At 40.2% G+C, this 72,089-nt stretch overlaps 2 protein-coding genes across 2 annotated transcripts in view; both read right to left on the bottom strand.

The window, feature by feature from the left end:
* Positions 1–983: 983 nt before the first annotated feature.
* Positions 984–30,426, bottom strand: LOC142143454 (cytochrome P450 2K1-like). Its single transcript, XM_075201304.1, has 9 exons — positions 30,244–30,426; positions 27,920–28,082; positions 27,296–27,445; positions 22,502–22,662; positions 19,059–19,235; positions 14,159–14,300; positions 7,543–7,727; positions 4,980–5,121; positions 984–1,162 (listed from the first exon to the last, which is right to left on the bottom strand). Exons 1-9 carry the CDS (start codon positions 30,424–30,426, stop codon positions 984–986), a joined length of 1,482 nt encoding a protein of 493 aa, XP_075057405.1.
* Positions 30,427–67,835: 37,409 nt separating this feature from the next.
* Positions 67,836–72,089, bottom strand: part of LOC142143455 (cytochrome P450 2K1-like) — a 34,370-nt gene continuing 30,116 nt past the window's right edge. Inside the window, exon 9 of the mRNA XM_075201305.1 lies at positions 67,836–68,014. Within this exon, the coding sequence (XP_075057406.1) occupies positions 67,836–68,014 (179 nt within the window). The remainder of the gene's footprint in view (positions 68,015–72,089) is intronic.

Here is a 72,089-nt window from a genome sequence, read left to right on the forward strand (position 1 = left end):
GGTTTGGGCTAGGCCACTTATCTCCAGTGAAGGGCAATTTTAATGCTTCAGCATAACAAGTCATTTTGGACAATGCTATGCTTCCAAATTTGTGGCAACAGTTTGGGGAAGGCCTTTTCTATTTCAAACTTTGTGCCCCAGTGCACAAAGCAAGGACTATAAAGACATGGTTTGATGAGTTCAGTCTGAAAGAACTTGACTGGCCCGCACAGAGTCCTGACCTCAACCCAATTGGACACCATTGGGATGACCTGGAACAGAGATTATGAGCCTGGCCTTCTCATCCAACATCAGTGCCTGGCCTCATAAATGCTCTACAGAATGAATGGGCACAAATTCCCACAAACACTCCAACATCTTGTGGAAAGGCCTCCAAGAAGAGTGGAAGCTGTTATTGCTGCCAAGGGGGACCAACTCCATATTAAAGTATATGTATTTGAATACAATGTCTTTACAGTCCCTATTGGTGCAATGGGCAAGCGTCCAAATACTTTGGTCCATATAGTGTATAATGAAGTAATTTAAGTGCACTGTCAGAGTGGCTCTACATATATCACTGCACCACAGCTTGTATAACATTAAAACAATACAAAAGGTGAAATTGCAGTTTAAAATCATACTGTACCAACAGTCTATTTATTACAAAAGGCTAAATATGGGCTCTATTTAAAAGAGGCTGAAATTCTTTATGTATCAATTGTATAAGGATCAAATAATATTCATCACCACCGACAGACTGGAGTCGGTTTCATTTTTTTTTTTACGTAAGAAATAATGAATATCTTGCTTTTCAAATCACTATAACAAATATTGCATGTTTTTATTGCGCAATAATTATATATGTACAGAAAAAAATATGAAAGGTAATCTAGTGTATAAAGTAGATTATAAAAAGTTTTCCCAGCTGACTCATTTTGTTGATACAATTCAAAACAATTATATTATTTTACATATATGATAAAATAACTTGGCTGATAACATGTCTAGCTGCGAGGTATGGCGCAAATTTCATGAGGTAATGGTGCATTAGTGAGCCCAGGCACACGACTGAGTTCCAGTTTAGCTCCAGGTGGAGCCTGGAATGTGAAGTTCTGTAGCAGGGTCGTGAAGAACACAAACAGCTCCGTTTTGGCTAGGTTCTCTCCAACACAACTTCTTTTACCTAGTTAAAACATAAATAAGAAACAATGAAACTAGCTAAGTGGTAGCATATCTGAATAAAAGCAACATTAATACATTTTTAATAAATTAATAATTAATAATGCTGAACATGTTATAGAAAAGCAACTGGTTTTTGTTTTTCCAGTTTGGGGTCAAATTAATCAAGACTTGGCACCTTTGAGCTTCTTTTCTTTCCCCAGTTGGATAGAGAAAGTTAAGCACAATTAATGACAGTTCCAAGCTATATTCATGCCATCTGTTTTGAGGTTTATTGGCACGCAAGTAGTGTGTAATAGTGATGGAGCACGAAAAATAATTTTTTTCTCTGTTCATACCTACATGAAAAACAGCAGTGTGGATACAGTTTACATGCTGATAAAGAAAAGCCTACAATGAAGGAAAATATCTTCTCTGTGTTTTTTTTATAATGTCTGATATGTACTTTATAGAAAGACAAATATTTTGCTTTTCCATGTATTGTAATTAGTTTTTAATTGATCTAGTTCAGTAACTTAAAATCTAGAATGTTTAATATTTGTGACTGAGCCCTTTACTGAGTCCATTGGTATTTTTAAAGAGAAGGAAGACCTATACAGCGGGCATTACAGTGATTTAGTGACAAACATCTATCACTGGTTTGGTAAGAGCAGCATAAGATGATTGGTAATGTCCCTGTCTGCTCAAACACATATTGGATTTTAACATGTTAACAAGACCGATCATGAGGCAGATTCAGCAACAGCTGTAGTAGTAGAATTTAGGAGCTGGCAAATGTTAGGAATTTCAATTTCTGAATCTTTTGTTCCTTGCTCCAAAGAGAGTGGCTTTCCGCTTTGTGATAAATGTAATTAAAGAATACATTTAGAATATTTATCAGAGATCGTTTTGATCAGTTATTCTATCCTCATCCAAGATGGCCAATGCTGCATTGCTCATCATTGATGATTATTCAATTCCTGGATCTGTGAATTGCCCTGTCCTCTTGTGCTCATTGCTGGAGTTTTATGGCTTCCTCTGTACTCCAGTGTGATTTTTACTTGATCAATAGTTATGTGCGCTAAAGCTGACATACAGTATCTAACCCCTTTCAATCTGCATTCGGTGTGTTCCTGAACCAGTTGGTGTCTGATCACTCTCTGGCTATCATCTTTCTACCTCTATCTAGTATTTGTAACGGGTAGTTACAATTAAAAAGCAACATTCTATACACAGCCGATGCAGTCATTTGTATGGGCTAAACTGGTATTCCTGAGAGGGCAGTCTATCAATTCACTAGATCCTAGTGACATTATTACATTTTTAAACTTGCACGTGTCAGGGAGACATCACTGGTTACTTGTGAATTGACAATGTATCTTCTCATGAATATTGGTTCATCTAACAAGATGGCTGCCTCCACTGTGTGAAGGAAACAGGCAAACTTTGAGAAAAGAGAGAAAGGAAAGCTATGGACTGTTAGAGCACTCCTATCCATTTAATTACAATAAAAAATATTATCGTGGGTAAATACCTTTTATTAATTTTATTTTATTAAAAACCATATCTCTGTGAGTAATGGTTATGCCCTCATTCATTTAGAAGTGAAATATAAAATCAGAAAAAAGTAAAATAGTGAAAAGAAAATAAAGTAGTGTATTAAAAAGATCAACCACGGAAAGAGTTGCCAGCAAAAAACAGGGATCTATAAATGGGCTGGATACAGTCCAATTCTATTGACCCCTATTCATTGAAGAGGTCTATAATATCTCAAATGAAAATCAGTAATAATAATTTTTATCGTAATTAAATGGATGAGTGCTCGAATAGTCCGTAGCTTTCCTTTCTCTCTTTTCTCATATTGTGAAAGGAAAGAGCACCCCCTCACCGAAATATCGATTTGGATATGGGAATGAGGTACATCCCAACCCTGTGCGGATAATTTATTTTTCCTTTTTAACAGGCAAACTTTCACAGGTTATAGTCTATTGTAATATTGGTTTGTATAGTATAGTACAGGGTGATTCAAAAGTCGCAGTACACCCTTTTATTTCAAAAAATTGAAAGGAATTGGGCCGATTGGCTGATTTCAAGATGGCGCCCATGTTTGGTACATACCGTAAAAGATAGACCACGTCACCCATACCTTACTGGAGTATTCAGGTTTCCCAATTTCCTGTAGAGTTTTTGAAATAAAAGGGTGTACTGCGACTTTTGAATCACCCTGTATTTTGTATATGTGATGTTTCTTGATGAAGAATGTTTTTTGTGAACCTAACAAGTTATTTAAAAAATCAAAACAAACTAATAACTATATGTACTTTATGTATGATTACGCTGCATGCTGTAATGTTTAGATCCAACACGCTAAAAACATATTATAAAGGCACATGTAAAGATATAACTTATATATAGCCACAGCGGTCACTGCGGGTTTCAAGATGTGCTGTTCAAGCTATTTTGAAGAAGCACAAAGAAACAGACAACAATGAAGACCATAGACGCAGTGGTTGGTAAAGGAAACTTGGTGCATCAGATGAAAGACACATCACGCTTAGTTCCCTTCGTAACCAGAAGATGTCCAGCAGTGCCATCAGCTCATAACTGGGAAAAAAACAGTGGGACCCAGGTATATCAATCTACTGTTCAGAGAAGTCTAGCCAGAAGTGGTCTTCATGGAAGAAATGTGGCCAAAAACCCATACTTTCAATGTGGAAACAAGGCCAAGCGATTCAACTATGCACGAAAACATAAGAACTAGGGGGCAGAAAAATGGCAGCTGATGCTCTGGACTGATGAGTCAAAATTTGAAATATTTGGCTGTAACAGAAGGCAGATTGTTTACTGAAGGGCTTGAGTGCAGTACAATAATGAGTGTCTGCAGCCAACAGTGAAGCATGGTGGAGGTTCCTTGCAAGTTTGGGGCTGCATTTCAGCTAACAGAGTTGGGGAATAGATCAGATTTAATGGTGTCCTCAATGCTGAGAAATACAGGCAGGTACTTGTCTGTCATGCAATACCAGCAGGGAGGCGTCTGATTGGCTCCAACCTTATTCTGTCACAGGACAACGACCCCAAACATACAGCCAATGTCATTAAGAACTATCTTCAGCGTAAAGAAGAACAAGAAGTCCTGGAAGTGATAATACAGAAGGATTTAAGCAAGTCTACATCCACAGCAGATCTGTGGTTAGTTATCCAAGATGTTTGGAACAACCTCCCACTGAGTTCCTTCAAAAATCTGTTTGTAAGTGTACCTAGAGGAATTGATGCCTTTTTGAATGCAAAGGGTGGTCACACCAAATATTGATTTGATTTAGATTCCTCTAATGTGCATTCAAAGCACTCTTACTTTGCAGCATTTTTCCACACCTGCCTAAAACCTTTCCACAGTACTGTACACAGACACAGACACAGTATATCCACCATTCAGCCACAACATTAATACCACCTGCCTAATATTGTGTAGGACCCCTGCTGTTTTGCTCTGATCCAGTTGTCTTGCTGTAACAATTTGGTCCTTTTCGAAATCGCTCAGATCCTTACGTTTGCCCATTTTTCTTGCTTCTAACACATAAACTTCAATAACTGACAGCTCATTTGCTGCCTATTATAACTCACCCCTTGACAGGTGCCATTGTAGTGAGATAATCAATGTTATTGACTTTACTTGTCAGTGCTTATGATGTTGTGGCTGATCGGTGTATACAATGTTCACCTTCAATACATATGCTGATGTTAAAATTAGAACATAATATCATTCTACTTTTGTGATTTAAATACAAAGTAAATATTGTTCTTGAGTGGCAGCATAAGAAAAAGATGATCATTATGAATGTTACCTAATGAGAAAGGTATGAACGCTTCATTCTTCTTGAAATGTCCTTCTGAATCTAGAAAATGTTCTGGGTAAAACTGGTCTGGTTTCTCAAAGTAGGCTTTATCTCTTAGTACAGAGGAGAGTATTGGGAGTACACTGGTGCCCTGGGGAAAAAAATATAGGTGTGCATAAAACAGATAATCAAAATAAGCATCACTTCTCCCTTAAAAAATAAACATTCTCTGCACAGGTTTTTCACAAAAGTGACAAAAAGACATAGAAAACTACTGTAAATAGATTTCAGATTAAAATTGCTGAGTAAATCAACTAAAGTGAAGCTAATATATTTATAAACTATTATAAAATAAATTTTTATAATACATATTACACAATAATATAACTAAACAAATCTATGAAAAACAGTTTCATAGTCAGGGAGCTATGACATCAGAACATAGATTATAAATATATTTTATGTTGCAGCTACTATTGTTATTTCACCATCTTATGTATCAAGTGTTCCCTGCACCTCTTAGATCAGTGGTGAGCAACAGGTAGCCTGCGTGCCACCAGCAGGTAACCAAGCCTTCACCTGCTGAGCAGACAATTAGGTAGACCAAGTGCAGCCGCCTTGCGTGAAGCAGGAAGGTTAGGCAGCATAATGGAGGAGGAGATAGTGCAGTGTGCTTTCCAACCTTCCTCATTGTGGCCCTTTGTCTTCTTGGAGGGCCACATCTCGTCTTTGGCAAAACACACCTAAAAGAGTTACTACATACTGTATATATAACATATCTTCCTCCTCAAACGTCCCCTGCTTATTCTTCTTTTGTAATCTCATTTTTCTTCATTGTATGAATTTATATTTCCTAAATTTTAAAACTAAGGGGATTCATTTAGAGTTAGTAGCAAAGCAAGCAAAAGGGGTACATTTACACCTGGCCAGACCATGATATGATGTTATGATACAAAGACTGTAAATGCAATTTTTTTAATGCCTAGAGAATGATATCTACATAGGGCACACAAACGGAATTAATAATATTCCTACCCAAAAACACAAGCTTCATGCCTGACATTTGTATTTCTGTTGACAACATGACCATAAATCCCACCCTGCAAGCTCGCTGCCTAGGTGTAATCCTTGACTCAGAACAATCCTTTGTTCCCTACATCGACTCTATATCTACATCATGTTACATACATCTAAAAAACATTTCCAGAATATGCACATATCTCACACAAGACACTGCAAAAACTTTAATTCATGCTCTCATCATCTCCCACATTTACTATTGCAATTTCCCCCTTACTGATCTACCTAAAATCAGACTCAAACCCCTACAATCTATTTTGCATGCAGCGGCTAGATTGATTTTCCTTGGAATTGTTCTTCCTCTGCTTAGACACTCTGTCAGTCTCTACATTGATTACCTGTTATTCAACAAATCTAATATAAAATTCTTCTACTAACTAACAAGGCTATCAACAAAATTGCACCGACATACATCTCCTCACTTGCCTCAAAATATCTACCAACTCAACACCTCCGTTCTGCAAAACATCTGCATCTCTCTTCCACTCTCATTACATCCTCCCTTTCTCGGTTACAGGACTTTTTTCGGGCTGCACACACTTTGTGGAATTCCCTCCCTCGCACAGTAAAACTTTCCTCTAGTCTTCAAACCTTCAAGCGTTCTCTGAAAACCCATCTCTTCAGACAAGCTTATGATATTCCTCAAACACTATCTTAATCTCCCTAGTTTACCCGATTACCACCAGCTACACAGCTAACACAATATAACAACCCTCTGACCAACATTGTTGTGTGACTGATCATACAGCCCACTCAATACTTTTTACCTTTGCATTCTAGCTGGACCAATGTGCAATATGATGTAGCACTTACACTTGTGTATCAAACTCCCATTGTCCCATAAATTGTACGCTTGTGAACAGGGTCCTCTTACCTCTCTGTCTGTATGCATTACCCATTATTGTTTTAGTACTATTTGTTCCCAGTTGTAAAGCGCTATGGAATTTGCTGGTGCTATTTAACTAAATGTTGATGATGATGATGAACAGAATTCATTTTACACTGCAATTTCAAGTTAAGTTAGAGCACCCCCCTGTCTCTGACTGCCTACACATTTTTTATTTGCAACCCCACAGCAGTGCCACAAGGCTGCCACTGTTGCCCTTGTACCAAATCACCCCTTCTAGCTGCTGGTGTTGATGGTGTCCCTAATAGATGCAGGTCATATAATACAGTGCACACAACCATCACTGAACAGCCCCACAAGCCACTAACCCTGTAAGTGTTTTGCATGAATGCTGTATATATTAATTACAGGGCAGTGGATAAATGGGGGGAGGATCACACCCCTGTAGTCAATGCATAAAGCATTTGGATTATATACAGACACAGTTACACTGATAGGGGAATTTCATATTTAAAAATATCAAGGTTGTCTGCTTATCGTTATCTGCTGAAGAATTGTGGTCAGAGCCTAAGATTCTAAAAGTATGTCACTAATGTACAGTAAGGAAGACACAAAGCAGGAAGTATTTTATGAAACTCTACTCACTTTTGGAATAAAATATCCTTTGAATGTGACATCCTGAGAAGTTGCATGCGGGAGATTATTTGGGACAATATCACCAAATCGTTGAATTTCATGAATGACGGCGTCAGTGTACGGCATTTCTTTCCTATGCTCTGTTTGTGGTTGAGCTGATCCAATCACTCTTTCAATTTCATTTTGCACTTTTTCTGTCAGGTAAAAAATAGAATTCTAACACATATGGACAATGACCCCATCACATGATGATTCAGAGGCAGATACATCACAGTACATGAACCTGACTAGAACAATGCTACTATAGACATGACAGACCTCATTCATCTTCGGACATAAGTCCCGTGCGTGTTGTATCTTGTGTAAAATTGCTAAGCACATGCTCAGAAATGGACTTTATGCCAGTAAATGCAAATGCATGTAATTCATGTCCAAATGCAAATAATGCTTCTGCCAGCCAATGATTTGAAGGGTGGAGCAGGGAGGGAAAGGGCAGACGGATATAGGCAATGTACAGCGCATGCAGCAGCATCCAGTTTAAGCTGTGGTACTTATTACTGTAGCAATTTCACTTGCCCCAGCTACAGGGCAGGTGTAAGTGCCGATTGATAGTAATGATGGACGGGATTGCATGCCAGAACATGTAGTTAAGCAAGGGAAACTGAAATGTAAACAAAAGGAAAAAGTTTTAAAAATGTATTTTTATTAATAATTATAGTATTAAGAGTTGTTAATGTGTTTAACTCTGATGGGAATTTATATTGCACATTTCCTTTGAGTCTATCCTGCAATGTGTTCTGTCTATCTGTATTAGAGATGGTCACTGACCCCCGTGTTTTGGTTTTGGATTCGGTTTTGGATCTGGATTACCGTCGTGTTTTGGTTTTGGTTTTGGTTTTGCAAAACCGCCATTGCGTGTTTTGGTTTTGGTTTTGGTTTTGTTTGGTTTTGTTTTGCTATTTTTTGGGAAAATCCATGTTTTTGGGCCTAAATTAACCCAATTTAGTGCTCCAACTGTTTTAGAGACAAGTAATCTAATTGTTGAGGTAATAAATCATCCAAAAAAACAGTTTAATTCTTCGTTGGTAGGCCTATTCTACACACAAAACAGATTGTCTTCCTCTCCATCTATGCATATTGGCAATGCAGCCATCGTCTTTGAATGTATATTACACCCTACACTTATAGTTAAATATGTAAAGAAATGGAAAAAGCCAGTTTGCTTTCTGTCTCTCAAGGCCCCCCTCCACTTGTATAAAATAGCAAAAAATTCAGCCATTATAGACTGTACAATATTAATTGACATGGAGAAAGCCAGTTTGGTTTCTGTCTCTCTAGGCCCCCCTCCACTTGTATAAAATACTAAAAAATTCAGCCATTATAGACTGTACAATATTAATTGACATGGAGAAAGACAGTTTGGGGTCACTCTGTCTCTCTAGGCCCCCCTCCACTTGTATAAAATACCAAAAAATTCAGCCATTATAGACTGTACAATATTAATTGACATGGAGAAAGCCAGTTTGGTTTCTGTCTCTCTAGCCCCCCCTCCACTTGTATAAAATACTAAAAAATTCAGCCATTATAGACTGTACAATATTAATTGACATGGAGAAAGACAGTTTGGGGTCACTCTGTCTCTCTAGGCCCCCCTCCACTTGTATAAAATACCAAAAAATTCAGCCATTATAGACTGTACAATATTAATTGACATGGAGAAAGCCAGTTTGGTTTCTGTCTCTCTAGGCCCCCCTCCACTTGTATAAAATACTAAAAAATTCAGCCATTATAGACTGTACAATATTATGAAAAATGGACAAAGCCAGTTTAGGGTCACTCTGTCTATGACACCCTACCCTTAAGGATAAATTGCCCTAACAGCAGCCTTTCAAGATGGTATGTGATATGGAAATGCCACAAGTCCCTTTCCTCTTTGGGGGTAGATTGCACCCTACACTTACATAGAAAGTTTTAAAAAGATGTTATCGGCATCATCTTCAGCTTCATCCTCACCCTCATCAGTGTGTACGTCATCATCACAGACTATCAATTCATCGCCGCTTGAATCCGCCATTAGAGAACAGTCAGTGCTTGGATGTCTTGGATGGTGAAGGCCTTCCTCGTGGAAGATGTAGTTCATTTTTATAAACATCATTTTCTCCACATTTTTGGGAAGTAACCTTCTACGGCGATCACTGACTAAGTTCCCTGCTGTGCTGAACACTCGTTCAGAGTACACACTGGAGGGTGGGCAGCTTAGGTATTGCAAAGCAAGTTTGTACATGGGTTTCCAAATGGCTTGCTTTTCTTCCCAGTAAGGAAAGGGACTGTCTGACATTTCCATATCAACTACCTCTTGAAAGTAATCCTCCACCATCCTTTGCATGTTTATACTCATATTGGATGGACTTATGGGCAAAGTGACACTTTTTTTTGAAAAATCCTTCAAACCAGCCCAGATGTTAAATTGTTCTCGTCTGCCCCCTGTGTCTTCCCTGCTTCTTTTTTGGAAATTTAATTTTTTACGAGCAACAGCTTGAGAAAGTGAAGGAGGACACGTCGTCAAGCCGAGGCCCAGTTCAGCGGCCAACTTGCTGAGCAATAGCTCCTTGCAAAAGTTCACATCTCGCTCATTTACAAGTAAAGACTCAATGTAGGTTTTAAACCTTGGATCAAGCACAGTGGCCAAAACGTACTGATCCGAGTTCAAGATCTTAATAACTCGAGGATCATTGTGAAGCGAATTAAGTACTTGATCGACAAGGCCAACATACTTTGCTGAATTGCTTGCTTTCAGCTCCTCCTTCATTTTCTCAAGCTGCTTTTCCAATAGTCTAATTAAAGGAATGACTTGGCTCAAACTAGCAGAGTCTGCACTGACCTCACATGTCACAACTTCAAATGGTTTCAGCACCTTGCACAGCACTGAAAGGATTCCCCACTGTGCAAGAGTGAAATACATCCCCCCTCCTTTCCCAATGTCATGACTTGTGCAATATGCTTGGATGGCTTTGCGCTGTTCCTCCATCCTCTGAAGCATGTACAGGGTGGAATTCCACCGAGTTACCACCTCTTGCTTAAGTTGGTGGCAGGGCAAGTTAAACTGCTCTTGGAGCTGCTGTAATCTCCTACATGCTGTGGCTGAATGCCTGAAATGGCCTGAAATTTTACGGGCCACCGAAAGCATCTCCTGCACCTCACGGTTATTTCGTAGGAAGCTCTGCACCACCAAGTTGATGGTGTGAGCAAAACAGGGAATATGTTGGAAATCACCCAGCTGTAATGCTCGCACTATATTGTTGGCGTTATCTGAAATGACATACCCTGGGGAGAGTCCGAGTGGTATAAGCCATGCATCAATCACATCTCTCAGTTTGCGTAACAAATTGTCAGCCGTATGCCTGTTAGTGAAGCCGGTGATACAAAGAGTGGCCTGCCTGTGACAAATGTTACGTAGTGGTGTACATGCTGCTGCTGTTCCTGCTGGTGAAGGTGAATGACCAACCCAGTGGGCTGTCACAGTCATATAGTCTTTGGTTTGGCCACTTCCACTTGTCCACATATCTGTGGTTAAGTGAACAGTGGGCAGAATGGCATTTTTCAGCGCAATCTCTACATTTTTACACACTTTTTGGTATAGTTGTGGAATAGCTTTACGGGAGAAATGGTGTCGCGATGGAATTCTGTAACGCGGACACAAAACCTCAATTAACTGTGAAAAACCAGCTGCGTTTATTGTGGAGATTGGACGCAGATCTAACACTAACATTGCAGCCATGGCGTCTGTGATTCGCTTGGCGACTGGGTGACTGCTGTCATATTTGCTTCCCCTCGCAAATGATTGTTTCACAGTTAATTGCTGAAATGTAGGACTGCTCATTTTATTCACCTGCCTCTGGGATGACGATTCACCCCCAGCAGCAGCAACAGCAGCAGCAGGACTAACGCTTTCTTCAGAGGAATCAATAATAGTGCCGGAGTCATCCAGCCTTAAGTGGGATGCCGGGCTAACTCCGAGCGCTACTGAGGATATTGATGAGGATGGTGTGGTGGGTGTATTTTGTAGCCGTCGGTATGTCGGTGAGCGGAGGGTCTTAGCTGATGAGGGAGTGCTTGTATTCTTTTGGGAAGAACTTTCAGCTTTTCCCAACACTTTGCCATGAACTCTCGTTAAATGGCGTAACATAGACGAGGTTCCAAGATGGTTAAGGTCCCTCCCTCGACTGACTGTGGCTTCACATACACTACAAATGGCTATACAATTGTTGTCTGGATTTGGGTAGAAATAATTCCACACATAAGAAGTGGATTTTTTTGTTTTATGCCCAGGCATGACAATGGCCTTTTTCTTGTCACGTGCCAGAACTGCTGCCACTGGTGCAGGACTTACACAAACAACCTCATCCTCATCAACATCCTCATTAGCGCCCTCGTCGCCTACACAAATCTCCCCCTCATCCTCTTCTAATTCCAAAGTGGCATCCTCAATTTGGGTATCACCGGCTACACTCGGGCTATTAAGGCACACATCAGCAGAATGCTCACGATTAGACATCCCACTGTTGGATGGACTCTCCACAGGGATTGTTGTCATTTGTGAATCAGAGCAAATATTCTCCTGTAATGCCTCACTGGTATCTTGCAGCTCAGCTTTGACGCGTAACAGTAGTTGTGCACCAATTGTAGCCTGGGTAACTTTTTGGGATCTGCCACTAATAGCCAAAGGTGAAGGCCTCATTCTCTCTTTGCCACTGCGTGTGTAGAATGGCATGCTTGCAATTTTTTTTTTATCGTCACTTAACTTTTGCTCAGTTACACTTCTTTTTCGCTTCAATACAGTAAATTTTTTTTTGGTTTTTGTTTTTTGCACTAATTTGAAAACACTCTGTTGTTTGACATCGCCTTGGCCAGATGACGTACTGGGAACACTAACATCAGGACTGGTGACAGAACCTGGTTGCTCATTTAGATCATATGTGGACTGCTTTGAATCCATTCTGAGCGCAAACCACTGAGGAGTGCTAAAAATTATTGAGTAGATACTGCTGACAGATATGACTTTTGACAGCCAGAAATATTAATGCACAATTAGGGAGGACACCCCAAAAACACTGAGGAGTGCTAAAAATTATTGAGTAGATACTGCTGACAGATATGACTTTTGACAGCCAGAAATATTAATGCACAATTAGGGAGGACACCCCAAAAACACTGAGGAGTGCTACAAATTATTGAGTAGATACTGCTGACAGATATGACTTTTGACAGCCAGAAATATTAATGCACAATTAGGGAGGACACCCCAAAAACACTGAGGAGTGCTAAAAATTATTGAGTAGATACTGCTGACAGATATGACTTTTGACAGCCAGAAATATTAATGCACAATTAGGGAGGACACCCCAAAAACACTGAGGAGTGCTACAAATTATTGAGTAGATACTGCTGACAGATATGACTTTTGACAGCCAGAAATATTAATGCACAATTAGGGAGGACACCCCAAAAACACTGAGGAGTGCTAAAAATTATTGAGTAGATACTGCTGACAGATATGACTTTTGACAGCCAGAAATATTAATGCACAATTAGGGAGGACACCCCAAAAACACTGAGGAGTGCTACAAATTATTGAGTAGATACTGCTGACAGATATGACTTTTGACAGCCAGAAATATTAATGCACAATTAGGGAGGACACCCCAAAAACACTGAGGAGTGCTAAAAATTATTGAGTAGATACTGCTGACAGATATGACTTTTGACAGCCAGAAATATTAATGCACAATTAGGGAGGACACCCCAAAAACACTGAGGAGTGCTACAAATTATTGAGTAGATACTGCTGACAGATATGACTTTTGACAGCCAGAAATATTAATGCACAATTAGGGAGGACACCCCAAAAACACTGAGGAGTGCTAAAAATTATTGAGTAGATACTGCTGACAGATATGACTTTTGACAGCCAGAAATATTAATGCACAATTAGGGAGGACACCCCAAAAACACTGAGGTGTGCTACAAATTATTTAGTAGATAATGCTGACAGATATGACTTTTGACAGCCAGAAATATTAATGCACAATTATGGGGGACACCCCAAAAGCGCTGGGGAGTGCCAAATATGAAGAAAAAATAATAAACCTCTATCCTCCTCTCTGCACTAGCGATTTTGGTTAGAGCAATTGCAAGAACAATATGGTATTCTCTGTCCCTTCTCTAATTAGCCTATGACTACACCCTGCTCTCTCCCTCTGTCAAATGGCGATGGATTGCTGTGGAGGCGTGTATTTATAAAGTTGAAGTATCGCGAGAACCGAGTCCCGAGATCCGACGACGTCACAATGACGTTCGGCCTCGATTTGGATTCGGAATGGGCGGGAGAGTACCGAGCTGCTCAGCTCGGTACTCGGATACCCAAAGTTCGGGTGGGTTCGGTTCTCGGAGAACCGGACCCGCCCATCTCTAATCTGTATACAGCTAGCACCGTATAGCCAGAGTGTTCTTATACTCGTATTCAAATGGAAACATTTCTTGAGATTCACTTGTATTTGATTAATCAGGCCTGATGTGTCTAATCTATGACAAGACATTCATATCATGTTTCATATTCATGTCTTACTTTGGATTCCAGGGTATTTCATCATTAGCAGGAGGCCCCATCGCAGAGTAGTTGTGGTTGTTTCCATTCCAGCAGCAAACAGATTGCCGACCAGTGAGGCTAGGTTGTCATCATGAAAATATAAAGTAGATTCTGGCTTTCCCTGCATAGTAGAAATGGGAAAATCTTTGTAACAAACGCATCAAGTCCACACGTCATATCTGTCAGATTACTCTTCCAAGTGACAGAAACTCTCTAACATATCTCTGCAGCAAGATCAAAAATTAAGCGAATTGAAACATAAAAAAATATATATTTTCTTGATTGCGACCAGCACAGGGAATTATATATGCTATACATAGTTTTACACTCTCTGCAAGCTAATAGCAAACTCAAGGTTGTGACAGCCACCTCTTTGCATGTTTTCAATCATGATTTCAGCCTTTCAGGACAAGCTCCCAAGGAAATAATACTCCACCACCAATAATGTCAAATATACACTCTATTACCACTAGACTATGCCAACAATCTATAGTGATTATCACAATTATAGGATTATAACATCTAAAATTAACCAGAATAATCTGGGAGGAGATAAAGAGATTATGGGAAAGTCACACAATGACAATTGTACTGAATGATAAAATCTGCAAGCAAACTTTCCACAGTGAAATGAGAAAAAAATGCAAAAACATTTGCAAAAACTCAAAGGCTCAATATAATTTTTTTAGCACTAAAATATCGACTACTGAAAAGAAAATGGATCTAAGAGTTACTATTTCAGAAGATTTAAAGATTTAAAAGTAAGACAACAATATAACAAAGCAGTGAAAAAGGCCAGACGGAAGCTACGTTTTCATTGGGAGGGGAAATAAATAGTGTAAAGAGAGGGTTGGTTTAATAATGTACAGTTCATTGACAGCACTGTTAGGCTTAAGGAAGCTAAGCTATTGTTAGCTTGTTTTGTGGGGGCTCAAACAAACCAAGCACTTCAGCCACAAAAGTGGCACTGCTTGTCGCTTGAGTGCTTGATTTGTTAAACTGTACATGTCCTTTTCAATATCTTACATAAGGGTGTTTTGGAGGGCCATCTTGCACCCCTTTTCTTTTCTGCCACTGCTGTGTGGAAATGTTTTCTAGATGTGCTATGAACTGCCATGTGTTTGTGCCATTGCTCTGCCGCTTACCATTCAGCCAGGTCGCTGCAGTCTTTTTCCGAAAGTGTATGAAAATAATATTGTGACCTGTGAGATGGTCAAAATTGACTGCAAATGACTTGAAATTAGTGTTATTGAGTTTTATAACAATGTAGGGAAAAAAAGAGAAAAATTATGTGATTATAGCAAAAAAAAATAGGGATTTTAGAAAAAAAATAGGAATTTTAGAGAAAAAATAGGAATCCAAAACCAAAACACACAAGGGCGATTTTGCCAAAACGAAATCCAAAACTCAAAGTTAATCCAGATCCAAAACCAAAACCAGCAACACGGGGGTCAGTGAACATCTCTACTCTGAACCCTCCCTCTCATTCTCTTACTTTGAAGTCCACACTATCCATCTATTTTATCCTCTCCACCTTCGTGTTGCTGTCATTTATCGCCCCCAGGTCCAGTTTCATAATTCCTTGAAAACTTTGCATCTTGGCTCACTTATTTCCTATCCTTTGAACTGCCTGCTCTCATACTAGTCGATTTCAACATTCCCATTGACAATCCCACTGTGTCTGTGTTCTGCCATTAAACTTCTTTCACTTATTTCCTCCTTTGGTCTCTCCCAATAGACTTCATCTCCCACCCACTGTGATGGGCTCTCCCATGACCTTGTCTTCTCCCATTTCTCCAATTCAGCCTTCCCACTCTCTGACCACAACCTCCTTTTTTTTCTTCAGCCTCACCTTACCATATGCTCTCTCCGCTGCACCCAAATCCACACATACACAACAAAACTTAAGCACTCTTAACCCAATCCACTTCTCATTTTCACTAAAACAACTATTTTCTCCAATGACTGTATTGTCCTCTCCTAATCAGGCTGCCTCTTTCTATAACAACACACTCACTTCAGCCCTTGACAATGCTCTTACAGCTACTACACACAGTCTCCAGTGATCCAAACCCCAACCATGCACAGTTAACAGACCCGCTACCTGCAAAAGTGCTCCAGCACTACAGAGCCCCACTGGAGGAAATCTCGATCCTATCCCGATTTCCTCCACTATAAATTCATCCTTTCATCTTACAGCACTGCCCTTTCAATTGCCAAACATTCTTCAAATCTCTAATATTCACCCAGTCTTCTAACCCACATTGCCTCTTTACCACCTTCAACTCCCTTCATCCCTCACAGCCTTTGATTTTGATACCTATTTCAAAGACAAAATCAACACCATTTGACAATGTATTTTCTCATGCCAAATTCCACTCACTCCACCCACTCTACCCACCTGTACTTACACTCCCCAATATACTCTTAATTCTTTCACTACAGTAACTGAAGACGAAGTCTTTGCACTCCTCTCTTCATCTCACCCTACAAATTATCTCCTCGACCCTATTCCCTCCCAACTTCTCCGCTTCCTCTCCTCCACTGCATGCCCACCTCTATCTCACCTCTTCAACTTGTCTCTCTCCACTGGCACATTTCCATTCCCCTTTAAACAGGTGCTCATCTCATTAATTCTAAATAAACCATCTCTTGAACCATACTCTATCTACAAATTCCGCCCTATCTTTCTCCTCCCCTTTGCCTCCAAACTACTTAAATGATTAGTGTACAAAGCATGTCTCACTTTCTCTCCTCTCATTCCATTCTCAACTCTTTGCAATCAGGCTTCTGCCCACAACATTCCACAGAAACTGCTCTCCCAAAAGAGATCAATGATCTAGTTAATGCACAATCTAAGGGTAATTTCTCCATACTCATTCTCCTGGACCTCTCTGCTGCTTTTGACACTGTTGATCAATCTCTTATCCTACACACATTTCATACATTCTCCCCTCCACTCCCACTATCTTTTGGAATTCCAGAAGGCTCTGTTCTTGGCCCTTTACTTTTTTCATTATACACCTCTTCTCATGGGGCACTAATTCACTCATTTGGCTTCCAATAACACCTCTACACTGAAAATACCCAAATCTATATCTCTTCCTCTGATCTCTTTCCTTCTGTACTATATTGTGTAACCAAATGTGTTTCTGCCATCTCCAAACTGATGTCCCAAGGCTATCTAAAGATTAACATGTTCAAAAGAGAGCTTATTATCTTCCCTCCTGCCAGAATCTCCACCTGCCCTCAAATCTCCCTCACTAACAGCACAATTTCCTCAGTCTTCCAAGCCCATTGCCTTGGTGTCACACTTGACTCCACCCTTTGTTTTATTCCTCACATTCAAACTCTCTCCCAGTCTTGTCAACTCCACCTTAAAAACATTTCCAGAATACGCCCTTTTCTTACTCAACATGTTACCAAAACTCTTATCCATTCTCTCATAATTTCCCGTCTTGATTATTGCAACCTCCTGCTATCTGGCATTCTTGACACCAATACATCCAAATTTTAATCCATCCTAAATGCTGCTGCCTCTCTCACTGCTCCACATCTGCTGCAACACTTTGAAAATTTCTACACTGGCTCCATGTGTCCTCCAGAATCAAATTCAAATTACTCACCGTTACCTACAAAGCCCTCTACAATGCTACCCCTGCATACATCTCAAATCTCATATCAAAATACTCTTCCTCCCGCCCTCTTAGATCTATCTCTGACCTTTGCTTGTCTCGTCTCTGGTAATCACCTCTCACACCCGCCTACAAGACTTCTCCCGTGCTGCTCCCCACTTATGCAATTCCCTACCACGCTCAATCGGACTTTCCCACAGCCTTCAAATCTATAGGAGCTCTTTAAAAACCCATTTCTTTTTTAGAGGTGACATTATCCCCAATAATGCTATTCACACTAATGCACCCTCACAACTGTCCCAATCAACACTCTGAACCCCATTTGCTCATCTTTTTTCAGTTGTGCACTCTTCCACTTAGCATGTAAGCTCTCTAATGAGCAGGGTTCTTGATACCCTTTGTTTTCAAGTCTGTGTTTATTTTGTTCACCTTGTATGATACTGTATGTATGTCCTTTTTTCCCTACTGTATGACGCTGCGTTGCACTGTGACGCCTTACAAATCTACGATAATAATAACAATAATATATATATATATATATATATATATGTGGCAAGGAAGTTTCTTTGACACACCTCTCCCTCTGGGTACAACATGGGTGTAGTAATTGGTTTGTTGTGTTTTGATTCGTTTGTAGTGCTATGGTGGAGGATAAAAGCTCTGTTTGAATGTGTGGGCGGGCCACCGATGCCAGTTAGTGGCTGGCTAATATTGAGAAAACCACTGTTTAGCCAGACGTAGGGTTGCGGAAGACATTGTGTTGAAAATTGTTGTTTATGCCTTCCTGACACTTCCCAAATAGACAGCAAGATTTATGTGTATATATATATATATATATATATATATATATATATATATATATATATGATACATCTTCCTCAAAATATTTGCCTCTATCTGCATTTCACCTCAAAATTTTATACACTTCACCAGGGAAATTGACTCTGTTATTGCTCCCACACTAACACCAGTGCACATCGCAATGAATTGGCTGTCTTTGCCTCAGCTCTAGTCCATGATATATAAATAATAATGAAATAATAATATATACATTATTAATATTAATTATTATCTCTAGAGCAAACACAACAACAAAACAACCTCACAGGATTTAATTTAAAAAAAACTATCTTACTTGATTGCCTTACTGATTTTACTGAATTCTATCCATACATGGGTACATGTGTCTTTTATGGACATAACATCCAGTAAAAACCACCCGTGCACCTAAATTCAATACATACCTCTTGTTGCTTGGCAAGGAATGAATCAATAAGACTCCTCTGATCATTTATATCCAGTACTTTCTTCTGTTTTGTAAATGTCTCTCTTATAAATTTATGCATCTCGTGTCTGGTTTTAAAAACTCTTCTGTGACTCCCAGGTAGCCAGCCAATTACCGAGGGATAACTATTGTACAACTTAAAATGAAAAGAAAATGCATTTTTTATTTTTGCCACTTGATAACTCAACATTGGCATTCCAAATCCACCCGCCTCCTTCAGAAGTGCACTTGTGCTGCTGAGTGCCTCTGGAGGAAAGCTCCCTCCCCTGGCCGATTTCCTTCACTTAAAATGTATGCTCTCCTCCTACAGCTCCGCCGGCTCCCTCACTACACAATCCTTCTTTAAGTCCCTCATTTGTTCTCAGTTCTCCAATCCCCGCCGCCTGTTTGTCACATTCAACTCTCACCTCTCCCCTCCAACCTCCTATCCCACTCTCTCTCACTGCCACCAACTTTGACTCTTTTTTCTCCTCCAAAATTGAGGCTATCAGACCTGAAATCTCTTCCTTGGATCTTTCTCCTGCCACCCTCATAGCTCAACCTTCCTCTAAAAACCAACTCTGGTGCTTCCTCCGCTCTACCTCAGGGGAAGAAATCCACTCCCTCATTATTTCCTGTCCCCCTTGTACCTGCACCAGGATCCCATTCCCTTTCTCCTCCTTTGCTCCCTCTCCCCTACTGCCTGCTCCTATGTTTCTCACCTCTTCAATCACTCTCCACTGACAGCGTCCCCTGTTCCTTCAAACATATAGAGAGAAAAGGGGCTCTGTTTTTCAGTCTGAATTATAAACCACCAATGGATTTATAATTAAATCAAGATGTTTATTCATACAATATATATTAATTCCATGAAAAACATATAACACATATAGACATAGAATATAACATTCAATATAACATAAATCCACCTTATTATCCAGAATAAAACTGTTAAAAATAATCAAGCTTATATATTTAAATCCTGAAGTGCACTCGCCATTTGTTATAATAGAAAGAATGACCGTGTCCTTTTTGCAACCCAACTCTATTCAGGTTAGTCAGCCGATAAAAAGCCAAGCTGTAAACATTAGAGACTGATCCGTAGCTACTTTTGTAGCACTTAATATAGAGCTAAGTTCTTCTTACATTCACAATTGAGCGATCAAAACTGTGGCACAACTTTTTCAATAGGATCTTCTCTCATAGCCAAGTGATGTACAGATGAATTAAAACTGGGAATCTGAAACTTACAATTGCAGACCTCAAAAGCTTGTTTCTTTATACACAGCTATATAGTTCAAACTGTTCATATGCATTCAAGCACTTACCACTCCATATAACAACAGATGATACTGCTCTCGGTTTGCTGTATTACACAGACTCGTATGTCTGTCCTCAGAGCTTGTCAGCACACAGCTGATTCATACGTTCTGACCTTTGCAGAATCATGGACACTGTCTTGTCTTTGTAGAGATTAGTCTTATAGCAGTCCATTAGGGAAATGTTCCAAATTAAGTTGGATAAGGAGGCTAAAGAAAACACAAACTCTTACGCTTGCGTTGCGTTTGCGTTGCGTTTCTCCACTATATACAGCATGGTTTCTTCAGAGAGTCAGTGACCCTGCAAAGGTCTGATCGAATAATAATGTCTTCTACCTCCCATTTCTGCCTTGCCTTACACTAGCTCCCCTTCCCCTACAGAATTCCTTTCAATCTGCTCACCCTCACCTACAAAGCCCTTTCCCATTTCACTGCCCCATACACCTCCAACCTCCTCTCCACTCACTCTATTCTGTTCCCTGCGAACGGCCAATGACCGTCGCCTGTTCTCCACACTGATCACCTCATACCACTCCAGATTCCAAGATTTCTCCTGGGCTGCCCTCCTCTACTGAAGCGACCTCTCATGCTCCTTCTGTCTGTCCCCTAGTTTGTCCACCGTCAAACGGGCACTCAAAACTCATCTGTTCCTCAAAGCCTACCAGCTATCTACCTAAACTTCTTTCCATGCTTGATCTCCTCAGCTCTCTTTCCCTGTCCCGCTACTTGCTCCTCTTTCAATTGATCCCATCTGAAACCCCATTGTGCCTCCTGTCCTTTTAGGATGTAAGCGCTTACGTGCAGGGCCCTCTTCCCTCCTGTCTCTCTACCTATACTTCTTCTCCAACTTCACCGTGCAAGCTATACTTGGAGCTTTTGAAGTATTAGTATTTTTTGTTTATTGGTCTGTACTCTTTTCCTTGTATGGTCCACTGTCTGTTTTCTGTACAGCGCTGAGGAAATCTAATGGTGCACTATAAATAAAGATTATTTTTAATAATATTTTTTTATTACTATTATTATTATTATTACTGTACTAACATTTTTCCGAGCATGATATGCCTAAATGACAGATGGAGCTCGACCGTTTTAGATGCTTGAATGTATCTTGGTATATGTTGTTACCCACAGAGATCATGCGGATTGTTTCTAATCACACCCCTTTCACATACAAAATTAAGTAAATGTCTGGGTCTTATGTGGCTCGTTCTGCTGCATTCATATAAATCAGACAAGTGCTGAAATCATTCATTGTAAAAAACAATCATGCTCTCTCTGTATGCACCAGTAGCTGCAATCAAACAGAGATAAACTGAAAACAAGCAGCTAGTGTTCTTTGAGCACTGGATCTAATAAAAAATATATGCTAATGAAAATACTTTTTTAGAATTACTGCATGATACTTTTTTAAACAGGAAATCTACACTGCTTATGTACCCACTTCTCCTGGTAATGTAGATAATAATTGGATTATTAAAATGGTATGGGATACAGGTATGGTAGATTTACGGACAAATGGAATACTATTTCAAGCATAATATTACCCAAGGTATTGTACATGCATTTGGCATGAAACTTTATTCCTCTATCCTCGCAGGGCCAAAGTCCAAGACCTCAAAAAGTGTCACCTACCTAAGAATTGGGGATTTCTAGACATTTATATTGCTGGGGAAGTGGACCTGACATCTCCTAGGCATATATGTCAATTTAAAAGGAATTATTTAATAATATCTGTCATTTGATAATAAGATGACATTTAATTTTATTTACTTGCCTTATGTTGAAGAATAACTAAATATCAAACTTATTTGAAGCCTACTTACTTGTTAGCTGGCATCAATTAGATAAATTTGAAATCATTGCAATGAAACTTGTCAGAACTTCTGTTTCTTACTTAGTTGCAACAATGTTTCTGCACCCTACAAACAATTAACCTGTAGTGTAGCAGTAATACTGATAAGTTCAAATGTTGTTTTCAGCTATAAAGCAGCAGCATATGATTGAAAATATTTGCAGATGATATATTATCCATTGGAGCAATATGGATTAAAGAAAACTACACTGGACATCTTTAAAATCCATCTGACAGAGTGAGAATACTTACCCTGACCATAGGGCTTTCCAGGCTCCTGACACTTTCATTAATTAATTTCATGAGCCTCAGTATGGTTGGATCATCATATTCATATCTATGACCGAGTAGTATGAACACTATTATATTGGCTACAGCAGTGTTAATGTTGGTCATATTATCAAAGGGTTTCCCTGAAAATAGAATAAAGATAGATTTTTACATTGAAAATTAGCAATATTAATAATGATAAAAAGTAAAAATGTACGTATAAGAATGTAATGTATCATTATAATACATCCACTTCTTTATTTGTCTGAGCGACATGTTGGTGTCAGTTGCTGAGGGGAAGTGCTGGTGCTGTATTGCTATTTGGAGGCTTCTGGGGTACCTCTTGGTAAGTTAGCTCTCAATTTAAAAACACATATATGTATGGCCCCAACATATAGCACTCTCACTGTTTAGAGTTAGGACCACCCTATTAGCAAAATCCCCATGGAGTGGCGGGTGGCTTAAACATACATTTGCAAATGCGTGCAACTGAAACTTTTGCATTTTTATGTACAAGTAGAAATGGCAGCTCATTTGCTGGCTATAGCAGTGTGCTGGGGTATTTTTCTCTGTGTTTGTTCCTTTTAGGATAATCCAACCTTTTCAAGCACCTGCTATGAGCCTATAAATTGATTGAGCAACTTCCACTTTTGTTTTTGAATTTTTGCATAAACAGCTGTGAAAGATATCCTTATATTTATCAACTTTTGACACTACTAGTCATCAAAGATAATAACACTACAGTGTCCATGACATCCATGCCAGAGAGTGACAAATTTAAAATACTTCACATTTGTTCATACAACTTCTGTTTCATTCAACAATCCATCCATCAAATTTGCCTTAGCAAGACATTACAATGGTCCCAATATTCTTATTATTATAATTTTTGTTACTATTACTTTTATTATTATCATAGATTTGTAAGGCACCACAGTGATCCGCAGCGCCATACACTAGGGAAAACAGAATATACATAAAGCAGAGGCATACAAGGTAGACAAAATAAATGCAGACATGAAAACTAAAGGTATGGAGGACCCTGCTCATTAGAGAACTAACATTCCAAGTGGAAAATCAAACAGATGAAACAAGAGGAGCATCTGGGACTTAGAGTGGAGACTGAAAAGTTGTGAGGGTGCATTAGTGGGAATAAGCTCTAAAAAAGATATGGGTTTTCAGAGAGCATCTAAAGATTTTAAGGCTGTGGGAAAGTGTGATTGGGCGTGGTAGGGAGTTCCATAAGTGTAGAGCAGCATGGGATAAGTCTTGTAGGTGGGAGTGAAAGGTGGTTACTAGAGAAAAGACAAGGTGCAGGTCGAAGGTAGCACTAAGAGAGTGGGAGCAAGAGTATATTGATGTGAAATTTGAGATGTATGAAGGTGTAGTGTTGTTGAGGACTTTGTAGGTAAGGGTAAATAATTTCAATTGGATTCTGGGAGCCAGTATGGGGATTTGCAAAGTGGTGCAGAAGATGTGGAGCAGTGAGAGAGGAAGATCAGTCTTGCATCAGCATTTAGGATGGATTGAAGTGTGGATATATGGGTGTCAGGAATGCCAGATAGCAGAAGGTTGCAGTAGTTAAGACAGGAGATGGTGAGAGAATGGATCAGAGTTTTGGTAGCATGATGAGTAAGAAAAATTGTATTCTGGCAATGATTTTTAGGTAGAGTTGACAAGACTGGGAGAGAGTCTGGATGAGAGGAATTAGGCAGGAGGAAATTGTGGTGTTATTGACAGTGAGTTAGATTTGAGGGGAGGTGGTGACTCTGACAGGTGGGAAGATGATAAGCTCTGTTTTGGACATGTTAAGCTTTAGGTAGCAGAGGAACATTTGTGCTGAAGTAGCAGAAAGACAGTTGGTTACATGAGATAGTACAGAAGAAGAGAGGTCAGGGGAAGAGATATAGATTTGGGCGTCATTAGCATACAGGTGATACTAGAGGCCAAAAGAGCAAATTAGTGCCCCAAGTAACGAGGTGTACAGGGGAAGAAAAAAAAGGGGAAGAACAGGGCCTTGTGGGATCCCAACAGATAGTGGAAGTGGAGAGGAGGCTGTGCCAGAGGTAGAAACACTAAAAGGAGTGCTTTGATAAGTAGGAAGTGAGACAGAAAAGAATTGTCATGAAGGCCAATAGAGCGAATGGTGTGTAGGAGAAGAGGGTGATCAACAGTGTCAAAAGCAGAAGAGAAGTTCAGGAGAATGAATATGGAGAAATGATTTTGCAGCACATATATCATTCATCACTTTTGTAAGAGCAGTTTCAGTGGAATGCTCAGGGCAGAAGCCTAATTGCAGAGAGTCAAGAATAGATTGATGGGAGAGAAAGAGAGACATGTCTTTGTACACTAATTACTCAAAAAGTTTGGAGGCAAAGGGGAGGAGAGAAATAGGGCGGTAGTTGGAGAGAGAGGTTGGATCAAGAGATGTTTTCTTGAGAATCGGTGAGATGAGCGCATGTTTAAAGGAAGATGAAAATGTGCCAGTGGAGAGAGACAGGTTGAAGAGGTGAGCTAGAGGTGGGCATGCAGTGATGGAAAGGGAACAGAGAAATTGGGAGGGAAAAGGGTCAAAGTTACAGGTTGTAGGGTGAGATGATGAGATGAGTGCAGATATATATGCCAATATACCCAGATCAACCCCTGCAAGTCTGCCATACTCAGCTAAACTAATCTTTTTTTATTTTAGTTTAATTAGCAAAAGATCAATTACAGTTAAATCAGTGGTATAATGTTTAGGTGCACAAAAGGGTACCATACAACTAAATGATAATAAATAAATAACCCAGGAAACTCAGACTTTTGAAATAGAAATGAGCTTAAATTATCCGCAAATTTACAGCAAAATAACATTGGTCTAATAAAAGCAGCAAACGCCTATCTCCCATTCAGGGCACTACCTCACTTCATGGCTCCTGTGTAACCAGTAGCTAGTTAGGCCACTTAGCACTCTTTGTTTTAGTGACTGAACATGAATTCTCAGTCCTTGTACTTCTAAGTTACCTCCTCAGTCAGGCAGTGGGGTCTCATACTCCCTTCAGGGCAGGAGACCCTCTTGTCTTCAACTGGTCATTTGTCTCTGATCTCCTGACTCTTTCAGGACACACAACAGTCTCGCACTGAGTCTTCTACTCAGCCCTTCACTGTGTCCTCTTCACTCATCAATCTACTCAGCCCTTCACTGAGCCTTGTCCTCAGTCCCTTTCTGAGCTGTCAAACACAGCCATGCCATAAATTTGTCCCTCAAAATCCTGACTGTGCTACCAAAACAAAATTATGTGATCCATTTTTTCTTTCTCCAACTTGTTCTTGCACCTTTCACTACTTATTGTTGCTACTGTCCTAAGTACAGTTACTGCTTGTCTGAATGCTGGAAAACAGACAAGTGTGATTCACCTCCTGGAAAGCCAACTAATGAGAGAACAATATAGGCCTCCATCCCTTCACCCAGACTGAATATTAAATTTATATAATTTATGTTTAATATGTAAATTCTCACCCAACCAGCCCTGGTATTAAATAGCATCCACATTTAACAGATTTCATAATTTTCCCATCCAACCAGCCCGAACATCAAATTAATACCATACACATTTAATAAATACCCCACTTTACATTAATATCATCCACATAACATTATTACCCCCACTAACACTTGCATACCATTAACCTACCTACTCCAGTATATCTAAGTCAGTTATCACCATTAAGTTTATGATGATGACTGCTTTATCTTTTCTCCAGACGCATTAAGATTCACTTCAAGCTTATCATGATGTGATTGTATGTTTACAATATATTTTCAGTTGCACATATATTAAGTGATGAAATGCTTTATAGGTGACCTACCTACTTAGTATGTATAATGTATTAGTATGTAGAATTAGTATGTAGACAAAAAATGATATGAATTGTCAAAGTAATAATTAACAAAAATCCTATTTTACCAATTAGTTCAATATAATGAACTAATGAGCTTGAATTTCAACAAGAAGGGCCAAAATTAATGGCCAATAACCTATCAATTTATGGAAGATAAATGTTATAAAGCATTTGCGTAAATCTGGGAAGGTGTGGCTTTGTCAAAGATACTTGGGGCTAGATTTACTAAACTGCGGGTTTGGAAAAGTGGAGATGTTGCCTATAGCAACCAATCAGATTCTAGTTGTCATTTATTTAGTACATTCTACAAAATGACAGCTAGATTCCGATTGGTTGCTATAGGCAACATCTCCACTTTTTCAAACCCACAGTTTAGTAAATATACCCCTTGGGGGTAAATATATAAACATGCGGATTCTTCAACACCCGCGAGTTCGGCGTCTTCAGCGCTTAAATTTAAAGCGGCGCTGCCTTGTAAAGGGAAGTTTCCCTTTACAATGCAGTGCCGCTTTAAATTTAATCGCCGAAGACGCTGAACTCGCGGGTGTTGAAGATCCCGCATGTTAATACATTTACCCCTTGGTGTTTCTGTCAATGATGAGTAACATTTTCTATAAAAGAATGAGTTAACTAAAGATACATCGTAAATTGGCATTGAGACCATGAGCATGCTGTTTTGCTTGGAATTTGTTGGGCTGTATCTTAACTTTTAATAAAGAAAAGAAAATGATATTGGAAATCTGCTCATCTCAATTATTACTTAAAACAATAGGATTAAAGAGATCTTACACTCTCTCTCTCTCTCTCTCTCTCTCTCTCTCTCTCTCTCTCTATATATATATATATATGTCTATCTGATTATGAAAGTTGTAAAGTACAAAAGCATACACTCACCTCCATGAGATCTAAATGTCTGCATTAAATATTCACATTCATCATTAATCTTGTTTTCTATGCTCTTCTTCCCCATCCCATAGTCTCGTAACGTTGAGAGGGCAAATCGTCTCATCACTTTCCAGTTCTCACCATGAGCAAAGAGAATACCTGAATAGAATGAATACATGTCACTTTGTTACACTTATTTCTTCTGCATTTATAAAAAAAATTATGTTAAGATATGAATTTTACCAAAATTAAGGTAATTCCTAACTAAATGTCACAATCTCCCCCCATCCCCCACCCGGTCATACTCCCCTATGTGGTGCCTGCGGTCGGAAGGGATTTTAAACTGTTCCCTGCTGTGTGACTTCCTACACGACAAGGTTTGTGAAGCCCCAGTATGTTTTGCTCACGAGTCAGCTTTCTTAAGGCTCCAAAGTTAAATTATACTTCCTTTCCTGTCTGAGCAGAAGTGAAGCGCAGAGTAGAGAGCAGAAGAAGTTGAGGAGGCAGTGAGCTGTTTTAAGCAAGTAAGGTTAGCAGGGACTGAAATTTTTTATTCATAGAGCAAGACTTTAATGTATGCATCCAACTCTGAACTTTTTATGTTTTCTAATGCCCTTAAATCAAAATAATTACCATTTCCCTTTGATGCTTCAGCAAGCAGTGGTGAATCGGGTCTTTCGGAAAATTCCTCAGCATAGTTGATTAGAGCATCTTTTATAGTGTCATAACCACACAAGATGACCAACTTTTCTAAACCTAATTGGACACTGAATATTGAGCCGTACTTCTTCGACAACTACAAAGACAGTAAAGAACAAGCCATTAAAAGAACAATTATGAACTATTTAAGCTTTGAAATTGGCTCCCATTTCCCATAATCAGCCCACTTATGTTTCTCTTTCACACAAATGTTGATGGCTCACCGCATCCAGTGTGTAATGGTCCATCTAGTATATGAGGCTTAAGTTATTCTTTTCAAGTATTCCCTCAACCCTTATATGCCAGCTGGTCACTTCCCAAATGGTGCTACTGTTGAGAGGAACACAAAGACAAATTAATCTGAAAAGACAAAAATAATATGATAATCCTGGCTCCCCAAGTAGTGGAAACATTGGAATACTAACACACATTAATAAAAATAACTTTTGTGTAAACATGCTTAAAAACAGGGAAACTAAAACGCAAAATATAAAAATAATATATGTGAGAATATTAAGGGAAGCAATATAAATTGCAAGTTTGAATAAAAGTTATATTTTATTAATGTGTGTCAGTATTCCACTACTTGGGGTTACCACATAATGACTTCAATTTAGTTTTGGGAGCCAGGATTATCATAGTCTTTTCATCTTTTCAGATGAATTTCTCTTGGTGTGCTTCTCAACAGTAGTATCTTTTATATTTTTCTTAAGCTACACATGTTGTTCTTATACTACAGAGAGAGCACCCAATTCAATTAGAATCATTCCTTTATTTATGAAAAATATCATCTATAGATGATGTGGTGTTATAACTTTTTAGTGTGGAGGGTTTTCTTGGTTGGTATATACAAGTCACATATGGGTGTGAACAGACTGTTAGGAACTCCTTCAGCCAGTACAGCAAAACCCGGAGTCTGCTCTGGAGTCTGGTTTTCACTGTTGCCCGTAGTGGTGGGGACAGACTTGGCTACGGACACACAGAGGGTCGAGAGATGTGTACCGGCTAAGGAGAACCTAGGAATAGCGTATTATGATAGACAGCAGCGTGGGGTCCAGGCCAGAAATGGTGCCGGCAGCAGACAACGTAGCCGGAGAACAAGCCAAGGTCAGGGGTCACAGGCACAGGTTCAGAATCCAGGTTCAGGCAATAGATCAGGGTCAGAAGCACAGGTTCAGAGTTCAGGAACAGGAAAGGGTCATACGCGGGTAATCAATCTTAGGTTTAAACACCAAACACAGGAACAAGGTAGCAGGCAGCAGTACTGAAACAGGACGCTATAACCGGCAGTGAGGCTCAGTCCTCACTGCCCTAAATACTACTGCTAGCCAATCAGAGCCTAGCTCTGAAATTACTCACAGGCTTTGCCTAATACACCAACTAGATTAATTAGGCTATATGCTATACATAGCAAGAGGCTACTTAATCAGCCCACAGGCTGTGCTATTGTCTGTGCATGTGCCCAGCTTATTTGTTACGCCTAGGGACAGTTCTCAGCATCCGGCCGTTGCCCTGGAAGTGACATGAGTTAAATACTGACTGCTTTTTCATGTAGCACACAAATACTTGATAGCTTATTTGTACACTGAAATGTAAAGTTGATATTTGTGTGCTACATGAAAAAACTGTCAGTATTTAACTTATGTGCAAAACAGAATACTAATTTGCACCCCTTGCATTGTAACATGGTTTGGTCCAGGAGACTTAAATAAGAAGTTTCTTAAGTTAAGATCCTTAATGCATCAGGCCCACTGTCCTTAATTACTCAGGCCCTTTGAGTCTATTTAAGCTAAATTCACAAAGGACTTTTTACTAACATTGCATTTAGTGGCAACAAAAATGTAATTGGCTTATATCTGTCTAGCTCAAGTGAGAGTACGAGTCTGATTGATATATTTTTATACAAATGCTGCACCTAGATAAAATGTGATTAAATAAACCTTATGTCGTTCAAAGAGTGGACATATCCATTAAATTTAAAGTGGTTTTCAATTAAAGTATTTTGGTGGGGGTCTTTCACTTCTATTCAAAAGCCTGACGTATCAGATCTTCTCAGTCATGGGGAGAACAGAACAGCACTGTCTTTGAGTTGCAGATATCATAGCTAGATGAGAGTGATAGGACTCTGCTAGTTAGATTGAATGGTGGGAATCCCTGCCCAGAGTACTATTACTGAGAAGGGATAAGTAAAGTAAAGTTTGAAAATAAAGTGGAAGATTTAAAAGATTTAGTGGTATTTAGTAGAAGTACTGTATTACCTCTATAAATGTATTATGAGGTTTTCCCATGTCGATCATGTGCATATTTCCAATGAACGGTAAAGGCGTTGGTCCAGGGGGAAAATTCTTGTTATTATCTTGTTTCCGGTTGTTAAAAACATTGGTTAAAAATAGGATGACAACAACAGACAAAAGAATTGTGACAGGGTCGATGGTAATCATGTCTTCTGTAGAGAGAGTGAGATAAAACATAGTTCTTTTATAAGGAAACACATTATTTGATATCAAAGTACAAAACAAACCACAGTCAATGAGGATTTCACTCCTGTCTTGCTATGGTTCCGGCCATTAGAGTAAAAAAGAGGGAACTGCAAGACCGTAAGGCCCATGTAGATGAGACCACACAAGAATGCAGCTAGTTTATATTATGTCTTTCTACAGGTTTTAACTGTTGGTTATACCTTTTGATGCTAATTAAAGGTGTTCAGCGGTGTTATTGTGGATTTTAAGCCACAACGCTTTTGTAACTTAAACAGGTTTCTCAAAGTTAATAGCCCAGAATCATATGGGGTCTAGTTAGGGATTTGGGGTGAGAACATGCTGCCTTTCTTAAAAAAAAATATTTATTTTATAACACCGTTAGACATTTGTTGCCAAAATGGAGTTAACTATAAATCACTCTGGTATTCATTTTTTTCTGTATTACAAGTGACAAACAGCTATCTCTGCTCAGTTCATATATGCTGCCAATTAATTTAATTTATTTTAATTTAAAATAAGTTTTTCATGATTTATCAATGCTAGAATCTGTCATTCAGTGATCTCATATATTTGCAATAATTTAACAATACATGTGATTAACTGTGGTATTGCAAATCAATGGTTTTGTGCTTAATGTTAACAGGACACATGGAGAAACCATACAACATGCGCTAAGCAATGGCATCAAACTGCTAATGAGTCTCACAGAGGATCTTACAAAATTATTTCTGGAGTCACAAAAATACAACATCATAAACATGTTAAATTAAAATGAGAAGAAGAATTCAAGTGAAAGTTAAAATAACAAGTAATTAAATGTTCATTTTTTGATGGACAAATGCAGTAGGTCAACCAAAATACATATTATCCATCACCTCATCTATCTGTTTATTCCCAGTTTATGCGTTTTAAGGTCCCTATAAGAACAATCCTCTCAATGGAAGTATTACTAATATATCTGAAACCTTTTGTAAATATTATCTGTAACAATGTTGTGTTCTGATATCAATAGTGAAATCGTTGAGATCTGATGTCATCACTTCGATATTTATTTGGGAAAATTGTGTATTATAAACACTAGCACACCACCTACTGCATACTTGCTAACTCTCCCGGAATGTCCGGGAGACTCCCGCATTTTTCAAGAGTCTCCCGGACTCCCGGGCGAGTGTGGCAATCTCCCGAATTCTGCCCACTTCACTAGGAAGTGCTCCACTTCCTAGTGAAGTGGGCAGAATTAGATCCCAAACGCTGCGATTCCCGGTGAATCGCAGTGTTTGGCCCCGCCCCCCGCTGTCAAATGACGAAAGTGAAGAAAGTTGGTAAGTATGACCTACTGTACAGAAATACAGATATTCAAATTCAGAGCAGATTCCCATGACCTATATAAAAGCCCTAATCCTGCAGTCTTGTACCTTCAGTCTGACACAGAGGCTCTTGAGGGCTTTTAGTATCCTGATAAGTTACTGTAAGAATTGATAATGAATTATAACCACATAACAAATGTTCATAACAATTATCTTGTCATTTCCTTTAAGCCATAACAGCAACTGCAATATTTTTATAATCAACCAACTAAATCACTATAATACAACTCAGCCTTTCAAATGACCAACAAGGAATAATCAGTTGTTTTAAATGAGCAAAAAAATTAAAACACACTTCAATGCTATCATAGACAAGTGTATATATGTTTACAGACATTTACTAGTGATCATAAGTTAGAGCATTCTATATATATCCAGCCACAAGAGCTCATCAAGTATGTTAAGCTTATACTATATTTTAGTATACACAAATGGAATGCTTAAGCTTATGTTTACCTACATGAAAGCTGTGCACAACATGAAATTAGGCAAGTTGTCCAATGCAGAGGGATGGAAAGGTGAAAGGATGATTAACCATATGATATTTACAGACATAAACTGAATGATAACACAGATACAGTTTTCTACACTAAATTTCATGATTCAAAAATTAGGATTATATTGATAGAAATCAGAAGAAGGAGAATCAGGAACGAGAGAGACAGAGTTCTGCTTAAGAACTGTCTATTTAGAGATTGATTTGAGGTACACTGATATAGCAAACAAACAGCTCTTAAGTAAATTAGTATGTTACAGTCGAAAAATATCTGTTTTCCCAATTACCTCATAGTTTCCTAGAAAAAAAGTCAGTTATTTAGGATTTGGTTTCTTACTTTGAGCACTGTACAGTGTAGAGAGAAATCAGTGAGCGGGTCTGGTCTCTTTTCCTCTCCTGTAGAGAATCGAGAGAATATATAAGTCTTATCTTGACCTCACGTGTTGATATTTGTTGACTGTTAATATTCCAACCGCTGCTCAATTTATGGCCCCTCCTACATTAAGTATATACTGTACATTGATCGAGAGAGTGTTAACCTATTGCTACATAATAGTTACTAGTTTACCAACCCAGCAAGTCATAAAATGGTTAAGTAAGTTTACATTAATAAGTCTTATAACTATCATTCAAACATAAAGGGATGATAGGTACAGTTTGCCCCAGAGTTAATGATCCTTTATGTTTTATTTGTGGGTTTTAACATTCTGTCATTTTAAGGTTTGTATTGAAAAAACATATTAAGCAGTGTGGTGAAGTGCACTGACTGTAAAGCAACCTGCAGACACAGTAATGCTGGAGACCCTGGTTGAAATGCTGTCAATGCATATACTGCATATGGAAAAAAAAGTTTGGAATTGACCTGGAATTGAAAGTGTTCCTAAAACTAGCAGGAATGAAAATGAAAAAAGTTAATTATTGCTGCTGCTAAATGTTAATGTAATACACAAAAACATGATCACTGAGTAACTCCTCCTATAGTCACTGAGAGGAGCGATGCTCCACAAGGTAGAACCTCCTCCTGCAGACACTGTTAGGAGCCATGCTACATAAAGTGATGGGGATGAGAATGTCATATACATAGACTTGATCACTAAACACTTCCCCATACAGTTGATTTATCAAATCTTCTAAAAAGGAAAAGGGGAGATGTTGGCTATAGCCAATTAGAATTCCAGATATCACTAATCTCTTACTGTCTAATAAATGTTAGTTTGAGTCTGATTAATTGCTATGGACAACATTTTTACTTTTCCATTTTAGACAGTTTGATAAATCTACCCCACTCTTACTGTTAGGAGCCCTGCTATATAAGGTAGTGAGAAGGGATTATCAAGCACCTTCTCCTACAGTTATTATGAAGAGTACTTCTATAGAGGGTAATGAGCGGGCTGCATGTCATACAAACTGACGGGGTCACAAAGCATCTCTTCAATCCGTCATTGTGAGGAGTCCAACTATACATGGTAATGAGAAGAAGGCATGTCATACATACATACATACATACATACATACATACATACATACATACATACACGATCACCAAGCATCTCCTCCTATACAAAATGCTGCAATCTCCAGGTGAGAACTTCCCACCTCTACTGGACATATAAGTGCTGTACCTCAACATTCCTTGATTTGTTCTTTTTTTAGATTCAAATTAATTGGAACAGCAAATAAATAAAAACATAAATGATTAAATAAATACATAAAATTGATTACACCATACATTTTGGCACTTTACATTTTTGTGCTTCCTGTGCTTGTGCCAGACCATATGGAACCTAAGTATGATACCTGTATCTATGTTAAGGGTTTTTTTCCTTTGTATCTAGGAGTGTGTACACTATAAGTATAGGGCACTGTATTTGCTAGTCTACATCTTACTGGGGAATGTGGTCCAAAGCAGACAGAGATTATTCCCCCTTTGTCCAATCTTGAACGATAGGAGGAGACTATATATATATATATATCTATATACAAAAAAATAAATGTTCTTAAAAGGAATTTGGTTGGCCATCTGGACTGTCCATGTATTTGTGCCATAGATAGTGGTAGCTCCAATGTTGTCACTGAACTTTATGAAATTCCATGGATTTGAAGTAATGTGATCTAAAATTGCACATTATTCATGTTACATGTTGATTTGGGACTTCTCACCCAGAGAATTTGGCTGTGTATTACTTTGATAGAAAGCATTGATTAACATGATTAACAGTGCCCACTGTGGACATGGGACTTTACACAGCATGTATGAATCATATCATTCATGTTTATCTTCACCACCACCAGGTGCAGTAAATTACTTTGATGTTAATGCCAACCTCTGATTAGCCAGTGTAATAAACTGCTGAAAATTCCAGGTAAGACGTTCTTACCTGTAATTAAATCCTATAGCGCTCAGTGGCAGAACATATAACTCCACACATACAAACTGCATATCAGTTAACATATAACTGGTGAAAACGTGCACTGGGTGGACCTTAATTACACCCATGCACTTACTAACATACAACAATTACCCTTTTGGGGTGATCCGATGTATTGTGTATATTATATATGGGCTAAAAGCTGAATATAGCGTGGTCCATAAGATAAAAAGTACCGTTATAGACTCAAGTCTAGATGATAATGTTATTCCACACGATAAATCAGTCCTCCAAGGTCCGTAAAGATGTATCATCCGTTTGGAAGAGCTGTATTCCTGAATACAAATTCAACCGCCCGATGGTAAGCGCTGCTGGTGATCTCGATGTCCAATCAGAAGACCGCAAGTGATGCTGGGTAATGTAGTTCGTGAATTGTGGATAATAGTAGATCCTCCAGCGTTGGACACTGGTATAACCGCAACCACCGGCAGTGCCTTCTACTCAGCGCGCCAGCAGAGACAGGAACATCAGCTGTCAGCACAGGCAGTCACAATACATCGGATCACCCCAAAGGGGTACTTGCTGTATGTTAGTAAGTGCATGGGTGTAATTAAGATCCACCCAGTGCACGTTTTCACCAGTTATATGTTAACTGATATGTAGTTTGTATGTGTGGAGTTATATGTTCTGCCACTGAGCGCTATAGGATTTAATTACAGGATTAACATTGGGCCCTTGGGGGAGAGTCTCTCTATGTGCTGCTCGTGATAGGGTGTGTGTTCTTTATCTCTGAATTTGAGCGCTTGTTCCCATTCTATATATAAGACGTTCGTACCTGTAATATACAGGTCCAACCTGTATACCTGCTGTCAATAGAGAGGAACAAAAATATTAGTCTGCCATCAGGTGGGCTACAATACAATTTAAACATGATTTTTTATGTTTATTAAAATGATTGATTTAACATTTGAAAATAAGGTAGAAATATGGCATATAAGTGGCCTTTTAAATGTTTTATTATTATTATTATTATTATTATTATTATTATTATTATTATTTATGTATTATTTATATTATTTATTTATTATTTTTTATATTTTTATTATACAGATATTAAAAATTACATTCCACCACTTTAGAGACTATTCCTTATATAGGCTTTCTGTACTAATAAACCATGGATTTTTATACTCGTTTGTATTATAACTGCATGCATTCTTTGACACCATAAAAATATAAACATATACATTACACTTCACCTTTACTCTACAAAAAAAACTCAGATTACCTTATAGCCAACTCACACTGTTTGTTGTGGAAGTTACATAATTCAGCACCAGAGCTTGTTTGACTTGTCCCTCACCCTTCTCTTTCCTCAGATAATGGTTTGATGTTTTCATGTAGTCCCTCTCCTTACTTCCTTTCTTACTAATCTACTAATAATGAAAGGTACAAAACAGAGCTTGGCAAATAACAAAATTTTTGTACTCACCGTAAAATCTCTTTCTCTAAACACAGTTGGGGGACACTGCAGACCATGGGGTATAGAGGGCACTGTGGAGTCCAGGCACTCAAAAGATTTGCCTGTTCTGCTCCCACCCCAATATGCCCCTCTCAACCAGAAATCTTCAGATAATTTACTAACCAAGCCGCAAGAGTGGGGGAAACTCAATTAACAGTGCATACAACGAACTGTCAGAACCACAAAAAAGGGTGGGTGTGCAGTGTACCCCAACTGTGTTCAGAGAAAGAGATTTTACTGTGAGTACAAAAATCATGTTTTCTCTAGCACAACCAGTTGGGGGACATTGCAGACTATGGGGACTTCCAAAGCTGACCCTATGTTCCAAGCGAGCCGTACTTAACACTTTACCGCCAAAACTCGCATCCTTAGACGCAAACACATGAAATCTGTAAAATTTTGTGAACGTGTGGACAGAAGACCATGTAGCAGCCCGGCACACCTGCTTAACTGAAGACCCATGCCACAATGCCCAAGAAGCACTGACCGACCTAGTGGAATGTGCTGTAAGGCCTCACGGAATCTGCTGTCATGCAGAAACATAAGCCTAGCAAATAGTATCTGTTATCCACCTAGAAATTTTCTGTTTGGTGACTGGCCAGCCACGCATCCGGACATTTTACAAGATCCAAAGACTGTCAGTCTTCCTAACAGAGGCCAATCTATCCATGTAGATCTGCAAGGCGCGGACCACATCCAACAACCACAATGAACTCCGTTCGTTTGACTTACTTCTACCCGAAAGGGCATGGATGACAATGTCCTCATTGATATGAAACCTTGAAACAACTTTTGGAAGAAAGGAAGGGACTTTACAAAGCACAGTCATGTCCTCATGGAAGATAAGAAAAGGAGGTCGACAAGACAAAGCCGCTAAGTCCGACCCTCCTGGCTGAAGAAATAGCTAGTAAGAATACTATTTTCCATGAAAGAAACTTTAGAGGATCTGACTCCAGTGGCTCAAATGGCGGTTCCTGTATTGCACAGAGTAGCAAGTTCAAGTCCCATGTTTCTACCGGAGACACAAAGGGGGTTTGCACGTGCAACATTTCTTGAAGAAAAGTCTTCACATCCGGTAGAGAAGCCAACTATCTCTGAAAGTAAACAGACATGGTTGAAACCTACACCTTAAGCGATGCCAAACACAAGCCTTTGTCCAACCCATCCTGAAGAAAAGCCAGCAAACGTGGCACTCTAAAGGAAAAAGTAGAACACTTTCTCAACTCACACCACCCGATGTACGACCTTTAGATCCTGTGGGAATTGGCGAAAGAGGATGACTTCCGAGCACTGATCATCATGTGAACAACCCTGTCAGTGAAACCCTTGTGTTTCAAAATCAAGGTCTCAACTGCCAGGACGCCAAAGCCAACTGTGCCAGGTCGTGGTGGAAGAACGGACATTGGCTTAATAGATCCTTCTTTAATGGAAGATGCCAGGGTGGTTGCACCACAAATCTGTGAAGATCTGTGTATCCGGACCTTCGAGGCCAATCGGGAGCCAGAAGAATGACTGTGATCCTTTCTCTTCTTACCTTTTGAAGAACCCTTGGCAACATTGGAAATGGAGGAAAAGCGTACCCCAGGTCAAAGCACCAAGGTACCGTCATGGCAACCACTAAAAATGTCTGCAGATCCCTGGATCCCTGAGCCGTGAGGCCATCAAATCCACCTCTGGCAGACCCCATTTGTGAACATTCATTTGGAAAACCTCCGGGTACAGTGACCACTCTCCCGAATGCAGAGTATGGCGACTCAAGTTGTCCGCCTCCCAGTTCTGAACACCTGGGATAAAAACCGCAAAGATGACTGGAACCCAATATTACACCCATTTTAATATTTTGGACACCTTCAACATCGCATCAGAACTCTTGGTTCCTCCCTGATGGTTTACATAAGCCAGTGCCGTGGCATTATTTGACTGTATCTTGAGGGGCCTGTCCCTCAAACTCTCCAGAGCCTGAGTCAACAAATTGAAAATGGCCCTCAGCTCCAATATGTTTATGGAAAAATATGCTTCTTCATAGGACCAGGTGCCCTGCAAGCGAAGATGCATAGTCACCGCCCCCATCCGGAAAGACTGACATCGGTTGTCACTACCGTGCAGTCCCAGGATACAAGTGAACAGCCCTGGTTCAGGTGATCTGCCCTGAGCCACCACAGGAGAGAGAGACGCGTCTCCACCGACAGGCAAAGAAACTGTTTGACCAACTGAGGAATTATTTTTGAACCAGTTTGAAAGAATCTCCTTCTGGAACCATTGAGAACGAAACCAGGCAAACCAAACCATCTCAAAGCAGGACACCATACGACTCATCAGTCTCATGCACTGTAGAATGGAAACTCTTGGTCTAGAAAGCAGTGTCCTGACCTGTGATTGATTCATCCTGACCTCGTTCGGGGGTAATAACACTCTCTGGGCCCTGGCATCGAATAAAAGACCCAGGAAAACCATCCTCTGGGTAGGAATCATATTGGATATCTTCAGATTGATTATCCATCCGTGCTCCTAAAGGAATTGTTTGGTCATGTCCAGATGAATTCTCAACTGAGCCGCCGCATCCGATTTTATTAGGAGATTATCCAAGTAAGAAATGATCACCACTCCTCAGTGCGGCTATGACGGATATACCTTTGTGAACACTCTGGGGGCTGTCTACAACCTGAAAGCTAGGGCCCCGGAAGTTTAAGTGTTCCTTTTACTACAAAACTGCAGCAGGCTGTAGTGACCCTGCCAAATTGGGACATGTAGATAGGCATCCTTGATGTCCAAGGATGCTAGGAATTTGTCCTTTACCATGGAACTGATAACAAAAAGAATAGATTCCAATGCAAAATCTCTGAATCCTCATATGTATATTGAGGTCCTTTAAATTTAGAAGTGTCCAAAAGGAGCCATCTGGTTTTTGAACTAGAAAGAGGTGAGAGTAGTTTCCTTGTCCTCTCTCCTTGAGTGGGGACAACCACCCCCGAGTCTACCATAGAGCGGACAGCCTCTTGGGGTCTCTCCCTCTAGATGCCGAGAAACGGCCCCTGACCGAACCACCTCTGGAGTTCCCAGTGTAACGAAAGGAACAAAATGTTTGCTTACCTTTGGCTTTCTGAGAGGCCACCTGAGAGGCCACAGAGAGAAAGCAACTTTTCCCTTCCGTGGCTTGTGCAATAAACTTATCCAATGCTTGACCAAACAAAGCCGCTCCATCCGCTATCGAAGGTTTCAGCAAAAGAGTGCGTCTGCCAGCAATTGCCAGTGAGGAAGTGCGAGGCAACTCTTGGCCCGCATCCAAGACTGCATCCCCCAGAAATTCAACAGCTTCTCTAATATGGTCCGCTAAAGGAACTAATTCATTCCTGGCGGTACCAGATTGAATGCCATTACCCAAAGCTGAGGCCCACTGCTTTGACTATCCAAGCTGCTGCCATAACGGGTCTGAGAGATACACCCGATGCCAGGTAAATAGATTTAAGAATTATTAAAGTAATTCTATCATTTTAAAATAAGCATTGCCCAATCAATTGAATGTGTGTCCAAAGCACAAAGTGATTTATTTTTTAACAGATGTAAATAGTCAATAATTCAATACATTATTATATCATGATAAAGTACAGTACAGCACAGCCAATACCAAAAGATAAGTACATACCAATGCAATCGCTTGCGCTCGCTTGCGCACCCACGGGACCCGATGGACAATATTCTGTATAGAATATTGTGTCAGAGTTGACTGAGGCCCCAGTGAGATGCAACTAATATATATACAGTCAGTGTTTCATTGTGAACAATAGAGATGACGTAGATTGTTTCTATAGGTCCAGACGTTGGGTGGGTCCAGGCCAGACAGGTAATAGGTTGATTCAATCTAAGGAATCCAAAGGTGGGGGTCTTCTCTCCAGGGGGTCTGCTCCTTTTCATAGCCAGTATCATACAAAGGTTTTACTCTCTAATATCAATAACTAAAGTATGCAATGTGCGATCTCTTCGCCGACTGCACCGGACAGCTGCTGATGATTAGGGCTTCAATATGATATCAGGCATGACACCTTTCCTATTACCTAAACTTTTAATAACACTACAATGTACATATAATCAACATATACATATATATATATATATATATATATATATAGACTAATAATAAACCGAATACTATCTGCTCCTGAATTACAGTGTAACAGAACCAATATGAAATTATATAAATAACTAACTGTTGTAATGCGAGTGTGTGCGTGCGTATTTTACCGTGCGAACGCACCACGTCACGTAACACGTGGCGTACGCTTCGCAATACGCACGGCAAACCAATATTAAACCAATATACTTTCGTTCATCCAATTATACGACTTCAACAGAATGCACTCACACTTCTTGTCTGAAATGTCCTTCAAACTGGCCAAACCAGGTAAAGGAAAAACAGTAGCTTTTGCCAAATGTGCAACTGGGGCGTCCACACTAGGATGTGCCTCCCAGGATCCCATTTTTGTGTCAGGAAAAGGATAGTATAATCTATGTCGTTTTGATATCTGAAATTTGGTAGCCGGCTTAACTCTAGCTTCACCCCAAATCTCCAAGAGTTGGGGAGATGGCGGAAAAAAACACAGTTCTTTTCTTTGTTCTTTTGAACATAGAAGTCTATGTCGGTGTCAGGTCATCATCTGAGATATTGTCACGGACTTACCTGATCCCCGCCGCTCCGTCCAGCCGCACTTCTGCATTCAGGGCCATGTGACCGCACCCGGAGGCGGTCATATGACCACAACCCTAGAGGCGGGGATTTTGAATCCCCTTCAGTATAAAAACCTCACTCTGACACTCGCTGAGTGTCAGAGCAACACTTACCTGTTCCTGGCTCCTGCTCTTCGTGGTTTGCAGTGTCTTTCTGTTTCCAGTGTCTCCTGTGTGCTGATCTCTGCCTGTTTGACTTCTCTGCCTCTCCAATCCCTGTGTACCGACCCGGCTTGCTGACCATTCTCCTATTCTTGTGAGCCGTGTACCGAACCTGGCTTGTTGACTCCGAGTTGCCTTCTGATTCTGCCTGACTCCATTCCTGTGTACCGAACCGGCTTGTTGACTCCGCTACCACCGCTTCACTCCGCTGTACTACATCTTGAGGCGAACCTGGGGACCGCGACCTGCGACTCCTGGCAGCAAAGCCCACCCCGCCTTGCGGCGGTTCTTGGTGAACACCGGGGAGATCGTTAGACTCCGCACCTCAGGTAAGCCAGTGCTAATCAAGATTAGTAATATAGTATCCAGAATCTGTTACAGTTTGCTCTGACCATGGATACCACAGCTAAAGATCTGCTGGAGCATTTAGTAGGAAGGATGGATAAGCAAGAAGCTAACCAAGAGCAACTTTTAAAATTCCTCAATAGTCTATCCACTCGCTTGGATGTTGTCCAGAACACCCTAGTGGCTGGTGGATCACCTGGGCCGGCAGTGGCCCCTGTACCTCAGGCCGCAGCAGCAGCTTCTTCCTCGCAGCTACAGTTACCTAACCCACCTAAGTTCGATGGAGACCCTAAAAATTGCAGAGAATTTTTAAATCAATGCTCCATACAATTCGAGCTTCTACCTGGGAACTTCCCCTCCGGGAAAACGAAAGTGGTCTATGTGATTTCGTTATTGTCCGGTCAAGCTTTAGCATGGGCTTCCCCCTTATGGGAGAGGGACGACCCATTCTACATAACTTCAACCTCTTCTTGTCCACCTTCAAGAAAATATTTGATGAGCCAGGAAGGGTGTCCAATGCCGCTTCTGGCTTACTACGTCTCCGCCAGGGAAACCAGTCTGTGGGGCAGTATGCGGTCCACTTCAGAACCATGGCCTCTGAACTTCGCTGGAACGATGAGGCTCTAGTAGCTACATTCTGGCAGGGCCTTTCAGACCGAATCAAAGACGAGTTGGTATCCCAGGAACTCCCTACGTCTTTGGACGACATTATCTCCCTCTGTGTCAAAGTTGATTTGCGTTTCAAGGAACGTAATTCCGAGAAGGAACAGTCGCGGCGTAGCATGATTCGCTTGGCCCCCAACTTCCAAACTCCTGTTCTTCCCCCTGAAGAGCCCATGCAACTTGGGAGGACCCGCCTATCAGCCGAAGAGAGGGAGAGGAGATTTCGGAACAAGTTGTGTTTATATTGTGGAGAGAGTGGCCATCTTCTGAGTTCTTGTCCCAAACGCTCGGGAAACGACAGGGCCTAACGAGTTCTGGAGCTGTGTCGTTGGGCCTCTTTTCTCAGTGTCAGTCAGTTCCCAATAGTAATGATTGCCTGTCTATTCCCATTTCCCTTCAGTTAGGACAAAAGACCTTCCCGCAGTCGGCTCTTCTAGATTCCAGAGCCGCAGGAAATTTCATTTCTGCCACAGTAGTTAAACAATTCGCTATTCCCACACAAGCCTTGGAACAACCCATCTCTCTGATGGCCATTTATGGGGAAAGAATCCCTGAGGGGTCCATCCTGGTACGCACTATTCCTCTTCAACTTCAGATAGGAGCACTTCATCGGGAGAAGATTTCTTTTCTAATAATACAGAGATCTACCAACCCAGTCATCCTAGGACTTCCTTGGCTTCGTGTACACTCTCCCACCTTGGACTGGAAATCTGGTCACATATTGTCCTGGGGACAGTCCTGCTTCTCTCGCTGCCTACAGAGAGTGGTTCCCCCGAATAGTCCCAGACGTACCCAAGAATTTCCTGTGACTCTCCTGCCTGAGCCATACCAAACCTTCTCTGATGTTTTTTGTCAACAAGAGGCCACTAGACTTCCCCCTCACAGAATCTGGGACTGTGGCATTGATCTGATACCTGGTAAACCCATTCCCAGGGGCCGTGTTTACCCCCTTTCCCTCCCGGAATCTAAGGCTATGGAGGAGTACATCCAAGAAAATCTAAACAGTGGCTTCATCCGCAAGTCTGCCTCCCCAGCTGGGGCTGGCTTCTTCTTCGTAAAAAAGAAAGATGGGGGCCTCCGCCCTTGCATTGATTACAGAGGCCTGAATGCCATTACCGTTAAAAATCGGTATCCACTGCCACTGATTTCTGAATTATTTGACCGGATCAAGGGTGCCACCATCTTTTCTAAACTTGACCTCAGAGGAGCGTATAACCTTATACGCATTAAGGAGGGGGATGAATGGAAGACAGCGTTTAACACCCGAGACGGTCACTTTGAATATCTGGTCATGCCTTTCGGGCTATGCAATGCCCCAGCCATATTTCAGAGCTTTATGAATGAGCTGTTTCAAGACCTCTTGTACCAATCTGTAGTCATCTACTTGGACGACATTCTCATCTTTTCTCAAGATCTAGCATCTCATCGTACTCATGTATTGGAGGTCCTCTCTCGTATCCGAAAAAATCAGTTATTTTGCAAATTGGAGAAATGCACCTTCGAGCAGAAACAAATTCCCTTCCTGGGATATATTATTTCGGGCACCGGTCTACAGATGGATCCCACAAAATTGAAAGCCATACTTGACTGGCCCCAACCTTCGGGCCTTAAGGCCACTCAACGCTTCCTAGGATTCTCCAACTATTATCGTCAATTTATCAAGGGGTACTCCTCTCTCGTGGCTCCCATCACAGCATTGACCCGCAAATCTGCTGATGCTGGTATTTGGTCCTCTGAGGCTATCCAAGCCTTTATATTATTAAAGTCTCTCTTTTCATCTGCACCCATTCTTCAACAGCCAGATTGTTCTCGTCCCTTTGTCCTGGAGGTAGATGCCTCTTCTGTTGGCACAGGAGCTGTACTATCACAGCGAGGACCTTCTGGGAAACTTCATCCCTGCGGATTCTTTTCCCGTCGCTTTTTACCTGCTGAGAGGAATTATGGGATTGGCGACAAAGAGCTCCTGGCCATCAAATTGGCTCTCTCCGAATGGAGACATTTACTAGAAGGAGCGCAATTCCCTATCACCATATATACCGACCATAAGAATTTGCTTTACTTACGCACTGCTCGATGTCTAAACCCTCGACAAGCAAGGTGGTCCTTATTCTTCTCACGCTTTGATTTCAACATCACTTTTCACTCAGGATCTAAGAACACGAAGGCAGGCGCCTTATCTCGCTCTTTTGATCCAGCTGACATGGAATCCTCGGAAGATAAGAAATTCATTGTAAATCCATGTCAAGTATTGGCAGCTACACACCTGAAAAAGGGTTGTCCTCCAGGCAAAACATTCATCTTGCCACATCTACGCACCCGGCTCCTTCACTGGGCTCATCACTCACTCTTCTCTGGGCATGCCGGCATTCGCAAGACCTGGGACTTATTGTCCCGAAGCTACTGGTGGCCTTCCTTGCTGGAGGATGTGAAGAGATTTGTTGCTGCTTGTTCCAAATGTGCTCAACACAAGACCTCTAGGAAGAAGCCTTATGGATGCTTGCTCCCATTACCCAATTCTGATTACCCTTGGTCACAGATCTCCATGGATTTTATCACGGACCTTCCCCCTTCCAAATCCTGTACTGTAGTGCTTGTGGTCACGGATCGCTTCTCTAAAACAGCCCACTTTATTGCTCTCAAAGGCCTTCCTTCTTCCTCCTCCTTAGCCGATATTTTTATTAAAGAAATATTTCGCCTCCATGGCTGTCCTCAACATATTGTCTCCGATAGGGGATCACAATTCATATGAAAATTTTGGCGGTCTTTTTGCAATAAATCCGGGATTAAGCTTGACTTCTCTTCCGCATATCATCCCCAGTCCAATGGGGCTACTGAGAGAACCAACCAAGAATTAGAGAAGTTTCTAAGAATATTTATCTCTAGTAACCAAGACAACTGGGTGGACCTTCTCCCTTGGGCCGAGTTCGCCCATAACAACCATTTTCATGAGGCCATCTCTAACTCCCCCTTTTTTGTTCTGTATGGCTGCCATCCCAGACTACCCACCTTCTCTCAAGTCTCATCTTCTGAAGTTCCAGCAGTGGACTCTCTGGTTCGTAACTTCTCTGATATTTGGGAACAAACCAAGACAAACTTAAAACAAGCAACTACTCGTTCCAAAAAATTCTACGATAAAAGGAGAAGAATGACTCCAAGTTTTGCAGTTGGTGACAGGGTATGGCTATCCACCCAGAACATTCGTTTAAAGGTTCCCAGTAAAAAATTTGCTCCCAAGTTTATTGGCCCATTTGCTATATCTGAGATTATTAATCCCGTAGCCTTTAGATTGAGTCTGCCTCCCTCCTTACGCATACCCAATGTCTTCCATGTCTCCTTGTTAAAACCGATGGTAACCAACAGATTCTCCACCTCATCCAGAACTCCTCCTCCTGCTGTGGATCGGGATCAAGTTGAATACGAGATTAAAACTATCCTAGATTCTCGTAAAGTTCAAGGTGCCATACAGTTCTTGGTGGATTGGAAGGGTTACGGCCCTGAGGAGCGCTCATGGGTAAGAGCCATTGACCTACATGCTCCCCGTCTACTTAAATCCTTCCATAAAAAATTTCCTTTGAAACCCTATTAGGTGTTCGGAGTCCACCTTTATGGCAGGGGGTACTGTCACGGACTTACCTGATCCCCGCCGATCCGTCCAGCCGCACTTCTGCATTCAGGGCCATGTGACCGCACCCGGAGGCGGTCACATGACCACAACCCTAGAGGCGGGGATTTTGAATCCCCTTCAGTATAAAAACCTCACTCTGACACTCGCTGAGTGTCAGAGCAACACTTACCTGTTCCTGGCTCCTGCTCTTCGTGGATTGCAGTGTCTTTCTGTTTCCAGTGTCTCCTGTGTGCTGATCTCTGCCTGTTTGACTTCTCTGCCTCTCCAATCCCTGTGTACCGACCCGGCTTGCTGACCATTCTCCTATTCTTGTGAGCCGTGTACCGAACCTGGCTTGTTGACTCCGAGTTGCCTTCTGATTCTGCCTGACTCCATTCCTGTGTACCGAACCGGCTTGTTGACTCCGCTACCACCGCTTCACTCCGCTGTACTACATCTTGAGGCGAACCTGGGGACCGCGACCTGCGACTCCTGGCAGCAAAGCCCACCCCGCCTTGCGGCGGTTCTTGGTGAACACCGGGGAGATCGTTAGACTCCGCACCTCAGGTAAGCCAGTGCTAATCAAGATTAGTAATATAGTATCCAGAATCTGTTACAGATATGAAGCACCTGTCTCACCACTAAAATGAGGTCCTCAATGCCTTGCTTTGTGGATCGGTCTTCCTCTCAAACTGAAACGTCTTCAAAGTCTGAATCTTCATACATCTCTTCCTCCTCGTGTAAGGAAAGATCCATGTCAGAGTCATCAGGATCTTGGGGGATAGCAGGTGCAAATCGTTTACGATGACTGGCTGTACATGTGGAGGACAATAACCTCTCTAGAGAAGCTGAAACTATGGTCAATCCCTGTACCGATCTCTCCATATTCCGCATCCATGGGGCTTCAGCTGAACTTCCTGACACCCTGGCAACAGACTGACCCGAGGGAAAGGCATCTAAGGAATGTGTAGCTAGCGAAGAGGACATAAATATTTCAGCACTTACTGACCCCAAACGTGGATAATCTCTCTTAAGTTCTGCAACGGACTGCGCCTGTTCCTTGGCCCATGCCGGTTCTGCCAAATCTGTCACCTCCTCAGACGAACGCTGGCTTAGTTCCCCAACCTCACAAGCTGCACACAGGCCCACCAGGTCTGACCGTCCACTTGACATTTGAGGCTGGCACCTGGAACAGGTGAATTACATCACAGATGCAGCTTTGGACTTTGCATCGGACCCTCTTGCTGACATATTGAAGTGGAGAAAGAGACAGTTAATAGAGCGAAAAATCAACTGTAGAACAGTCTATATATATAATAGAGTTCTTACAGAATGTGTATATCTACCTAAAAACAGAGTTGTAACCTGAGGAAATATTATTCCCACTCTAAATAAAACAAGGTATATCAGAATAGTATACAAACACAGAGGGAGAAACCATCAGAATGCAGAGAGTACTGACAATATAAAGCAGCACAATCATTCAGTCAGAATATCACAGATTGGCACCGGAATATCTAACTGAACTAAATGTGAACTAAATTGAACTAAAATGGCGCTGGAAGCTGCAGAGCCTGGGAATTACAGTTGGTGGAATCGCTCCTCCCCTTTTTCTTATATCTCCCGTATAGAAAAATGGCCGCCCATATCTTTCAGTGTAATCTGGTGAGGCCAGCGCTTAGGCGACAGCTCCTCACCAGAAATGCCCAGAACAATACCTGCCATATCCATCGCTGTCTGGTTCTCACTCCATGAGAGTGTTTCTGAAGTAGGACATGAGCCGCAGACAGCGCCATTGCCCCTTCAATTGGGGACAGACAATCTGTGAACGCGAACTCCAGGGCGGCTTGATCCAGTTCCCTGGCAGTGGCTGGGCCTCAGAACCCACAGAGAGGCGGGTAATCCTTTTCCTGTGGCTCTTCTACATGCCAGGAGGGGCGGCTGTAAAATGCTGTGAGCGCTCTCCCTGTCAGCGTCTGCGATGTTCACCCCATGAACGCCGCAATGAATATAAAGCAATTCCTGCTAGGGAATAACTGACCCACCGCCCCTGGTTTAGCAGGGGAGTTGTGGCCTTGCACACCTTACAGACAACTTATGAAGCGACAAGAATTACATGATTAGCTAGCATGCCCGAGAATGGAGCCAACCTAGAAGAGTCTTTAAATTTGCTCACCCGGAAGGCATCAAAACAACATTACAAAAGCAGCCCCAAATAATGAATTATTATTATTATTATTATTATTATTATGATTAATGTTATTATTATTATTATCATTACTATTGTCATAGATTTGTAAGGCGCCACAGTGCTCTTCAACTTTGTACAGTAGGGAAAGCAGTGCATACATAAAACAGGGACATACAAGGTAGACAAATGTGGCTCAGAGTGGAGATTGGGACAGTTGTGAGGATGCATTAGTGTGAATAGTGTTAACGAGGATAGAGCCTCTAAAGATTTGAAGGGTGTGGGAAAGTCTGATTGGGTGTGGTAGGGAATTGCATAAGTGGGAAGCAGCACGGGAGAAGTCTTGCAGGCTGGAGTGAGAGGTGGTTACCAGAGAAGAGACAAGGCGAAGGTCGATCTAAGAGGGTGAGAGGGAGAGTGTTTTGATATGAGATTTGAGATGTATGCAGGGATAGTGTTGTTGAGGGCTTTGTAGGTAAGGGTGAGAAATTTAAATTGGATTCTGGAGAACACAGGGAGCCAGCGTAGGGATTTGCAAAGTGGTGCAGCAGCTGTGGAGCTGTGAGAGAGTAAGATCAGTCTTGCAGCAGCATTTAGTGTGGATATATGGGTGTCAAGAATGCCAGATAGCCGGAGGTTGCAATTGTCAAGATGGGAGATGATGAGAGAATGGATAAGAGTTTTGGTAGCATGTTGAGTAAGAAAAGGGCCCATTCAGGAAATGTTTTTAAGGTGGAGTCGACAGGACTGGGTGAGAGTCTTGATGTGATGAATGAAGCAAAGGGCGGAGTCAAGTGTGATACCAGTGCAGCGGGCTTGGGAGAATGAGGAAATTGTGGTGTTATTGACAGGGAGATTTGAGAGCAGGTAGCGATGCTGGCAGAAGGAAAGATAATAAGCTCTTTTTTGGACATGTTGAGCTTTAGGTATCATTGGGACATTCATGTGGAGATAGGAGAAAGACATTTGGTTACACGAGATAGTACAGAAGGAGAGAGGTCAGGGAAAGAGATATGGATTTGGGTGAGGTAGCATTGGAGGCCGAATGAGCGAATTAGTGCCCCAAGAGAAGAGGTGTACAATGAAAAAAGTAAAGTACCAAGAACAGAACCTTGTGGGACCTCAACAGATAGTGGAAGTGAAAGGGAGGATGTGTCAGAGGTAGAAAAACTAAAGGAGCGGTTTAATAGGTAGGAAGTGAACCAGGAAAGAACTGTGTCACAAAGGCCAATAGATTGAAATGTGTGTAGGAGAAGAGGGTGATCAACAGTATCAAAAGCAGCAGAGAGGTCCAGGAGAATAGGTATGGAGAAATCACAGTAGGATTTTGCAGTAAGTAAATCATTGGTCACTTTTGTGAGATAAGTTTCAGTGGAATGTTGGGGGCGGAAGCTTATTTGCAGAGAGTCGAGAATGGATTGAGAGGAAAGAAAGTAAGACAGGCATTTGTGCACTAGTTGCTCAAGTAGTTTGAAGGCAAAGGGGAGGAGAGAAATAGGGCGGTAGTTGGAGAGAGGCTTCATAGAGAGATGGTTTCCTTAGAATAGGTGAGATGAGCACATGGCTAAAGGAGGATGGAAATGTGCCAGTGGAGAGAGACAGGTTGAAGAGGTTAGTTAGAGGTGGGCATTTAGTGGAGGAGGGGGAGCGGAGAAGTTGGTAGGGAATAGGGTCCAGTGGACAGGTTGCAGGGTGAGATGATAAAATGAGTACAGAAACTTCATCTTCAGTTACTGGAGAGAATTAATTAAGGGTGGATTGGGGAGTGTAGGTAAAGGTGGGTATAGTGAGTGGAGTGAATGGAATTTGGCATGAAGAAATATCTCAACGAATGGTGTCAATTTTGTCTTTGAAACAGGTGGCAAATTCATGGACAGTGAGAGAGAGGAGGGAGGAGGAGGGGCAGGGACAGAGAAGCGAGTTGAAGGTGAGAAAGAGATGACGTAAGGATAATATATAGTGGAGAAAATCATGATAAGAACGAGATTTCCTCCAGTGGCACTCTGCAGTGCGGAAGCACTTTTGCAGGTAGCGGGTCCGTTTGTTGTGGCATGGTTGGGGTATGGTTCGTCGGAGACTGTGTGTAGTAGCTGGAGCTGCATTGTCTAGGGCTGAAGTAAGTGTTTTGTTATAGAAAGAGGCAGCCTGATTAGAACAGGACAATGCAGTCATTGGAGAAAATAGTTGTTTTAGTGAAAATAAGAAGTGGATTGGGTTAAGAGTAACTAGGTTTCGTTGTGTATGTGTGTATTTGGATGTAGTGGGAAGGGCATGAGGTAAGGTGAGGCTGAAGAAAAGGAGGTTGTGGCTAGAAAGAGGGAAGACTAAATTGGAAAAACTAGAGGAGCAGTAGCATGGAAAAGACAAGGTCACGGGAGTACCCATCACAGTGGGTGGGAGATGAAGTCCATTGGGAGAGACCAAAGGAGGATTTAAGTGAAAGAAGTTTAGTGGCAGAAGAGACAGTAGGATTATCAATGGTAATGTTTAAATCCCTGATCCGCATGCCTCTGAACCGGGGTGACAACAAGTCAACCTCCTTCACAACAGGTAAAAATTCCAGCAGGTAGAGGTTAGCAATCCAGCCGGGAACTAACCCAAATGCTGGGCCAAGGTGCATCACACCATTCACCGGAAAAAACAGGCACCGAACCCAACTGCCCCCACTGCATGCCAAAACAGCTCTACTGGACACCTTACTGGGCTCAGGACATAAGCATGCCTCATTGGAATTCTGCAGAAAAAAACATGAAAGAACACATAAGCACCTAAGTAAAATATATGCAGGGTGATTCAATCTTGCATTAAATGCATACAAAATAGAATATAAAGAATCAGCGCTATACACAGCTATATGGAGAATAAGACATATGGGTATAAATAGTGATGATCTCAAATAAGAAAAAATAGATGCTTTAATGCTAATAATAACGGCAAAAATAAACAGTATACAAATAAACATAGAATGAATCCTTAGTTTTGAATTAAATGCACAAGAGAAAAGTTTCCTATATGGACCAAAAATTACTTGTAGAAATAACTTGTAAAAATTGCAAAGTCAATGTCAGGTTTCCATCTCATAATCTTATAAAAATACCTTGTCTTTGTAGTCCCGATGTAAAAGTAGACTGGGAGCACTGCCACCCACTATACTTGTGATTGACTTGGATTGAAGACTGGGGTCCTCTTGGTCCAACTCCTAATTGCTAAGTAAAGTCTCAGTCTCGCCGTTTGACCGAGGGAAAATGGAAAGTCTTTAACGATGTAGCGAATATAGAAAAAAAAATTCTACTTTGTTAAGCAAGTAACTTATTTTTCAGAGTGGTGATGTCACATGACTCGTATTAAATGTGATCAATAACATTATTCTCAATTGACATTTAATTCATTTGTTCTGCCTCCAGGTGAGTGTGGTCACGTCTATCGCCCGGCATCATGGCCTGTTGCAGAATGGCTTCCTTCCTACAGGACAACCTATAGGCTGACCCCTAGGTTTCAAGATAGGTTCTACTGGGCCAGCCTCACTGCCACTACTAGTTTCTGGAAAGATCAGGGAGGATTTATTATTAGCATTAAAGCATCCATTTTTTCTTATTTGGGATCACCACTATTTATACCCATGTCCTATTCTCCATATAGCTGTGTTTAGCGCTGGTTCTTTATATTCTATTTTGTATGCACTTAATGTAAGATTGGATCACCTTGCATATATTGTACCTAGCTGCTTTTACAGATTATCTTATTGTTTGTTTAGTTCGCAGTTCTTACTGTTGTTACTATTAATTTAATGTTGGTACTAGAGTGAGGCGTAATTATAAAACTTGTGTGCTATTGATTTAAAGCCGAGGGCTGGTTGGAGTTTTCTAAATTTCATGTACCCATTTGTATTCCAAACAGGACATCCAACATTCCAGGATTCAGACAAGCAGAAACTGATCTAAAGACACTATGAGCAACAGGTGGTAAGTGCCAAGAACAAGTAGGAGAGAGCAGGATAGTCTGCCAACTGTCCTGAATCTGATGGGGCAGTCCCGAATTTTTGTGACTGTCTTGCTTAGTCAGAATTTGGTCCGACTACAAGGACACAAGGACAGTTGTCCCAATTCACACTGTACTGCTTGTGAAGGCAAATGATAACCTTGTTACATCATAGGGGCACCCCTGTCTTAAGTGCCCCAGGGCCCACAGATCTTTAATCCAGCTCTAGGCCAGATAGTTAGATTGACACTCAGTGCTCTGCTCAAGCCCTTTGCTGGAAAAAACATCAGTTTTTAAAAAGCAAAATGCCTTTTTGCACTTTTATAACCTATGTGTTCAGATCTGTATAAGAACAATATTATATAATCTATTGCTATAATATGATATAAATATTTACCTCATTATAATCAGCCAGGTATGAAATACCATGTGCTTTAGGAGCATATAAAATTAAATGGAATATAAAGTGAGGTTTGTTTTTTGTTGCATTATTTATTTTCATTATTTAAGATTTATCATTTATAATAATAAAGTATCATTGGGCTAAGCAACACTAAAATAGTCTCATTTTTATATTGCTAAATATATATTGTACTGAAAACCATGTTTTCATTTTGCTAGACACACACAGATATGCAGTTTAAAGGATAAGCACTGACAACTTTCTTTTTGTTTTGTATTTCAGCCCTTGCTAGATGTAAACCCCTATACCTGGGAGGTGAGTGCATCTGATTTTAACTGCATTTTAATAGTGTTTAAAGCATATAGGTCAGTGTAGGACCTGCATATAATGAGGTACCCTTGACGTTGGTATGCAGGCTTAAGTCTTTTGATCAAAATATGAACTAATACCTCATGTTTTCATTTTGCTAGACACACACAGATATGCAGTTTAAAGGATAAGCGCTGACAACTTTCTTTTTGTTTTGTACTGAAAACCACCCTTTAAGGATGGACTGCTACTTATGGGTCAGGGCTGTGTGCTTATCCCCCGGACTGAAATCTGCAAGACAGCCCCTGAATTGTACTAATGTACTATACAGTAAGGTGCTGTAAACACCTTGTAGTGCTATCAATATAAACAGGAAATTGTCCCATTTACTCTCTAAATACCTCACTTTGCCTTTGCTCTAGTTAGAAAACTTCACCTTTATCTCTAATATTATCTCCAGAGCCTGAGTAACCTCAGTTCAAAGTCTGTCTTGAACACAGACAGTAAATATTATGCTGACTTATTACTTTTTATATTACCCACACGCAGGGCCGGTGCAAGGTTGCCCGGCACCCTAGGCAAAGCCCTAGGTTGCCGCCCCCCCCCCCCCACCCCCCAAATAAAAAAAAATTCTAATTTCCCAGCCACTAACACACTTAAAAATAATAACTCTTACCTCCTCTTGGCTGGCTACAATGCAGTCCAGATGTCTGACGCAGCACTGATGTCTGATGCAGAATGCTGTCCAGGTATCACTGCTGCCCAGGAGCAAACACAGGATATCTAGAGGGGAGGCTCCAAATGCTAGACTTCAGAACAAAACAAATGAAAGAAAAGAAAACTTGACATCACTCACCTGTTACATACTGACATGTACCCCTCTGCCCACCAACTTCACTCACACATGCCCATCTGCCTACTAGCTATTTTCACAATGTCACCCCTTGCCCATCAGCTTTTGTCACATATGCCAGCCGCATAGGCGACACCAGCTTTACTCACATGCCCCCCTGCCCACTACTTGGCTTTTTTTTTTAGTATTTGGCCACTACTTGGCTCTCCTCTGTTGCTGTCTATTAATGTATTCTGTAGATGATATATTAAATATACTAACACATGCAAATAAATACAGAAAGGTAATCTAAATGACAGATAATCTAGACCGTTCTATTTTATTTGCATTTGTTAATGTATTCTGCAGATGTAAAATTAATTATACTAATAGAGGGCAACAAAGGAGAGCCAAATAGAGGGCAAATACTAATACACATAAATGGTTCCTTAACTATCCTAGAGTAGCCCCAGCAAAGTGAATTAAAGCTGTGCTTCATTATGCATCGCTGCATTTTGTCACGGCACTATTTTAGTATAAAGACCCCATAGTCTCTAACTCAAGGACATTTCTAATTGTAATCCCCTAAGTTCCCTATTTTCTCCAGCCTCCTCCTCCCCCCCCAATTTTCTGTAGCATCCATTCTCCCCCCTTTCTAGTGCCTCCATCCCCCCCCCCTTTGTATAGCCTCCATTCTCCCCCCTTTGTATAGCCTCCATTCTCACCCCCATTGTATAGCCTCCATTCTCCCCCCACTTTGTATAGCCTCCATTCTCCCCCTTTGTATAGCCTCCATTCTCCCCCCCCTTTGTATAGCCTCCATTCTCCCCCTTTGTATAGCCTCCATTCTCCCCCCCCTTTGTATAGCCTCCATTCTCCCCCTTTGTATAGCCTCCATTCTCCCCCTTTGTATAGCCTCCATTCTCCCCCTTTGTATAGCCTCCATTCTCCCCCTTTGTATAGCCTCCATTCTCCCCCTTTGTATAGCCTCCATTCTCCCCCCCTTTGTATAGCCTCCATTCTCCCCCCCTTTGTATAGCCTCCATTCTCCCCCCACTTTGTATAGCCTCCATTCTCCCCCTTTGTATAGCCTCCATTCTCCCCCCCCTTTGTATAGCCTCCATTCTCCCCCTTTGTATAGCCTCCATTCTCCCCCCTTTGTATAGCCTCCATTCTCCCCCTTTGTATAGCCTCCATTCTCCCCCTTTGTATAGCCTCCATTCTCCCCCTTTGTATAGCCTCCATTCTCCCCCCCTTTGTATAGCCTCCATTCTCCCCCCCTTTGTATAGCCTCCATTCTCCCCCCACTTTGTATAGCCTCCATTCTCCCCCTTTGTATAGCCTCCATTCTCCCCCCCCCTTTGTATAGCCTCCATTCTCACCCTTTGTATAGCCTCCATTCTCCCCCTTTCTATAGCCTCCATTCTCCCCCCTTTCTATAGCCCCCATTCTCCCCCCTTTGTATAGCCTCCATTCTCCCTCCTTACTGTAGCTTCCATTCCCCTCTTTCTGTAGCTTCCGTTCTCCCCCCTATGTATAGCATCCGTCCCCCATCCCCTCCTGTTATCTGTAGCCTCCTCTTTCCTGTACTCACCTTAACTTCTTCATTTTCCTTCCTTTCTCTTCTTCCGCGCTTCTGTCTTCTTTCTCTGTCTCCTCTACACTGGCAGCGTCGTGCGTCGTGACGTCACGACGCTGCCAGGCGCCGGGTAAATTTTAAAATGCGGTGCTGCTACAGTGCAGCACCGCATTATAGCGATGGAGCGGGCAAACGAGCGGACGGGCGAGCGGGCAAACAAGCGGGCGGGCGAGCGGGCAAACGAGCGGGCGGGCGGGCGGGCTTAGCATTTATTTAATTATCACTGGGTCCCCCACTTCAGTGCCGCCCTCCAGAGCCCGGCGCCCTAGGCAACTGCCTAACGTTGCCTAATGGGAGCGCCGGGCCTGCCCACACGCTGGATATAATAGAGGTTACATGCTCCTGGACAGAGCGGTATTATTGTATTGTCTATCCTCATGTCACAGAGTTAAAGAAATTAGTTATCTCTTTGCACTGTAATATGCTTGACATGTCGGCAAAATTTCAAGTAAACAATAAGATAAGTATCATAACATGAGCTTAAATTTCAATCCCAAAATTTAGTCTGATTAATGGACATTTATCATATTAAATAATGATTCAATAAAGGATGGAAATGTTACCTTAACCTATATTTAGGTCTGTCCTTCTATGTGCTCCATATGTAGATAATTGAGTACAATGCTAAGCAAAGTACATTGTCTATGCCCGCATACTTACATTTCCACCTTAACAGCAAGGAAAAGAGTGTCGCGGTCGGCAGTGACATCATCAAGACTGTTCAGATTCTTTATTGGTCGCGATCCCTTGCAGTCGCCGGTCACAGCAGTCGTCCTGGAGCCAGGTCGGGAAGGAGGCGTTCGGGGTCACCACGTTGGGGTAAGTATTGTCGCGGTTGTCAGCATCGATATGCTGCCTTCCACCGTCACACCCTAGGCCTGGATTAAAAACTGCATTGGCAAAACTATATCTGATACTGAATGTGGTGCTTTATAGTCAGGCTCAGTAGTGGATAGTCCTATTGATGCACAGGAGAACCTGTCCCTATGGTACAGGACCAAACTGTTTATTGGGACACACAGATTCCCTATGTGCTGTGGGACCAATTTTCAAACAAATAGGTCACAGGCAGCCACAATTCCATCTTTATTGAGGAGTTTGGGACAGACTCCTCAAAAAGAGACTGTTCCATCTAAATCGGGACATTTGGAAGGTATGGTAATACTCATATCCAAACAATCACTTGCAGCTATGCTTTCCTTTATAGAACACTTTCACAATGAGTCATGTGACACCCTTGATATCACTACTCTCTAAATGTAAGTTATAGCTTATGGGACTGTCATCCCTACTCTCCATATATTAGCAATTTTTTTATACAGCATATGTTCCATGTATTTCAGAGAAGGTTTTGGCAGTGTGGGATTCCAGTACTGAAGTTATTATTACTTATATTCTTCATCTTTATTTGCTATGTTTTATGACACTTTATTTTGATGAGTATTTTAGATTAAAGTATTGTTTATACTGTTATTTTTTTAACTGTCTATTTTCTACTAATTGATTTTAATGTACTGTATAGTAAAGTCCTGTACACATTTTGTGGTTCAATCATTATCAGTAGTTATTTATCATGTCTCCTTTCCTTTACCTTTACTCTAGTTTAAAAACTTGCTTCACCTTTCTACTCCAATTACATAACATTATCTCCAGAACGTGTTACACCTCTGTCCTACATTTCTCTTGTATGTAACACAGGAAGTAAATATTATGCTGATTTCTTAGTTTTTATATTACCCACAAGCTGGATGTAATAATCGTTACAAGCACAAGTATTATTGTTTAAAACAAATATTTAACTGTTAACTTGATCATTTAGACCCTAATTTGCTGGACAAATTGTCAAACTTCTAAGTAAACGTAGATTACTTTAAATGAGAGCTTCAGTATTAATACCCAAATCTAAGGATGATCAATGGGAATTTTTTTGGCTTAAAAATAATTCTATAAATAAGAAGGCATGGAGAGTTTCCCTTAACTTGTCTTTAAAATTGTTCTTCTGTGCTCAGTATAAAGTTCAAAAAAGTGTGTATAGATTCTCACAGCACCCAAACCAACTACAGTCCATATCCCCTCAGAAAATCATACACTTATTTCAAAATTTAACGAGCAATATCCAAGAATGAAATATTCCCAACGCTGTTGGTATCCCCAAAGAATAATCAAAAATAATACTTAAATTTTCACTGTAGTCCTTTTACTTTTAATCTTTTCTTTCTTTTTCTTACCCAGATAAAAATTATCACATGAAATGAAAAAAATATATCACACTGTAATTCCATCATTAACATTTCATTCCTCTATTAATATAAATCCTGTACAGTGAAATAAAAAAGCGTTCAAATAGTCCAAGTATTCAAACACAATACATTATCCACATTTTCAATTTAGTCCAAATTCTATTGCTTGTTTCCCGAGGGTACTCCCCCTTGTGGTCATGCACTTACTAGCACAATTCTTGTGAAAGGGCCTTTTTCAAGATTTTGCATATAGATGGTTGACATTCCCTTTCTCACTAAGCTCCTTCATAGAAGATGTATATGGAACCACAGATAGAGGTAAATTTAATGTAATATTGCTTAAACAACTCTGAAATTAATATGATTAAGAAAAATCAGCATGTAGGTACAAGTCTTCCTACCAGATACTGGATATAAACGTCACAGTGTATAAAAGGACAGTGGAGTCCTCGGGGTATGTAATCACCAGACATCCAATCCAGACGATGTAGCTACTGTTCAGATGGTTTTAATGAGTCCATTTTTATACGTACAAAATTTAAAAAATTCCAGACTTATTTATCAAAACCTGGGTCTACAATAATTAGTGCCAATATGATCTATCCATATCACTATTCTTCTTGATACAATTTGTAACTATGATTGGTAGAATTACAAGCAACCTACATAGTGAATGGATGAGATATGAGAACGAATGGTATTCAAAAGATACATTTTATAATTGTTGTGGAAAATCCTCCACTAATGTTAACGGTTATAGAAAGAACTAAATGTAACTTTCACTCCACAATACTATTGTTTTCATATTGAAACATTACACACTAATTTAGAATAAGAATATATATTATTATTAGCTCTGCAAAAATGTAGATATTATTAAAGTAATTCTATCGTTTTCAAATAAGCATTGCCCAAGCGATTGTATTGTGTTTCCAACGCACAAAGTAATTTATTTTAGCAGATGCAAAGTTTAACAGTTCCTTACATGATTATAATGTAATACAGTACAGCCAATACCAAAAGATACATACATACCGCGCTCGCTGCGCTCCCACGGGTACCAGTGAACAGTAGTTCACTCTAGAACACTGTGGTCAGAGAATGACTAAGGCTAGTGGGAGCACAGCTATGATTATATTCATTCAGTGTTACAGAGAGAACAATGCAGATGACATGGCTTGCTTCTATTGGTCCAGGTATCAGGAAGGTCCATAGAGCTGCAGGTCATAGGCTAGTTTAAACAACCCACTCAAAGGCTGAGGTCCAACATTCCAGATGATTCTCCCGCCCAGAAACCAGTTACAACTAGTCCATTAGCATTTTACAGTTTGGTATCACTCTGACTATTTATTCTCTAACATCAATAACTAGAGTATGCAATATGCGATCTCTTCGGCGAATGAACCGGCCAGCTGCTGATGAATAGGGGATTAAAATGATATCAGACATGACACATTTCCTATAACCTGAACCTTAAATAACACTGAAGTGTACATATAATCATAATATATAAACTAATAATAAACTAAATACTATCTGCTCATAAATCACTGTATAACAGAACCAATATGAATATGAATTATATAAATAACTAAATGTTGTAATGCGAGTGTGTGCGTGCATATTTTACCGTGCGATCGCAGTATGCCACGTGTAGCGTGGCATACTGAGTGCAATCGCACAATAAAACAATATTAACCAATATTCTTTCGTTCATCCAATTATACGACTTCGACAATATAAAGAACTAAATTTTTGATTCTTACTACATCTGATCTAATTCCTGTATAATACGTCCTTAACTGCAATGATGATAAGGTTCTTAATAATATACATACGATCATAAAGATCTATTTATATTTGGCCTATAAGAGGTTAAATGCACTAATGACAATACCTAACTGCAACTTGATGCAGGCTCTATTTGATTCGCTACAGAGAGTTTAAAATCCCGGCTTTAATGAACAACGGGTTTGCTTGGACAAATCCGTTCACAGCAAAACATGCGTCGGCGTCCCGCTGTGTGCTTCTCTTCAAAAAAGAAATGCTTTTATTCTGACATTTTGATTCATTTAATAGACTATCTGCTCCATTTTTATATGTAGGCCTTAGCACTTTGCCCAATCCCAAGCACTAGAATACAATAGGCAGTTAGCAATTCATCCCTGTCATTTAGTACATACATGAAACCATTAAGACTATCAGGTAATAATCCCTGTTGATAATTTTGGGAAATATTGCTCATAAATTACCTACTGGAATTGACTCCAAAAGGGATAAATGTAACATCAACATATATGATATTTATCAATATACTATCCCTATTATAAGTGCAATATTAGAACTGTATTAAGCCATTATCAAGGGATCAATAATGGACCTAAAAATATAAATTATACTACAGAATCCAAGATGAAGAAATATTATTAATATTATATGAGAATCAGGGAAGAATTTTAACTCACATATTCTGTTCATATTTTGCTGGTTTTAATAAGACATGACAATTTTATTATAATTCAGATAAAAGTTAAGTTATATTTATAGAATACATACTGTATATATAATTCAGCAGTTTAAATTTGATAAAGGACTTTTGTACACCATATATTAAACCAGTCTTTTCTCCATTTTCTTTTATGATGTCTTTGTTTACTGGCATGGTAGAACCTCAATGCCACTGAGGACTAAAAAAAATTAAAAAACAATTTGTTAAAAAACTATTTCTAAGGACCATGGATATGAGCCATGGTCCTTACAAACAGACACCAGAGCGACAACAATTCTGGATACAGATGGCTGTCTAAGGAAGTTTGTCCCTACTTTCAATATGTTTTGACTGTGGTTTAGTGGTCTTTTTGGCCTTTAAAGATATTGCCGTTTTAAATTTCCTCTGCAAAGTCACAGAATAATGGTGAGTAACCGATTATTTGGAAATTCTTTGTTTTAACCATTAGGGACTAGGCTATTTAATTTATAAATCCAGTATCAACTTGTCTTTAGGACTGTTCTAATGTGTACTCCATGTAAGCATTCCTTTAGGATTAGCCTTTTATATACTCAATGTAAACTTGTCTTTATGATTGTACTATTGTTAGGAACAATGAAGTTGTGTTGCTGCTAAAGATGGTTTATTGAGACTCAGCAGCAGTCAGGAAATAACAACAGATTCACAATACTGAACTGGCAATAATGATACACAGGATGATATCTGAAGCACATCAGTAACACAGTGCTGACCAGAAAAGAGGGATCTGCAAACAAGTATGGAGAGGAAAATATCAGGCAGTTGACAGATTCTGGCAATGAAGAAGTGTTTCACACACACTGTTATGTACTCAGTATGTAACTGTAGTAGAGCAGCCTGAGAGTTTCATGCTATAGATGGAAGAGGTGTCAGGAAACCAAGCCGAGTAGTCTGTGCCAGAAATCACCGTAGTCCAGAAGTCAAGGTAGAGAACCAGTACCAACGGAGTTGTAGAGCCAGCAATGGGAGCCAGAAATCACCGTAATGCAGAGCCAGGATCCAGAAGATACCTTTAATGTAGAGTCAGAGGTCCATAATGCACAGTAATATATACCCAGGAATTAAATGGAGCTGAAGGTAAATGGAGAAAAGCTTTTTTCACATTTAAGGTGTAAATCATTCACAGCGCACATTTGTTCATTGCACAAAGAACAAAGGTAAAACATAATTTAAAAGACAATTGGCTAAACAGGGCAAGCACCGCATTGTAGAACTGGGGTCTGAATGATGGACAAGTATCAGGCAGGGATGAGAAAGAGCAGTGGAGTGTCAGGGGGTTGATAGAGGAAAGATTAGGCTGGTGTAGGAGGTAATGGTTCCTGCCAGCTGACGGAGGATGGAGATCGGGAGAAGGACTGCGAGGACCCTTGTTCTTTTTCCTTTGGGTAAGTTACCCCAGGTCTTGTGAATCTGTGTGCTCTCCAAAAGTGAGGAGACAGTGAAGCCGGACCACTGCCCTGCTGGCAGTCACTGGGGCTTTGCACTGCCAGGAAAGCGTAAGCCAATAGCTGGATTTCCCAAGGTGGTCATATTAGGACCGGTATTGTATTGTATGTACTACTATCATGTTCATTGTGCATATCTGTGTTTGTTACACCTGTACATATGTTGCTTTTGTGCCTGTTGTTGCTGTTCCATGAATAACAGCTACCATTGGTTAAGTTGGATATCTACCTGGGTGTAAGTATTTACCCACGTACAGGGGAAGTCGGTAGGCTGTTCAGCCTTGGTAGACTCCGTTCCTTCACAATCTTGATCAGCCCAAGAGGACCTTACAGTATATATAATTTAATCTGTTTCTTATTTGGCACTGACTTATTTAAAACTGTCGTCTTTATTCAATAATAACCCTTAAGCGTGCTATAGTTGTTCTTCGTGTTCTAGTCTGCTCCCTTTTCTTCTGTTTAATACATATTTGCTATATGCATCAAAAACTTTGCCTCTGCAGACTGAACTCAAGAACTTGGAGCCACTCAATGTAAACTATCACTGTTTGCCAATGACCTCTGTAAGCAAGTACGGAGAACAGGTGCTGTTTGCTGGGGTAGACAGTAAAGTATAGCAGCAGAAGACCAAGTCACACAAGCCCAAGCATTTGGTGCAACTGGCCTCAGCCAGTTTTATCAAACAGAGAAATAAAATAAAAACCCTTTACAAAAGAAAAATGTCTCCCTTAGTGAGCGCTTCCTATACAATGCAGTCACAGTGTAGACAACGAGAGTGCCACTCCACTCAAATAATAAATATCTAAACCAGAAGATATTGTGTCCACCAAAGGTGCAAAGAACAAAACACATATAGAAATATATCACACAGTAATAAAAGTTATTTCATTTAAGCATAGCCCGTTCTTAAACATCTTTTCAATTTTTTAATTTGTTTTAGGTTGTTTCAAATATTGTCTCTGTTCTTCTTTTTTTTAGAAAAAGAGGATCTCTCATAGGTCATCAACAATGGAGTAACCCCGTGGATAGAGGAGAGAAACGAGAAAAAATATAATATGTTGTAGTACTTCTGGTAGATTCTGGAAACCAAATGTATCTATAAAAAAAACCTCTTTCTTTGTAAGTAGATGTAAAATATTATCATTACCACCACGTGAAGTCAATTTTAAACAAAGCCCCTTTGAAAATGTGCTTACTTTAATATACCTATAAATGTGGTCACCTGACGTGGTCCCATAGATCATTTCATATGCAGATGTACCGCCCGGAACTCAGTACATGTAAAAAATATATATAAAAAGCATCTTGGGTAATAGCTTCTTGAAATATCCAACACTTTATTGAGAGCATTAAAACTTTAAAACCACAAATGACATAAGGATCATCTCACATTTCATCATAATGCTTTCCAATCTACAAAGAATATAGCAAGTAGGCTCCCACCAGAGCCTCTCATTGTGTTCAGTGTGGAAAAGATAACTGGACCCAGGATTCTCTTACTGGATCACTTAATTCAGCTGTAGTAGTGTTCCTTGCTTGTAATACCCGTATACCACCAACACGTTTCGACCCGCACAAAGGAGTCTTATTTATACAAGACGTTGAACACATATTCACAAGTGCTAGACTTCCTTCAATGTACATAATTCACCCCTATTTGCTAAAAAAACTTCTAATTGCACTTAATGGAGTCTTTAATCTTGTAGAAACCATTTCAGTTCAAAATCATCGCTAAGTCCATAGGGGACGAAAGTCTTCAAATGATAAATGTTTTCCATCTTCATTTATGCATCATTCTTAATTATTTTGATCCCACAAAACGATTTAATTTTTAATTGCACTTGTAGAACACTGATGTTCTTCTTTGCAGTGTGCTAATAAAGAATGGTTGATATTCCCTTTTTTTAATATTACATAAATGCTCGCTAAGTCGTGTTTTTAGAGCTCTGCTGGTTTTTCCTACATACTGCTTATTGCAACTACACTGTATTAAATACCGTATATACTCGAGTATAAGTCGACCCGAATATAAGCCGAGGCACCTATTTTTACCACAAAAAACTGGGAAAACTTATTGACTCGAGTATAAGCCTAGGGTGGGAAATGACTTGCTTCTTTTAATAAACTCAGGCTCCCAAAATGTCTCCACATGTACCAAAAAATCAGCAACCATATTAGTAAGGTGTATATATTGTGCATATATAGTGTATATAGCGTTTACATGGGATAGCAGATGCCACAATTTGGAAAATATTGGAGAGGATATGTTTGTTATTAATAATTACTAGATAAACTGCTCAACCTAGGTACTGCGCCCCCTTATCCTACTAGGCTGTCTTTAGGACAGTACACACATCTTGCATCTCTTTCTCATTGACGAGGAGCTCTGGATATGTCCCCCTGTGTTTACTATCTTCTGTGCCTGGTAGGAAGGGATTTTCTTCAGCCCTTAACTTCCACTGCGGAAGATAAGAGCTGAGGGACCGGAGAACAGGCACTCACTCGCGTATAAGCCGAGAGGGGCTTTTTCCAGCATAAAAAATGTGCTGAAAAAGTAGGCTTATACTCGAGTATATACAGTATATAACATTCTTTGAATGACAAGTTATAAAATCTTTGATCGTAAACTCAGAACCATTTGTCATTAATACATACTTTGTGATTTTTCTTTGTTCACTAGTAATTGTCTTACAGAGTATATAACGTCCACATTTGTGGAACTCTGTTGTTTTTATATGCCCATTATGGATGTTTCTAGGTAGCACACTGTAAACTAAGGTATTTTTCAAATTTAGGGCCTTCCAGTATATAAATCTTGGTTTACTAGGTAATAGGTTCTTTAAAGTTGGATTACTTTTGTGTGAAATATATCTATATGTGTTTTGTTCTTTGCACCTGTAGTGGACACAATCTTTTTCTGTTTTAAAATAAAAACCCTTGCCTTTCTGGCACTCACTTAACATATGTCACTCCTGACTAGCAAATCTAATCTCAACATAAGAAGTATCAGCTTGGTTTACTCACAGGCAGATATCAGGCTTGCTCTAACAGAGAGTCTGCAGCCCCTGTTCCCAGGCAGTGAGTGAGTGTATGTCCAGCCTGACTGCCTTTCAAATACCTCTCCACAGGTGCAGTGCAAATGAGCCTGCACTTAGGCTGGGGGCTCAGAAGACCCAGAACAGGACTGATGAACAGAGCCCGTCCTCTCTCTCCATTCATAAAACCAGGGACCCTTACCATATTTACCTACAGATGGGAAACACACTGTGGGAAGCTTTGCCCATATACAAAAACAATCTCCCTGTTGTTTTAATGTACACAAAGCAGAAACCCTGCCATTCAGCACTAATCCAGTGACTTTATCATACCTCTTACTGACTCTCTCAAATAACTTAGTATCACTTCTGAACCTTTTTAAAGACCTAGAAGACTACGGTAAAATACCTGGTTACAAAATTAACAATTTCAAAGCCGAAGCCCTAGCTCTTTATATACCTACTCTTTCTGTCAAAACCCTAGAGTTAACCTTTGATTTTCATTGGAGACTCCTATCTTTTTAATACTTAGGAACTCAAATTACAAAATAAAACAACCATTTATTCCAGGAAAATTGCCCACTGCTTCTAAACTCAATTAAATAAGAGATTATGGATTGGGGCTTCCTTTATATATCTTAGTTCAGAAGGATATATGTTCTAAAAATAAATTTTCTCCCACAGATACTATATTTACTGCAAACACTTCCTGTGTCCTCCCCGGGGTCATATCTTACCACATTGTAAACACTATGAAGCAAGGTCATATGGAAAGGTAAAGCCTAGGATTAAACGGTCTTGTCTCACATTATCTCCTGCCAAGCTGACCCAGATATCAAAAAATGGTAGATTTGAAAATACCTTCCCTTAGACTCACACTTTAAATTCCCCACCATGTCTACCCAGAGATTATAGGCCAGCCTTGGCATATAATGGTCAAGGCATACAAACTCCCTGAATATCCCCCCCCCCCTCACTCCAATCTAGATGCACCCACTTTTCAAAATGGACAACACCACAAAATTTGCCTCACCCCGGAAACAAATGTATATTACACTGTTTTCGAACATATTAAGAGAATTTGTTCCTACCTCCTGGCTTGTACAAAAAAAAATACAAGGTTCCTCATTCCTTTCATAATTAATATCTTCTATCTTCAAATTAAAGGCATAATTCAAGCTCAACTGAAATCTTCCTCCACCAATGGTATTTGAAAGCAAATGCATGTATCAAGTAGACAAACAGGGATTCATTGCTCTGTTATATCACAATATTGCATTCCACATGGAACAGCCTCTAGAACTATGTGAAGCTGATATAAGGAGGTCTTTGGACTAGAAGGGATGGACATTCATCAAGCAACATATTGCTATAACTTCTCTAAATACCACTAGAAAATAGACTTCTATAAAATTTACACTAGATGTTATATGGTCCCTTCTAAACTCAAGAAAATATTCCCCAAAATTACTGATTTATGCTGGATACAATGTGGGAGCATATCAACTTTTTTTCATATTTGGTGGTAATGCCCCCACATCTCCACTTTCTGGAACCAACTAGCTGACTTTATAGAACACATTGTAGCTCCTGATTAGCTTAAGACCCTCTTGTCATGTTAAAATTCTATATTCTAACATATAGTATTATATTCCATAAAGTCATTCATCAAGCCAACCTATAAGTTAATCCATTACATATGCAATGCAGACCGGTTCCAGATAGCTAAAAACTAGAAAAACCCGAACGCACCATGTAACACAGCCATTACATCACATATCTGTTACATTGTCTCCATTAAAAACATTAAAATTTTAGTCCATGACCAGATTAACAATTTCCAAAAAACATGGGAGCCCTGATACTCCTTTCACACACTCCCATTCCAGGATCCCTCTAAATTAGTCTCATATAGTTTAATTGTGTGTGTTTACAGGAATACCCTCCCCCCCCCCCTTGAACTTTATCTATGCCTTTACCTGGCAGGCTGTTCCCCATTCCTCCTCCCCTTCATTTCCCTCTATCCAACGCAAAAATAAAAAATCCAGAAAAGCAAGAAATTATTATACATGTTACTTTTTTATTTTGTTTACGGTTTTCTACTTCAATACAAGAACTCATTGGTTTGAGCTTTACATAGCTCTAAGATTTTTTGTTAGAATTTTTATATTCGTAGATTTGTGTTTTATAACTACGTTACATTTGTTTGTCTCTTATATTCCTTGTTGCTATGAATACGATATAAAAAAAATTTGTAAATAATATTTTTTATGAAAGACAGAAGCTACAAAAAAAGCACAAAGACAGCTCAGAGAGTCCAGAGAGAGGTGGTAAATGTACGTTTTCAGTGTATTATTTTTTAATTTAATGCGGACCTTCAACTAAATTTGTGGGCTCTAGTGACATCTTCACCAAGGCTCAATTGTTAATATTGTATGATAAACTGACTCCTACTAAACATGAAGGGATAATCCTTGCCCCTCCATTTTACTACACCAGAAAAGCAATTGAATTTAAGTGGAATTCTCCTAGTTCCTTGACGTTTGCATTCTGGAAGCAACTTTCAATTCTGTGCTACCATTGTACAAACTTACCTATATTAATCACGGCTGTCCAGACAAATGCCTGAAACTCTGGTCAATTTAAATAATCCCATCACTAATGCACAACAACTGGGTTGAGGTCAGCTCTGATTGAGGAATAATTAGAATATGAAAGTGCTAGGTAGGATCCCAACCAACTTCCTTTTCTATCTTTTCTTTTGCTTTTTAAGAGTATGTTTTTACTCTACCATTACCATACAATTCTCCAATATTGTATTAATACTATATCATTAAAACTGATTTGCTTTCAAAGTTTTAGTTGAATGAATTTCACTTCAGTGCTGGGCAATTTAATTTTTACACCTATAACACTTTTTAAGAGGTAGCTAATAAACATAAATTTAACATTGTGCATTTTAAGTGTACCAGACATACTGTATAATGAAGTAATTTCACTGTACTGTCAGTGTTGCTCTATATATATATCTCTGCTCTACAGTTTGTCAAACATTAAAACAATACAAAAAGAAGAAAGTGAGATGTCTTGTAGTATAAAAATATACTGTACCAGCAATCTATTAAAAAAAGGCTAAAAATGCACTCCCGGTAAAAGATGCTGACATCCTTCATGTATCAATTGAAAAAGGATCAAATAATGTTCATCACCTCCAGCAGACTGGCGTTAGTGCTCGCCAATGTTGAGCAGTATAATCCCCATTATTTTTTTGGGACTGTTAGGATCCTTCATTCATTTTATTTAACGCGATGAATAATGAATATCTTGCTTTTAAAATTTCTATAACAAATATTGTATATTTTATAGCACTATAAATTTATATGTACATAAAAAAAAATCATAAAAGTAATTTAGTGTATAAAGCAGATAATATTTTGTTCCCAGTTGATTAATTTTGTTGATGCAATTCAAAAACAATTATCTTATTTTACATATTGAATGAAATAAAGTGGCTGAAAACATGTCTAGCTGCGAGGTATGGCGCACATTTTATAAGGTAATGGTGCATTAGTGAACCCAGAAACAGGGGTGAGGTCCAGTTTAGCTCCAGGTGGAGCCTGGAATGTGAAGTTCTGTAGCAGGGTCGTGAAGAACACAAACAGCTCCGTTTTGGCTAGGGTCTCTCCAGCACAACTTCTTTTACCTAGTTAAAACATAAATAGGAAACAATTAAACCAGCATAATGCTAGCATATGTGAATAAAAGCAACATGCAATACATTTTTAAAAAATGAATAATAAATAATAATGAACATGTTATAAATCAGCAGTTGATTTTTTGTTGATTGGTGCCTTCAAGCTTCTTATTTTTCCCAATTGGATAGAGGAGGGTGAGCACAATTAATGACAGTTCCTAGTTACATTAATGCCATCTGTTATTGGCATTCAAGCAGCATTGAATGGTTTACAGAGCGCAAAAAATAATTATTATTATGCTCATGCCTGCTCCACTTTGCTCCTTCAGAGATGAACAAACAAATGTATGGACACTGTTTCCATGCTGAAAATAAAAAACCTACAATGGAGGAAAACTTCTTCTCTTTATATTTTTAGAAAGTGTGATATGAACTGTATTAAAGGGAAAATAGTCTGCTCTTCCATTCATTGTAATTAGTTTTTAATTGATCTAGCTCAGTGACTTAAAATCTAGAATGTTTGCTATTTGAGACAGGGCCTATTACTGAGGCCATTGGCATTTTATAAGATAAGAAAGACCTATACAACAGGCACTACAGTTGTTTAATGAGAAACATCTCTCACTGATTTGGTCAGAGCCACATAAGATGATGGGAAATGTCCTTGTCTGTTTAAACACATATCACAATTTACAAGTTCAAGGCAGAATGAGAAACAGCCATAGTAATAGATTTTAAGAGCTGGCAAATTTTAGGGATTTCAATTTTTTTACTTGCTTCAAGCAAAGTGGTTTCCCCCTTTGTGATAAATATAATTAAATAATAAAGTAATGTAACACCCTCTCTGGTGTTGTTATTGACTCCTCCCAATGGCTGAATGTGTAGCCCGGCACTAGGACCCAGTGGAGACACACTGGGAATGTTACTTAGCAACATAAGACTGGTGTGAGGGGATCAGAACCTGTGTGGTGAGAGTGACAGCCAAGGTCCCAGGACTGAGGGGAGGAGGTCCTGGCATCCCCCTTTTACTGTGGGGTGCTGTTATGTGGCCTGTTGCCACAAGAGTTCATTATACATCACAGACAGAATGCTAATGAAATGGGACCGATTTGAAGGATAAATTACCTCAGAATGAAGCAGGATGATAGCAAGGAGAGGCAAACATTGAAGGGGCTGAGAGAGAAGCATGTAAAGAGATATCACCCCCGACAAGGAGGGGTGAGAGATAATAGCCCTGAAGAGGAGGGGTGAGAGATAATAGCCCTGAAGAGGAGGGGTGAGAGATAATAGCCCCGAAGAGGAGGGGTGAGAGATAATAACCCCGAAGAGGAGGGGTGAGAGATAATAGCCCCGAAGAGGAGGGGTGAGAGATAATAGCCCCGAAGAGGAGGGGTGAGAGATAATAGCCCCGAAGAGGAGGGGTGAGAGATAATAGCCCCGAAGAGGAGGGGTGAGAGATAATAACCCCGAAGAGGAGGGGTGAGAGATAATAACCCCGAAGAGGAGGGGTGAGAGATAATAGCCCCAAAGAGGTGGGGTGAGAGATAATAGCCCCGAAGAGGAGGGGTGAGAGATAATAGTCCCGAAGAGGAGGGGTGAGAGATAATAGCCCCGAAGAGGAGGGGTGAGAGATAATAGCCCCGAAGAGGAGGGGTGAGAGATAATAACCCCGAAGAGGAGGGGTGAGAGATAATAGCCCCGAAGAGGAGGGGTGAGAGATAATAGCCCCAAAGAGGTGGGGTGAGAGATAATAGCCCCGAAGAGGAGGGGTGAGAGATAATAGCCTCGAAGAGGAGGGGTGAGAGATAATAGCCCCGAAGAGGAGGGGTGAGAGATAATAGTCCCAAAGAGGAGGGTGAGAGATAATAACCCCAAAGAGGAGGGGTAAGAGATAATAGCCCCGAAGAGGAGGGGTGAGTGATGATAGCTCCGAAGAGGAGGGGTGAGAGATAATAGCTCCGAAGAGGAGGGGTGAGAGATAATAACCCCGCAGAGGAAGGATGATAGATAATAGCCTCGCAGAGGAGGGGTGAGAGATAATAGCCCAGCAGAGGAGAAATGAGTGATATTACCCCCACACAGGAAAGGTAAGTGAATACCGCTGTGAGAAAGAAATGTAAGCTAAAAAATACACAATTTTAAATGTGATTACCCCATTATTATTCAGTCCATGAATCCATTAACAACTGTGCAGGAGGAGATAGGAGATATATATAGGATCTGTATATATTTACTTTATTGCTGTATGTGCTGGATTGAAGAAGGAGTGTAAATAAAGAGGGTTTTTTTCATTATAGAGATGGTCTGGCGCCTACATTATTGAGACATCTGATTGCTCTGCACCACCATGTTGGGACACATCAATTTTGTCCCAACATCTTCAAAGAGACTTTTTAAAAATAACCTGCACGTTTGGGAACCCTCTGGTCACCTACATCCACGCCAGGAGCTAGCCAGGGCTAGAGAAGGAGGTGCACAGCCTAAACTCTGCACCTCAACACTACACACAGTGACAGGGGGTCACAGTTACAATATTTATCAGATATAATTAACTAAATAAAGTCCAATCAAATGATAGTGTTAGACTTTTTTCTTCCTCTTGACAGTTCCTACTTCAAACCATCAGAGACCGTTTTGACCAGTAATTCTGTCTCCTCATCCAAGATGGCCAATGATGCATTGTTTTTCATTGGTGATGATTATGTTTCCTTTCTGGGCCAAGAAATGGTCACATCCTTTTGTACTCAGTGCTTGAGCACTGTGGTGTCCTCCTGCTCTCTACTCCAATGTGATTTTCACTTAATCAGCAATCATGTGCACTAATCCTGACTTATATCTAACTTCTCTCAACCTGCATTAGGTGTGTTCCTGACCCAGTTGGTCTTTGATTACTATCTGACTATCATATTTCTACATGTATCTAGTGTTCATGACAGGCAGTTACAATTAATGAGCAACAATCTATATACAGCAGATGCAGTCAATTATATGGGCTGAACTGGTATTCTTGAGAGCGCAGTCTATCAATTCACTAGAACCTAGTGACATTATTAAGTTTTTAAATGTACAAGAAGCTGGAAGACATCATTGGTCCCTAGTGAATTGACAATGTGTGTTCTGAATATTGGCTCATCCTACAAGATGGCTGCCTCCACAGTGTGTAGGCAACAGGTAAACTTTCACAGGTTATAGTTTATTATATTATTGGTTTATATAGTATAGTATTTTGCATATGTATAATCTTTCTTGATGAATGTTTTTTGTGGACCTAACAAGTTATTTAAAAATTCAAAACAAATTAATAACTATTATGTAATATGGGTGTGATTACGCTGCATATTATAATGCTTATACACGCTAAAAACAGAGTATAAATAAAATGATAATACAATAAGTATCCAGAAATGGTAACATACAAACGGACAAAGGGCATTTGGGGTGTCAAACAAAGTGTTCAAAAGTTGCGCCCTGATGGTGCTCGTACATATGTTGATAGCTGTGTTCTGGATGTAATTGACAGCGATGTACTTTGTTCAGTAGAGATGAGCGGTTTGGATTTGGTGAATTACAAACATATCTGACATAGGGATATGAGTGAAACTGAGTCATGACTTGGATTTGCACGCCAACTTCGGATCTCAAATTTATGGGAAACAATTGTGGGAGAACTTGCAATATACTATATATATATATATATATATATATATATATATACATATATATATATATGTATATGTTAACCCCGGGCACCTGTCAAGGTGTAGTTAGTGATGTATATAGGGCAGAGCGGTGGCTTAGTGGTTAGCATTTCTGCCTTACAGCACTGGGGTCATGAGTTTGATTCCCGACCTTGGCCTTATCTGTTTGGAGTTTGTATGATCTCCCTGTGTTTGCGTGGGTTTCCTCCGGGTGCTCTGGTTTCCTCCCACACTCCAAAAACAAAGGGTAGGTTAATTGGCTGCTATTAAATTTCCCTTAGTCTCTGTCTGTCTGTCTGTGTGTGTGTGTATGTTAGGGGATTTAGACTGTAAGCTCCAATGGGGCAGGGACTGATGTGAATGAGTTCTCTGTACAGCGCTGTGGA

This window comes from Mixophyes fleayi, chromosome 3 (genome assembly GCF_038048845.1).
Source record: "Mixophyes fleayi isolate aMixFle1 chromosome 3, aMixFle1.hap1, whole genome shotgun sequence".
Taxonomy (NCBI): Eukaryota; Metazoa; Chordata; class Amphibia; order Anura; family Limnodynastidae; genus Mixophyes; species Mixophyes fleayi.

Bases quoted from the DNA above. Each gene is read 5' to 3' on its own strand.
- LOC142143454 (XM_075201304.1), bottom strand. From the start codon at position 30,426: ATGATTACCATCGACCCTGTCACAATTCTTTTGTCTGTTGTTGTCATC. The intron at 19,236-22,501 runs GTAAGTATTCTC...TTTCATTTTAAG, and splicing joins TGGAAAGCCCTATGGTCAGG to TTGTACAATAGTTATCCCTC. The intron at 1,163-4,979 runs GTAACATTCATA...TGTTTTAACTAG, and splicing joins GTTCATACCTTTCTCATTAG to GTAAAAGAAGTTGTGTTGGA.